Source organism: Emys orbicularis, chromosome 1 (genome assembly GCF_028017835.1).
Source record: "Emys orbicularis isolate rEmyOrb1 chromosome 1, rEmyOrb1.hap1, whole genome shotgun sequence".
In the NCBI taxonomy this organism is placed as follows: Eukaryota; Metazoa; Chordata; order Testudines; family Emydidae; genus Emys; species Emys orbicularis.
The window spans coordinates 363,789,960-363,851,036 of record NC_088683.1 but is presented as its reverse complement, the minus strand read 5'-3'; the positions used below and the strand labels follow the sequence as shown (position 1 = coordinate 363,851,036).

Sequence of the window (61,077 nt, the reverse complement as noted above, 5' to 3'; positions counted from 1 at the left end):
GCGTATGGTCCCGGTGTTTGCTGGCATGCAGACAACATCCATTCCTTATCTCTCTTTGTTATCCTCAGGAGACTGATATCATTCACGGTCACCTGGTTGAAATGGGGTGATTTTATTAAGGGGGCATTCAGAGGTGCCCGTTCCTGCTCGGCTGAACAGAAATGTTCCCCGCTGTTAGCCATGCGGTGGGGGGGGGGGGGGGAGGGGTGAAGGCATCATCCCAGAGAATCGGGTGTGTGTGGGGTGGGGTGGGGTAGCTGGGTTTGTGCTGCATGTTAACCCGGAAACCCCAGCCCCTCCTTTTACATTGCAAACCCATTTTAAATGGCCAAAACCCAACGGGTCCTTGGTATGGGAAATGAGGGCGCTACTGTTTGAAACCATTCCCACATGTTATGGGGGTTAAAAAAGCCAAAAGACTGTGGCTTACATGCCTGCAAGCTGAATTCTGTTGCCTGGCACCGCATGAGTGATCTCTCACACCAAACTGGCAGGCCCTCAATATAAGAGGAAAAATGCGACCTTGTAATGAAAGCACATGTGCTGTGTAATGTGAACAGCAAAATTTAACGTGAAAGAGTGTACCCATTGTTCTCTAAAATGTGTCTTTTTTAACCACCTCTCCCTTGTCCTCCACCAGCTGCAAATGTTTCTCCTTCGCAGAGGCTAGAAAAGATTAGAAGGAGAAAACGGCGGACTCGGGATGATATGTTCACGGAGCTCCAGATGTCCTCCCACGCTGAAAGAGCACAGCAGAATGCATGGAGGCAGTCAATGTCAGACTACAGAAAAGCACAATATGAACGAGAGGAGAGGTGGCGGGCTGAATCACGGGCTGAAGAGAGCAAGTGGCGGGCTGAAGATAGGTGGCATCAGCTTGCAGACAGAAGGCAAGCGTCGATGCTCCGGCTGCTGGAGCATCAAACTGATATGCTCCAGCATATGGTTGAGCTGCAGGAAAGGCAGCAGGAGCAGAGACAGCTGCTACAGCCCCTGTGTAACCAACAGCCCTCCTCCCCAAGTCCCATTGCCTCCTCACCCAGATGCCCAAGAACACGGTGGGGGAGGGCCTCCGGCCACCCAGTCACTCCACCCCAGATGATTGCCCGAGCATCGGAAGGCTGGCCTTCAGTAAGTGTTAAAGTTTTAAAGTTTTAAACTGCAGTGTGTCCTTTTCATTCCCTCCTCCCCCACCCCTCTCGGGCTACCTTGGCAATTATCCCCCTAGTTGTGTGATGAATTAATAAAGAATGCATGAATGTGAAGTATCAATGACTTTATTGCCTCTGCAACCGGTGCTCGAAGGGGGGAGGGGAGTGTGGGGTGGTTGGTTTACAGGGAAGTAGAGTGAACCGGGTGGGGGGGGCGGAGGGTTCATCAAGGAGAAACAAACAGAAGTTTCACACCGTAGCCTGGCCAGTCACAAAACTCGTTTTCAAAGCTTCTCTGATGCGCACCGTGCCCTGCTGTACTCTTCTAACTGCCCTGGTGTCTGGGTGCGCGTAATCAGCGGCCAGGCGATTTGCCTCAACCTCCCACCCCGCCATAAATGTCTCCCCCTTACTCTCACAGATATTGTGGAGCGCACAGCAAGCAGCAATAACAATGGGGATATTCTTTTCGCTGAGGTCTGAGCGAGTCAGTAAGCTGCGCCAGCGCGCTTTTAAACGTCCAAATGCACATTCCACCACCATTCAGCACTTGCTCAGCCTGTAGTTGAACAGGTCCTGACTACTGTCCAGGCTGCCTGTGTACGGCTTCATGAGCCATGGCATTAAGGGGTAGGCTGGGTCCCCAAGGATCACGATAGGCATTTCAACATCCCCAACGGTTATTTTCTGGTCCGGGAAGAAAGTCCCTTCCTCCAGCTTTCGAAACAGACCAGAGTGCCCGAAGACACGAGCATCATGTACCTTTCCCGGCCATCCCACGTTAATGTTGGTGAAACGTCCCTTGTGATCCACCAGGGCTTGCAGCAGCATTGAAAAGTACCCCTTGCGGTTTATGTACTCGGTGGCTTGGTGCTCCGGTGCCAAGATAGGGATATGGGTTTCATCTATCGCCCCACCACAGTTTGGGAATCCCATTGCAGCAAAGCCATCCACTATGGCCTGCACGTTTCCCAGAGTCACTACCCTTGATATCAGCAGGTCTTTCATTGCCCTGGCAACTTGGATCACAGCAGCCCCCACAGTAGATTTGCCCACTCCAAATTGATTCCCGACTGACCGGTAGCTGTCTGGCGTTGCAAGCTTCCACAGGGCTATCGCCACTCGCTTCTCAACTGTGAGGGCTGCTCTCATCCTGGTATTCTGGTGCTTCAGGGCAGGGGAAAGCAAGTCACAAAGTTCCATGAAAGTGCCCTTACGCATGCGAAAGTTTCGCAGCCACTGGGAATCATCCCAGACCTGCAACACGATGTGGTCCCACGAGTCTGTGCTTGTTTCCCGTGCCCAGAATCGGCATTCCACGGCATGAACCTGCCCCAGTAACACCATGATTTGCACATTGCTGGGGCCCGTACCTTGTGTGAGGGCTGTGTCCATGTCAATTTCCTCATCACTCTCGTCGCCGCGCTGCAATCGCCTCATCGGCTGGTCCTGGTTTTGCTTTGGCATGTCCTAGCTCTGCATATACTCCAGCACAATGCGCGTGGTGTTCATAGTGCTCATAATTGCCGCGGTGATCTGAGCGGGGGCTCCATGATCCCAGTGCTATGGCATCTGGTCTGAAAAAAGGCGTGAAACTGACGGAGGGAGGGAGGGGCAACTGACGACATGGCGTACAGGTACAGGGAATTAAAATCAACAAAGGTGGCTGTGCATCAGGGAGAAACACAAACAACTGTCACACAGAATGCCCCCCCCCCCAAGATTGAACTCAAAACCCTGGGTTTAGCAGGCCGTTGATTTCACGGAGGGAGGGGGAAGCAAATGAATACATCTATTTTTTACATCTTAAGCTGGCAGCAGACGGTGCAGCATGACTGATAGCCCTCGGCATCTTCTGGGTGCTTGGCAGAAGATACTGTACTACGACTACTAGCCATCATCGTCAAGACAGTTCAATAGGACTGCCGGCAGGACTGAGTCTCCAGGAGACAAAGCATGTCTTCCCAGGTGCCTCTGATTGAACTGGAGTATGATGACGACGGATACCAGTTGTAATACACCATCTACTGCCGAAAGGCAAGGGGCTGCTGCTGTGTAGCAATGCAGTACCACATCTGCCGGCACCCAGATGACATATGGTGATGGTGAGCTGAGCTGAGTGAGCGGGCTCCATGCTTGCCGTGGTATGTTGTCTGCACAGGTAACCCAGGTAAAAAGGCATGAATCGATTGTCTGCCGTTGTTCTGACGGAGGGGGAGGGGCCTGACGGCATGTACCCAGAAGCCCCCGTGACACTGTTTTGCATCATCAGACATTGGGATCTCAACGCAGAATTCCAATGGGCAGCGGAGACTGCGGGAACTGTGGGATAGCTACCCACAGTGCAACGCTCCGGAAGTCGACGCTAGCCTCGGTACTGTGGACGCGGTCCGCCGGCTTCATGCACTTAGAGCATTTTATGTGGGGACACACACAATCGACTGTATAAAACCCACATCTATAAAACCGGCTTCTATAAATTCGATCTAATTTCGTAGTGTAGACATACCCTTTGTATCTGTGCAGCATTGTCAACCATTGAGCTTTTCCAACTGGTGATAACTGAATACAGATATTCAGCAATGCCATGCAGTGGTGTGCCTCAGTTTCCCTTTCCACACAGCAGACCAGATTTATTATGGTTTCCCTGCAGTGATGAGCTATGAGCCTGTTTACAGGTGTTAGTTGAGAAGCAGTATCCCCATAGGGCTTGTGGTTTACTATTTGTAGCATGTCCGAAAGCTTTCCCCCAAAATCATGCATGTTACACCTTTTCATAGGATTTACCATCAGTACCAAATTCTTTGTTATAAGATTTCCCATTAGCAACAGACATTGCACCATGAGATTTAACAATAACACCAACTCTTTTATCACAGGTAGGTGTTCTCAAGCATTTTTATTATACCGCGCCTTCTGCTTGGACAGTTTGGTTTGTTCAATACCCATTGTCTTTCAACTCCTCCCTGAACCTTAACACATGTTTAGTTACTGGTTTTCCTTTCCCCCAAGTGTCCCCTTCAGTAGGGATCTCAGTCTAAGGGCATCTTTGGGGTCTTGGCAAGACAGGGTCTGGTGAGATAAGGATGTAAGGGGACTTTGCATGGTGGCTAACCCTCTGTGGAGCTACTTCCCAACCCCAGGGTTATGCCCATGGAAAAAATCCACACACCTCTCTCTGTCCCTGAGAGGTCAGCTGTGTGACAGCTCCGCTCCCGAGTGTCCGTTCACTGTCAAAGCCTGAGCCACAGGTTGGGTGCCTGGGAGCACAGATGCTGAATCAGCCATTCTGTCCTGGGCATCCTCCCCCATGTGATCAGTGAGGAGACTTTCCTGTCCCCCCACTATTCCTCCCCCAGTTTCCTCCTCTGGGCCCCCCTCTAGGACACATACCTCTATTCACTCTGGAGTGGGATCTCTCCCCTGGTCAGCCGGGAAGGGCTGACAGCTAACAGCCTGGACAGTTGTTTCAGTGGCAGGTTCTAAACCCCCTTCCCTTCCTGAGGTGGTGTTACCTCCTGCTGCAGTGTTAAAGGAACCCACACCCACCTCCTCAGTGGTTCTATGATTCTATCACATTTCTCTGGCTCCCCTCTGGGACACATCTCCCTATGCTCTTTGGTATTGGGTCTATCTCTTGTTTAGCTGCAACATGGACATTTTTCTCCCTGAGGCGATGCTGCCTTCAGCTGAAGGGCAGGAGCTGGTCTCAACCACCCCCACCCCTGGAAGCATGCAGCTTCCCACTGCTGCAGGGGAATCAAGGAGACTCTCTCATTCCTTCAGTAGTTCCTTGGACTTTCCCCTTTCCCTCTGAGGTCCCAGCAGAACGCTCCTTCTTGCTGCAGAGGGAGACTTTAACAGCTTGAGCAATATGGAAGAAATCATTGCCAATTAGCATATCAATAGGGTTATCTTCTACTACCCCCAGTGATCATACAGCTTCCAAACCCTCAGTTTCTAGGTGCACTTTAGCCAAAGGCAAAAGGATTTTGTAACCGCCAAATAATAAAAGCTCTGACATCTGTCCTGTCAGTAGGTCACCTTGTTGCACTATACTCCTCCTAATCACAGACATTTCTGCCTCTGTATCTTCCCACGCAAGGTGTTCCCTGCCATTAATGCTGAGAGCCTTTAAGTGCTTCATGCCTAGTTGTGCAGAGGCTAATTTTATAAACCTAGTAGGATAAGTGACAGGTGCCTGAGGGGCTTGTGTGCTCAGAATCGCAGTATTCACATGGGCTATCTGCTGCCTGCTTCCAAGTGTAAACCCCTCTGTCTGTAGTTTATTTACAATAGAGGCTTGTGTCTGCTCAAAATTATCAGCTAGAGAAGCCATCTATCTACAGTTTTGACCTTTTTGTCCCATAGACACTGTTTTACATCATCTTTATATATGTTTAAGAATTGCTCCTGAGACACAAGGTCAAACATTCCTTCAAAGCATGTAACACCTTTACCCCTTACCCATTTCCCCATCAAATCTTTCATTTTGTTTACATATTCCACGTTACATACCAGCACACCTCTTAAGATTCCTAATTTTCACTCTATATGTTCCAGGGGTAATCTAAAATTGTTTCAAAACCATTTCTTTGAATTTACAATAATCATTCTAAAGCATCATCAATTGGCATTGTATTGACTATATCCAGTGCTTTAGCAGTTAAATTAGCAACTATAGTGAGCATCTTCTGGTCATCAGGAATCTTATGAATCACACACAGCCTCTCAAAGGTAGTGAAGTATTCAGCAATATCTCCTGCCTTGTTGTATGCAGGACACAGCTGTTCCCATTTGAGGATTTTTGGAGAGGTGGGAATCAGTGGAGTGGGAAGTTTCTGGTTCTGCTTTTCCAGCAAGTCCAATTGGTGATTCCGCGCTTTCTCTTTCTTCTCAGTTTGTTGTTGTTTTGGTTCCATAGTTCTTCTGTGTTCAGTCTCCTCTCTGGCAACCTCTGCCAGCTTTAGCTGCAAAATTCTCCTATGTTCTTTTTCTACTGCCTGCAATCTGAATAGCTCTGATTTCACAATCATTTTGCTGTTTTCACTTATCTTGGTGCTTTCCTGTCTGTACTTCCTTTCCCCAAAATAAGCAAACAGAAAATAACAAACAGATAACCTCTTTGACTGATCTCCAGCCACCACACTTAAAATCTCATTTAAAATCTCTACACCAGTGTATGAAGTGGAAATCTCACTCAAAACAAATGCAAAGTGCTCCACTTAGGAAGGAAAAATCAGTTTCACACATACAGAATGGGAAGAGACTGTCTAGGAAAGAGTACGGCAGAAAGGGATCTAGGGGTTATAGTGGACCACAAGCTAAAAATGAGTCAACAGTGTGATGCAGTTGCAAAAAAAGCAAACATGATTCTGGGATTTATTAACAGGTGTGTTGTGAGCAAGACACGAGAAGTCATTCTTCTGCTCTACTCTGCTCTGGTTAGGCCTCAGCTGGAGTATTGTGTCCAGTTCTGGGCACCGCATTTCAAGAAAGATGTGGAGAAATTGGAGAGGATCCAGAGAAGAACAACAAGAATGATTAAAGGTCTTGAGAACATGACCTATGAAGGAAGGCTGAAAGAATTGGGTTTGTTTAGTTTGGAAAAGAGAAGACTGAGAGGGGACATGATAGCAGTTTTCAGGTATCTAAAAGGGTGTCATAAGGAGGAGGGAGAAAACTTGTTCACCTTAGCATCTGAGGCTAGGACAAGAAGCAAAGGGCTTAAACTGCAGCAAGGGAGGTTTAGGTTGGACATTAGGAAAAAGTTCCTAACTGTCAGGGTGGTTAAACCCTGGAATAAATTGCCTAGGGAGGCTGTGGAATCTCCATCTCTGGAGATATTTAAGAGTAGGTTAGATAAATGTCTATCAGGGATGGTCTAGACAGTATTTGGTCCTGCCATAAGGGCAGGGGACTGGACTCGACCTCTCGAGATCCCTTCCAGTCCTAGAATCTATGAATCTATGAATAAACAACAAAATTGTGCATTTCATCCTGCTCGTTGTGCCCATGGAAAAAATCCACCCCCCTCTTGGACTTTTCCTGTGATCCCCACTCCTAGCACTTGGACCTTCCCCTCCCCCTTTCCTAGAGGGTTGTGATCTGTGCTCTCTGGGCTAAAAGGTGTGTCTTTTCACAGCTGCTTTTTGTGTCTTCCCAATCCATGGAATTTCCTCCTCACCTCTGTCAGTTGGATCATTAGCATTTCCACAGACAACCATTGATTCAGTTGGACCTGCATCCTGTCTGAAAGAGAGAGTTTTCACAAGCAAATAGGGAACAAAGTCCTGAAAAATAGCTACCTGGATTGGGGTACCCTCTCTCTGTCCCTGAGAGGTCAGTTGTGTGACAGCTCCGCTCCCAAGTGTCGGTTCCCTGTCAAAGCTTGAGCCACTGCTCTTGGGCCGATCTGATGAGAAGACTTTGGGGAGCCTTATAGTTTACCTCCTGCTGAGTCCCCCTGTTAAGCCCATCTATCAGAGCTGGATTCCAATAAACCACACACACATGAATGTAAACAAACAACAACTCTTTATTTACTAAGGGACAAGGGAAAGGAAGGAAAGGGAAGTGGATTAATGATTTTGGAGATTCGGGATAACACAAGCACACATTTATACACTCTAAAATAAAAGGATATTCTTCTACCTTTTCAGACATCAGCAATGGAGAGGCTGCAGGGTCCGGATGACCAAAGCCAGCGATGGACACTGACCGTGGATGGCAGAGGGAATAGACAGGTTCGTATCCCTATCTTAACTCCCACCCTATCCCGCTTTACATCATCTGTGAGTGTAAGATTGATCTAACTAATCGGACCAGGTCCGTGTATGCAAGTTTGCTTTCCCAAAATAACAAAACAAACAAACCCAACTTAATTAGTAAGTAACTATTGCAGGCCAATAGCCAGTGCCAAGATTGTACCGCACTACGAGAGAGAGCTAGACACCTGAACCTCTGACAGCTCAAAGGCTCAAGCCCACTGGCTCTTCCCCTCATTTGTCTTTATAGGGAGCTGTTGCCGGGCAAGGTCAGATACCCGCTCTTTCTATTTTCCCGCCCTTTCTTGGTCTAGAGGAACAAGAACCTAATCCAAAATGGAGGCTACCTTGTTCTTTTACTAAACCAAGATGGCCTTTTGATTTACAGAACTTATTTTAACTTTATACATGTATTTACATTAGTAATTTGGCAAGATTATATAAGGTTTAAACTGAAACTAACACTGAGAGGTCAGTTGTGTGACAGCTCCGCTCCCGGAGGTCCGTTCCCTGTCAAAGCTTGAGCCACAGGTTGGGCGCCTGGGAGCACAGATGCTGAATCAGCCATTCCGTCCTGGGCATCCTCCCCCATGTGATCAGTGAGGAGACTTTCCTGTCCCCCCACTATTCCTCCCCCAGTTTCCTCCTCTGGGCCCCCCTCTAGGACACATACCTCTATTCACTCTGGAGTGGGGTCTATCCCCTGGTCAGCCAGGAAGGGCTCACAGCTAACAGCCTGGACAGTTGTCTCAGTGGCAGGTTCTAAACCCCACTCCTTTCCTCAGGGGGTGTTACCTCCTGCTGCAGTGTTAAAGGAACCAACATTCACCTCCTCAGTGGTTTCTATGATTCTATCACATTTCTCTGGCTCCCCTCTGGGACACATCTCCCTGTGCTCTTTGGTATTGGGTTTATCTCTTGTTTAGCTGCAACATGGAGATTTTTTCCCCTGAGGCGACGCTGCCTTCAGCTGAAGGGCAGGAGCTGGTCTCAACCACCCCCACCCCTGGAAGCATGCAGCTTCCCACTGCTGCAGGGGAATCAAGGAGACTTTCTCATTCCTTCAGCAGTTCCTGGGACTTTCCCCTTTCCCTCTGAGGTCCCAGCAGAACGCTCCTTCTTGCTGCAGATGGATACTTTAACACCCTGAGCAATACGGAAGAAATCATTGCCAAGAATATCTGTATTGAATTATCACCAGTTGGAAAAGCACAATGGTTTTACAATGCTGCACACATACAAAGAGAGGTTTTCTAGTGATCCAGAGAAGGCACAAAGAACACATGTGGAGAACACTACAATGTTTGCAACACCGAGGTGTTGTATGTTCCAAAACTTAAGAAGGCCTTGTGCACACTCCCTCTAACACTCCTGCAGTAAACTAAGGGGGAAGATGTGACATTCTGTGCCCCAAAGCAACTCTCTGGGAGTCCCATATTTACCAAGGTGATATGATTATGATATATTTTATAGAAAGTATGTCATATAAGGTATCAATGAAAAAGTTATTATTTCCTGAATATAATTACCTTATCTGTATGCATGTATCATTTTTGTACCTAAAGTTCTGAAAGCGTGCGAGGGCATGTGACCAGCTCATGTGACACTGGATACCATTTGTGTCTGTACTTTTCCACTAACTGCGCTGGGGGCTTTTGCTTGGAAAAATGAAGTTCCCTCCACAGGGAAGAAGCTATAAAAGGTGGAAGTAACAAAATCACTTGGCCTCACTCCCCCGCATAACTCAACACCTGGAAAAACCTTAGGAACAAGGACCGAAATGGGGATTTGGTCCCAGGCTGAAGGGATTTCTAGCCTATGTATGGAAGGCAGGTGGACTGTTTGTACCATCAGGGTGACACACTGCGCGATTCAAATCCTGTCTTGTTTCTAGAACTCAGATTGTCACTTTGCTTTATTTCTTAGGTAATCTGCTTTGATCTGTACACTTATTCCTTATAATCACTTAAAATCTATCCTTCTGTATTTAATAAATCAGTTTTATATATTTTTTACCTAATACAGTGTGTTGTTTGAAATGCAAAAGGGAAACCTGCTCAGGAACAGGGGCTGGTGCATTGTCCTCTCCACACTGAGGGTGGGGCAGGCTTCTGACCAGGGTAAGACGGTACAGCTCTGGGGTCCTAGGCTGGGGAGCTGGGGGGGAGGGGGAGAATTGGCTGGAGCTTCTCTATTGTTGGTTCATGAGTGCCTATTGAAAGCATTCATGTAACTGCAGCTGGGTGCGTCCCTGGCTGTGTCTGGCTGTGGAAGTGCAAAACCCGGAGAGGATTGCAGCTTGTCACAGCCTCACAGTGTGAGAGGGAGCCCAGGTTGGTATGCCAGAGGGCTCAGCGGTACCCCCGTTCCAGGTTGCATCCTGAGCAAGTCCATCACACCCACCTAATGAACAATCCCTGTTACACCATTAATCCATTTCCTTCTTGTCATGCACTCAGTTACTAACGGAGAGACCTTGGTTACAGCAGGGAAGTCAGGACTCCTGGGTTCTGTCGGTCATTCTCTGTGTGACCTTCACCAAGTCACGTCTCCCTTTCCCTCGGTTTACCTATCAGTATAATGGGTATATGTTCATAGTGACTTTCCTTTGCCAGGTGTTTTGAAGATCCATCAATTTAGGGTGCTGCACAGTATGATGATAGTTACTGATGAGAATTATTGAATTCTGATCCCTTAGTGATAGCCCCGTGTGCCTGCAGAAAGTGTTCGTGTCTCCCCTGAGTCACCTTTCTCCAAATATCTCTGTCTACTATCTACCCATTAATACTGGGCCTTTACAGAGTATCAGACCCTATGGAGAGCTGGGCATTATCCCTAGTTTTCTTACTAAGCAACTACTTTTTAAAAATACACAAATACACAGAGCAGCCAATTCATCTCTGACTCAGCGGAGAGCCCAAGAGTTCTCATCTCCCTTTGGGAAGGTGCCTTAATTACTGTTTACTCCTAAAGCTGCATAAATAGCACTGAAGCGCAGACAAGGAAAGAGAGACATTGGCTAGAGTGTCTCCGGTCTCCAGCCTGTTTCCATTCAGATGCCACTTCTCCCCTAGAGGCTGAGCGACCCCCCCCCCCCCCGGGATTGCACACTGCTGTATTATAAACGGTGCACACCCCTGTGTTGGCTCTCGGCGTGGGATGCTGCTGCAGATGCTGGGGTGAGAGAGGTGTGGGAAACGGCTGCCTGCGGGGGATTCCCAGGGAAGACACGTCCATCTCAGAATTCACAGGTACCCATCTCTTGCTGAGGAGCTCACCTGCTCGACAAACCCAGTGCAACGTGGGTGTGATGGGATAGAGAATAGGTCTGTGGTCCTTTCTGCTCTGCAGAGCCATTAAACATACCGGGGCCCTTGCCACAGGGGGTGAGTTTGCTCCAATATCACTAGCCAAAATGTCCCTCTTTGCTCCCCTTGGAGTAAGAACTACGTGAAGACCTCAGGAGCCAGCTGGGTGTGAGTTAATGCGCAGGGACTCTCAGCTCCTCCTCTTGCATTTCAGGGCTCTGGCTGTTAATGGGGGGGCTGGGTGGGGGGGCTCTCACCTGACTTTCTGATGGAAAACATGGAGGGGCTAGGGCTCTTCACTGGGATAATTATATGAATTTTTCAACATGGGCAAGACATCTTTTCTCCTGGCTTCATTTGAGAAGTTGGCTGAACTGTTGTGCCTTAAACTTAAAAAAAAAAAAAAAAAAAAAAAAATTCAGCTGGAAACAGACACGCAGTGTGGGAAATTTCTGTGCAAATGGTTACTATAAGTTTGGCAAACTTATAAGCAACTGAAAATGACGTCTCCTAACTGAAGGTGTCAGACAGCTGTATTCAGGCCTGTCTGCAAAGGCCTATACTTTAAGAATTTATTTGTATTCTTATCAGTTAGCTAGTTATAGAGGTACAAAACAAGAATCAAAATCAGTCTGCCTGTTTATAGGCCTTCTCTCACTGTGATAGTCTGAGGCCTTGTTCTTAGGCTAAGGCCTTTGGCTAATCAGCAGGGGCAGCCGTAAGCTGGGAAGCGAACGGTCACCTCCTCACCAGTCACACTGAAATAAGGCAGTTTTGGGCTGTGAAAAGGTGATCCGATCTATCACCTCCAGAGAAAGGGAAGAGCATAGAAGATTTATAGAAAACTTAGTTTGATAGCATCTTGTCTGGCAAGAACTCACTTATCAATAGCTGGGGTGTGAAATCCTCATTTCTTTGTTATTCTATCACTGTAGTCCCCACTTCCCTATTGTTTGTCTGTATAATCTCTGTCTGGTTCTGTGATTGTTTCTGGCTGCTGTATAATTAATTTTGTTGGGTGTAAACCAACTAAGGTGGTGGGATATAATTGGTTAGATAATCATGTTACAATATGTTAGGATTGGTTAGTGAAATTTCAGTAAAATGATTGGTTAAGGTATAGCTAAGAAGAACTCACGTTTTACTATATAGTCTGCAGTCAATCAGGAAGTGGGGGGGGGATTGGAATAATGTTTTGCTAAGGGGGGGAATGGGAAAAGGGTCACAGACAAGGCTCTGTGGAATCAGAGCTGGGAAGGAGGACACTGAGGAAGGAAATTGAAACCATTGCTTGCTGGAAGTTCACCCCAATAAACATTGAATTGTTTGCACTTTTCTCCATCTTTTTTATGGCAGCCTTTCAAATACTTGAAGTCCGCTATCATGTCCCTCCTCAATCTCCTCTTTTCCAAACTAAACATACCCATTTCCTTCAGCCTTTGCTCCTACGGTTTGCATTCCATCCCTTGGATCATCTTTGTCACTCAACTCTAGATCCTTTCCAGTTTCTCTACATCCTTGCTATACAGCAGTAATGAAAATTGCACACAGCACTCCAGTTGAGAAGTACCCAGTGCACAGTAGAGAGGTACTATCACCTACCATGACTTGCGCGCTATACCTCTGTTAATGCAACCCAAAATTGCATGAGCTTTTTTTGCAACAGCAAAATAATCCACACCACTGAGAGCTATATTTACCTAACCCCGGTGTAAACAGCATGAGGTCGACGGAAAATTCTTCCATCAACCTCGCTATCATCTCCCAGGGAGGTGAATTAACTACACTGACGGGACAACCCCTGCCATCGCTGTAAGTAGTGTCTACACTTAAGCGCTTTGCAGCGCTGCTGTAGTATTTTAAGTGTAGACAAGCCCTCAAACAGATCTTCCACAAAAGCATCCGGTCTGGATCTGCAGACATGGGGAGTTGGAGAATCCACCACTTCCCTTTGTAGTTTGTCCCACCGGTTAATCACCCTCAGTGCTAATCATTTGGCCCTTATTTCCGATTAGAATTTTCTGGCTTCAGCTTCCAGCCATTGGGTCTTCCTCTGCCTTTCTAAACTAGATTACAGAGCCCATTAGCACCCACGATTTTCTCCCCATAGAAGTCTCTGGTTGATTGTTTCTATGATGAGATAAATAGATGAAGCTCTTTAAATCTCTCTATGTCAGGCATTTTCTCCAGTCTCCAGTTATTTTTGTGGTTTTTTTCTGCACCTTCTCCAGGTTTTCAACATCCTTTTTGAAATGTGGACCCCAGAACTTGGCGCAGTCGGTTCTTCCCCTGTTCCAACTCAGTTCCCCCCCCCCCCCCCCGTTTATGCATCCAAGGATTGCATTAGCCCTTTTGGCCACAGCTTTGCACTGGGAGCTTACGATGAGTTGGTTGTCCACAATGACCCCTAAATCCTTTCACGGTCCCTGCATTCCATAATACAATGCCTGAGCGGGGTCGGGCCTGCATTCCCTGTTCTGAGAGGATGACTCTGCATTTGACTGTATTAAAACATTTAGTTTGCATGGGCCCAACTCAACAAATGCTCCAGATCAATCATTATGCCTGCCCTGGCCGCCTCATTTTAACCACTCTGGATCGTTCGCAAATTTTACTTGCAGTGATTTCCTATTTGCTTCCATATCATTGATGAAAAAATTGAACAGCATCTGGCCTAGAAGTGATCCCTGCAGAATCCCACTACAAACTTCCCCATTCGCTGACAATGGCCCATTGACAACAGCTTTCTGAGATCTGTCAGTTAGCCAGTTTTTAATCCATTTCACATGTGCTCTACTGATATTGTATAGTGTTTATTTTTTTTAACAGAATTCTTTCCCCTACTAAATCAAATGCCTCAGAGAAATCTAAGTCTGTTGCATCTGCTTGGTTCCCTTGATCAACCAAACATGAACTCTCATGAAAGGATGAAATCGGATTTATTTGACAAGCCCTGTTTTCCATAAACCATGTTGTTGACTGGCATTAATTATACTCCTAGACGGTTTTTTAAACTAATCCCATATCAGCTTTTCCATTGTATCTTTATCTTGTCAAATCTTTTTTTTAAATCTTTCCCTTTATTTTTTTAATAGTTTATGTTTAACGCAGAACTGTCCTGTTTTTGCCTTGGAGGGCGGGGGGCTCTGCTGCTGCCTGATTGCCTACTTCTGGTTCCGAATGAGATGTGTGGGTGATCCGTCAGTTTGTAACTGTGGTTCAACTGTAGATGCTGTTTAACATCCTCTTTGACTGCTAATGGACTGGAAAGTGTTTCATCACCGCATGTGATATGAGTACCGCATACTGCTTCTTTCCAAATGCAGAACAAAAATAGTTCTTGAACACATCGACCTTTTCCGCAACATTAACAAGTTTCCTTTCTCCCTCTAGGAATTGGCCTTTACCTTTTCTAGGATTTCTTTTGTTCTTAATATACTTAATAACCTCCTTAACCCTGCAAAGCATGGATTTCCCCTTGATGTCTGTAAAGTCCCGTATCCATTTTCATAACTTCCAGTTTGTATTGCTTGCTATCTATTTTCCCTTTTTCCCATTTGTTATATGTTGCGTTTCCCCCCTTAACTGCTGCCTTCACTTTGCTAGTGAACTGGGTTTTTAATCACCGTTCTCCACTTTCTTGATTGTGGAATCATGGCTTTTCAGCTCTCTCATAAACTCTTCTTAAAGAAATCCCAATTTTCATTGCCATTTTTCTGCCTAAATTTTCCCTCCCAATCAGTTTTGCTGTTAATTTCTCTCAGCTTTGGGGAATTAGCCCTTTTGAAGGGTATATGTAGATAGCTATTACTGGCTGGGAGCTGTTCTCTGTTTGTCCATTTTAATGTAATCAGTTCCATTCTTTTATTTTGTTCTCCTCTATCCTATGCCCCCTTGTTTGTCTCTTCTTTAAACTAAACAGTCCCAGATGTTTCAGTCTGTCCGCATACGCCAGCCTCCCCCATTCTCATAGCCTGTCTCAGAAATCCCCTTTCTATCGGCTATATCCTTTATAGAGACTGGGTGACCAAAACTGAGCGCATCTCCAGAACAGGTTATTCTCCATCCCATTCCTTAGGCATTCGAACATTGTCTTTGTTGTGGCCACTACTGCAAATGAGCAGGTGTTTCCGTGGAGCTGCCATCAATGATGCCCAAGTCTTTTCCCTGAGGTGTGTTGGGATGTTTCCCCCGGCACATGTCTTGGCAAAGGTTTTTTTCCCCACTTTCAGATTTTCAGTAACTAGGTGAATAGGAAACTCCCTACAGCATGTCTCTCTAGCCTAGGTTTCATTGCATTAAGGCTATGTGTACACTGGTAGATTTTTTTTGCTGAAAGTTTGGTCAATGACCAAAAAGCCTTTAATGAAAATCGTCGTTGCACGTTCACACTGTCTTTCTCTTTTGGCATAGCGTGTTCAGATGTGGGTTGGTCGCAATGACAGTGAGAGCAATGCATTGTGGGTAGCTATCCCACAGTTCAGCTCTGCATCTTGTGCTGATAGGTGTTGTAGGAAGGCAAACCGGATCGCAGCACATCATAGCTCCAGGCTCAATGTCCCATGATGCATTGCTTTCCGTCCCAGCATTCCATGTGCTTCATGTGCGTCTCCAGTTTCCGGCATTTTTCAACATCCCTTGTTTTCTGCTCAGCCCACCACCTCTATCTGCAGGAATAGATCCCGCACTGTTCTTCTAGCTGTCAGTAGCACATCACGAATGGCAGTGGAATGAATCTTGAAGTTCTGAAGGCAACGGGAGTCACAGTTGCCTGACGTGGTGACTGACATGGATAATAGCAGTGTTAGATTGGTTTTGGCATTCACAGAACAGCAGGGCATGGTGGAACATCGCTTTGGGCTCGGGAAACTAGCACTCAGTGGTGGAATCGCATTGTTATGCAGGTCCAGGATGACGAGCAGTGGCTGCAGAATTTTTGGATGTGAAAAGCCACCTTTGTGGAACTGTGTACTGAGCTCCCACCAGCCCTGTGGTGCAAGGACACCCAAATGAGAGCTGCGCTCTTGGTGGAGAAGTGCGTGGCGATCGCAGTGTGGAAGCTGGTGACTCCAGTCTGCTACTGGTAGGTCGAAAGTCAGTTTGGAGTTGAGAAGTCAACCGTTGGTGCTGTTGGGGGACTGTTAACAGGGCCATTAATCACATCCTGCTGCGCAGGACCGTGACTCTTGGCAACGTGTGTGACATTGTGGATGGCTTTGCAGAAATGGGTTTCCGCAACTGTGTGGGGTGATAGATAGCACGCATATTCCAATTTTGGCACCAGATGCCTTGCAATGGAATATATCAATCAGAAGGGGTACTTCTCCATGCTGTTGCAGGCACTCGTGGATCACCGCAGACATTTCATTGACATAAATGAGGGGTGGTCTGGAAAAGTTCACGACACATGAAACTTTAGGAACACCGGCCTTTACAGAAAGCTGAAAGTGGGGACTTTTTTTCCAGACCTGAAGATCCCCGTAGGGGATGTCAAAATGCCCATAGTGATCCTGGGGGACCTGGCATACCCCTTAATGCCATGACTCCTGTAGCCGTACATGGGAAACCTGAACAGCAGTAAGAAGCATTTCAACAATAGGCTGAGTAGGGACAGGATGACTGTGGAATGTGCATTTGGCAGATTAAAAGCATGCTGGTGATGCATTTAGGACAGGTTAGACCTCATTGAGGAAAATATTCCCATGATCGTAGCCATGTGTTGCACGTGCATAATATTTGTGAAGGAAAGGGCGAAAAGTTTGTTCAGTGGTGAACTACTGAGACAGAACACTTGGCTGCTGATTTTGAGCAGCCAGATACCAAGGCTATTAGAGGGGCACAATGGGGAGCAATTTCAATCAGGGAGACTTTGCAGTAGCACTTTGTAAATGAGAATGAGTAATGTTTGTTACTATGCTTGGGTTTGTAATGCATAATGAAGTCCAGTTTTGGTAGGGTAGGAAGCAGTTGTGATTGTTCAGGCCTAGGGTTCAATGTAAGGAAATGATAAAACTGCCTGCTTGTTTGCTGTTGCCATCTACTATCATAACTTCAATGGAAACAAATAAAGAGTGCTTATTATTCAAGTAACTTTGCTCTTATTGCCAAAAAACCCACAACACCATGCACACACACACAGCTGAGCGTAAGTCCAGTTTTCATTTGAAAAGGTGTCTGCGGATGTGGAGTGAATGGTAAAGTGACAAGTCCCAGAAATCGGAAAGGAATGTGCAGGTGGAGTTTGGGGAGGACATGGGAAAGAGTTCTGAATGTGCTGAAGGGGAGGGCGGGCACCCATCTGCTCAGTCTGGGGCATCAGGAGGGACCACAGCATGTTGGTTTGCTGCTCCAAAACTTTTATCAGCCTCTCCATTGCATCCCTAGTGTATGCTCATTTTTTTTTCTTGCTTGCTTATCGCTTTCCCTCCACTACCCTGCATTCCGTCTTGTCTATCAGAGTACTGCAGCGCCTCCCAGAAAATATCTTCCTTGCTCTGTCTTGGGTGCTTTCTTATCTGGCAGAGACACTCGGTTGGAGTGGAGGGAGTGCCTCCTTTCAAGGACATATCTGGTGAAGCACAAGTAACAATAAACAGAAGCATTATTGTTAAGTACATGTGCAGCATTGAAACGCTACATTAAAATACACTGCTGGTAACACACCAGTCACTTTCCCGTTGACCCTTGACAAGCACACATGCCGGCAAACACTACAAGCCTGGTGAGTGTTCACAGGGGCGGGGGACGTTGTGCATGGGAGAAAAGCAATGTGAAAGGGGTCGTGGGTCACTTCTCAGGGGACAATACTCTAAAGTTTCCCACCCTTTTCCACAGGTGGGGGCAGAAATCTCTCTTCTGAGGGTTAGCAAGGAAGCAAGGGTGCATCTACTATATGCTTGTGGTTTCCGGCCCTGTCCCTATGCTGCTCGCCTGTGTGCTGCTTTGGTCCTTGCCCAAGTAATTGCAGAATGGCGTGAGAAAGTGTCTCTCAATGGGGGAAGGAACAAAGCAGCTGTGCCAAGGAACCTCCAGCAGAGGATTGCAGAATACCTGCAGGAAGGTTTCCTAGAGATCTCTCTGGAGGATTCCAGTGAAATCTCGGTGTGCATCAACACCCTGTTCTGACATACTGCCTAGCTGCATGAGGAAATGCCCAGCACACACAAACACAGCCAGCCTTGTACATTTCTCGGCCCTCAACCCACCTCTGCACTTTACAAAGCAAAACCACTTACCAGGGTCTCCTCTCCTGCTCCTGGCTCACCTGATTGTGACTGTCGAGACTGGCTGGACACCTCCAGAGTGGAGAACAGCTCCTGACTGAACGCAGCACTGGGCAACCCCAGCATGGGCTCCACATCTTCTAATGCCTCCACCTCTTCATTGATGACTTCCTCCTCTGGGTTAGGTCCAGTTTCCATCGGCTCCAGCCCCACCAAAGTAGCCACAGGGCTCTTGGCAGTGGAAGTTGAGTAGCCGCCAAGGATAGCGTCCAACTCCTTATAAAAATGGCAGGTCTGGGATGCCTCTCCGGAGTGACCATTTGCCTCCCTTGCCTTCTGGTATATGTGCCTCAGCTCCTTCACCTTTGCTCTCCATTGCAGCTTGTCCCAATCATAGGCCTTTTCCCACAAGCTGCAAGAAATCTTCCCATAGGTATTGAAATTCCTACAGCTGGAGCACAGCTGGGACTGCACAGCCTCCTTCCCCAAATACTGAGCAAATCTAGTAGCTCCACAGTGGTCCAAACAGGAGACCATTTGCTGCATGGAGCCGCCATGGCCACCTGGGAAGATGTGATGTGAACACTCCACGCCAAGCAAACACAAAGGGGAATTTCAAAATTCATGGGCCTTTAAAGGGGGAGGAGCAGAAAATATTTACCTGGATGCATGGCAGAAGAGTTGAAACTCCTGACCAGAGTGGTTAGGATGGGCATTGTGGGATGCCTTCCAGAGGCCAATTACAGTGATGAAATCAATCACGGTGTCTACACTGGCACTTCGGTGACAAATCCTTACAAGTCTTGTCAACGTGCCTTTATTACGTCACTGAAACTGAGGAGTTCCATCGTCAAAAGTGTCTTTGTAGTGTTTTCACCTCCACAATTTCTTCACCAAATGCTGCCTTTTGGCGAAAAAATGTGGCACTCTAGACAAGACCTAAGGAACAATGAGGGATAACCAGTATTCACTCGTGTTTCCTGCTGGCACCTATTAAGGTTTCCCACACCATGATATGTAGAAATTATTGATGAAGGAAGCGCCATAAAATATGGAATTGGCATTAGTAGGGTCAGTTGTTCAAAATTCATTTCTCTGAATAATGAAAATGTCATTTTTCAGTGTGTGAAGAGTGACCAATATGCTTCATCCATGAGAACAGCCTCCAGCTGGGCATGTGGTGTCTCATATTAACATTGTCTCTCCATCCAGGTGTTTGTCCTGTGACCATCACCCTAGACTCTGGGCACATACAGGAAGTCAGGGGAACGTACGGTATATGAAGGAGACACTGTTGTGCCTCAACTTTGGACACCTTCTCCCCTACACCATGTCAGATTCCAACTCAACTGACTTCACCAACCCCTCCACCTTCATCCTGCTGGGCATTCCTGGCCTGGAGGCAGCCCATATCTGGATCTCCATCCCCTTCTGCACCATGTATGCCATAGCCATCTTGGGGAACTTCACCATCCTGTTCATCGTGAAGAGGGAGGCGAGTCTCCATGTGCCCATGTACTATTTCCTCTGCATGCTGGCCATCACTGACCTGGTCATGTCTACGTCCATCCTACCCAAAATGCTGAGCATCTTCTGGTTCAATTCCAGGGAGATCAATTTCATTGCATGCCTCACCCAGCTGTACTTCAGTCTCAGCTTCTCTGCGATGCAGTCTGGGATCCTCGTGGCCATGGCTTTTGATCGCTACGTGGCCATCTGCGATCCCCTGAGACATTCCACCACTCTGACAAACCCCGTGGTAGCCAAAATTGGCCTGGCTCTGGTGCTGCGTGGTGCCATTCTCGTACTGCCCTATCCCTTCCTGGCGAGGAGTTGGCCATATTGCAGAACGAACATCATTCCCCACACGTACTGTGAGCACATAGCTGTGGTGAAGCTGGCCTGCGCCGACATCAGCCTCAGTAGTTACTACGGCCTCTCTGTGGCATTCTTCGTAATTGGTCTGGATGTGTTTTTTATCGCCGTGTCCTATACCCAGATCCTCAGGGCCATCTTCAGCCTCCCAACAAAGGACGCCCGGCTCAAGACTTTTGGGACCTGTGGCTCCCACCTCTGTGTCATCTTATCCTCTTACATCCCAGCTCTCTTCTCCTTTCTCACACACCGGTTTGGGCACAATGTGGCCCTGCATTTGCACGTTCTCATGGCCAACCTGTACCTCCTGTTGCCCCCCATGCTAAACCCCATCATCTACGGGGCGAGAACCCAACAGATCCGGGATAGGCTGCTCCAGCCCTTTACTCATAAAGGGACCTAAAGTTTTCTCCTTGTGCTCTGGCTCTCAGACCAAGCTCCATGAGGGCTCTCTTCCCTGAATCACTGACTGGCCAGTCAAAGAGACATTAAACCCGTTCCTGACCTTACTGTGCTGTGTCAGTGTGACAAACTGTGGAATCTGCCTATGTACAACTCATAGGGTTGCCACCTTCCTAATTGCTGGTAAGTGGAAGCCTGAGGCCCCCCCCCTCTGCCCTGCCTCTTCCCCCAGGTTCCACCCCGGCTCTGCCTCTTCCCCTCAAGGCCCTGCCCCTCACTCGCTCCTCTCCTCCCCACCCCCTGTCACTCTCTGGATCATCCCTGGGACACTCTGCACCCCAAAGCACCCCATATTTACCAAGCAGATGTAATTGTGGTATGTTTTGTACAAAGTAGGCCCTGTGAGTATCATTCTAAAAGTCTTAATCTGCTAAACATTATTATCCCCTTGGATTGTATGAGCTCTCATTGTATGTGAAGCTAATATATCTTGCTATGTGTGAGTTACTAAAGTGTGATATGAGGCTGGAAACACCCCAAACCAGCCTTTCAGGTATGTCAAAGGAGTAGCCAGACAGTGTTAATTGCTGTCGTGGCAACCCATCAAGGGAAGAAACCACTAGCACAGGAACTCTGCATATGAAAGCCTCCTTGGAGGGAGCATGGAGACAGTGGAGAATGTTTGGCCAATAGGGGCACCCCACCCCCCATGTCACATGCACAGACTTTCGAGCAAACTGGAAGAAACTATAAAAGATGGGGAGTGGCATCATCACTTGTCTTCGGTCCCCCACAACTCAACACCTGCAAGAAGCTCTGAAAGGCAAAGGACTTTGAATGGGGGAGAGGAGTCCAGACTGCAATGGAGATACAGCCTGTGCCTAAAGAATCTGTAAGCCTCCTTGTATGATTGGTCAGGGTGAGATAGTGCTGATTCAAATCCTATTTAATGTGTACAAGTCTTAGATTGCAAGTTTGTTTGCTTTCCAACATAACCTTCTTTGATCTGTTTGTTATCACTTATAATCACGTAACATCTATCCTTCTGTAGTTAATAAACCAGATATATGTTTTATCTTAATCAGTGCCTTTTTGAGTGAAATGTTTGGGACTCTTAGCTCTGTTAGCAAAGGCTGGTGCAGATCTTCCCCCATCGAGGAAGAGTGGACTATTTAATGAGCGTGTGCTGTACACATTCCTCTGCAGTGCAACATGGTCTAATTCTGGGTTTATGCTCCTGCAGGGTTGCAAAGCTGGGGAGCTGGGAAATTGGCTGGTGCCTCCATTGTTAGTCCATGAGTGGTTTAGGTAAAGCACTCAGGTAACTTAGTTGGGTGTGTGGCACTACCTGCTGTCGTGTTGGGTGATAACAGGGCTGGGAGGGGCTGGCTGTGTGTCACCAGCAGAGCAGGGGGAGAGGCCAACTGAATGGTTTGGGGGCATAGCGGTTCCAACAGCTTCCAGGCTTCACCCTGGGGGTACATCTCATCACAATTGCCACTTTCCATCCAGCCCCCCTAGCTGGGTTCCCTCTACTCTCGGGCTGGGACGGGAGCTGCTGCAGCCTGACAAGGAGCCTGCCTGCAGGTAGGAGGTGGCCCCGGTTAATGACTCAACGTCTCCCTCTGCCCTGCAGTAACTGAACATCATTATACATAGAGATATGAATAGCGTTCTTATGTCAGTTTCATGGTTAGAGATGGTGAGCTTTTTTGCCTCAGCTTTGGGGAATTAGCCCTTTTGAAGGGTATCTGTAGCTATTGAACCAGCTGATAGCTACTGATTGTAGAATCATAGACCCCCAAGATGGAAAGGGACTGCAAGTGTCTGCTAGTCTAACCCCCTGCCAAGATGCAGGATTTCTTGTGTCGAAACCATCCAGGACTATAAATCTATTACAATAAACCAAATACTTAAACTATAAGAAAAGATATACAGATATATATGCAAGCAAACAGGTTAGTCCTATAGGCTACAGGGGAATTAGCCCTTTTGAAGTGTATCGCTATTACCGGTTGGGAGCTGTTCTCTGTTTGTCCATTTCAGTGTAATCAGTTCCATTATTTTATTTTGTTCTCCTCTATCCTACGCCCCCTTGTTTTTCTCTTCTCTACACTAAACAGTCCCAGACTTTTTAGTCTCATAGCCTGTCTCGGAAATCCTGGGCGACCTGGCATACCCCTCAATGCCAGGGCTCATGAAGCTGTACATGGGAAACCTGGATAGCAGGAAGGAATGTTTGAACAATAGGTTGAGTAGGATCAGGATGACCATAGAATGCGCATTTGGCAGATTAAAGGTGTGCTGGCGATGCCTTTATAACAGGTTAGACCTCAATGAGGAAAATATTCCCCTGGTTACAGCCATGTGTTGCACGTTGTACAATATTTGTGAAGGAAAGGGTGAAAAGGTGAAAAGTTTGCTCTGCTGAGCAGAACACTTGGCTGCTGATTTTGAGCAGCCAGATACCAAGGCTATTAGAGGGGCACAATGGGGAGCAATTCGAATCAGGGAGGCTTTGCAGCAGCACTTTGTAAAAGAGAACGAGTAATGTTTGTTGCTATGCTTGGGTTTGTTATGCATAATGAAGTCCAGTTCTGGTAGGGTAGGAAGCAGTTGTGATTGTTCAGGCCTAGGGTTCAATGTAAGGAAATGATAAAACTGCCTGCTTGTTTGCTGCTGCCATCTACTATTATAACTTCAATGGAAACAAATAAAGACTGATTAATAGTCAAATAACTTTGCTTTTATTGCCAAACAACCCACAACACCATGCACACATACACAGCTGACCATAAGTCCAGTTTTCATTTGAAAAGGTATCTGTGGAGGTGGAGTGAACGGTAAAGTGAGAAGTCCCAGAAATTGGAAAGGAATGTGTGGGTGGAGTTTGGGAAAGAAATGGGAAAGAGTTGTGAATGTGCTGAAGGGGAGGGCAGGCACCCATCTGCTCAGTCTGGAGCATCAGGAGGGACTGCAGCATATCTTTTTGGCATTCCAAAACCATTATCAGCCTCTCCATTGCATCCCTAGTCTATGTCTCATTTTCTTTTCTTTCCTGCTTGTCGCTTTCCCTTCACTGCCTGCATTCTGTCTTGTCAGCATCAGAGTACTGCAGCACCTCCCAGAACATATCTTCCTTGCTCCGTCTTCGTCGCTTTCTTATCAGGCGGACACACTTGGCTGGAGTGGAGGGGGTGCCTCCTTTCAAGCACATATCTGGGGAAGCACAAGTAACAATAAACAGAAGCATTACTGTTAAGTACACATACAGCATTCCCCAGAGATGGAGTGAGAAAGGCCAAAAGCCGGGTAGAGTTGGACCTTGTGAGGGGAATTAAAACCAATAGTAAGAGGTTTTATAGCCATATAAATAGAAAGAAAACAAAGAAAGAAGAAGTGGGACCGCTTAAGACTGTAGATGGAGTGGAGATTAAGGATAATCTAGGCATGGCACAATATCTAAACAAATATTTTGCATCGGTCTTTAATGAGGCTAATGAAGGGCTTAGGAATAGTGGCAGCGTGACGGATGGGAATAAAGGAGGGGGGGTTGACATTACCGTATCCGAGGTAGAAGCCAAACTCGAACAGCTTAACGGGACTAAATCGGGTGGACCGGATGATCTTCATCCGAGAATATTAAAGGAACTGGCGCGAGAAATTGCAAGCCCGTTAGCGATAATTTTTAATGAATCTGTAAACTCGGGGGTGGTACCATTTGACTGGACAATAGCTAATGTGGTTCCTATTTTCAAGAAGGAGAAAAAAAGTGACCCGGGTAACTACAGGCCTGTTAGTTTAACATCTGTAATATGCAAGGTCTTGGAAAAATTTTTGAAGGAGAAAGTAGTTAAGGACCTTGAGGTCAATGGCAATTGGGACAAATTACAACACGGTTTTACGATAGGTAGATCGTGCCAAACCAACCTGATCTCCTTCTTTGAGAAAGTAACAGATTTTTTAGATAAAGGAAATGCTGTGGATCTAATATACTTCGATTTCAGTAAAGCGTTTGATACGGTACCGCATGAGGAATTATTGGTTTAATTGGAAAAGATGGGGATCGATATGAAAATCCAGATAAAGAACTGGTTAAAGGGGAGACTGCAGCGGGTCGTACTGAAAGGTGAACTGTCAGGTTGGAGGGAGGTTACCAGTGGAGTTCCTCAAGGTTCGGTTTTGGGTCCGATTTTATTTAATCTATTTATTACTGACCTCGGAACCGAATGTAGGAGTGGGCTGATAAAGTTTGTGGATGACACAAAGTTGGGAGGTATTGCCAATTCGGAGAAGGATCGGGATATCCTGCAGGGAGATTTGGATGACCTCGTAAACTGGAGTAATAGTAATAGGATGAAATTTAATAGTGAGAAGTGTAAGGTTATGCATTTAGGGATGACTAACAAGAATTTTAGTTATAAGCTGGGGACGCATCGGTTGGAAGTAACGGAAGAGGAGAAGGACCTTGGAGTCCTGGTTGATCGCAGGATGACTATGAGTCGGCAATGTGACGTGGCCGTAAAAAAAGCTAATGCGGTCTTGGGATGCATTAGGCGAGGTATTTCTAGTAGGGATAAGGAGGTGCTGGTTCCGTTATACAAGGCATTGGTGAGACCTCATTTGGAGTACGGTGTGCAGTTCTGGTCTCCCATGTTTAAAAAGGATGAATTCAAACTGGAACGGGTACAGAGAAGGGCCACTAGGATGATCCGAGGAATGGAAAACCTGTCATATGAAAGGAGACTCGAGGAGCTCGGTTTGTTTACCTTAACCAAAAGAAGGCTGAGGGGGGATATGATTGCTCTCTTTAAATATATCAGAGGGATAAATACCGGGGAGGGAGAGGAATTATTTCAGCTCAGTACTAATGTGGAAACGAGAACAAATGGATATAAACTGGCCGTCGGGAAGTTTAGGCTTGAAATTAGATGAAGGTTTCTAACCATCAGAGGGGTGAAGTTCTGGAACAGCCTTCCGAGGGAAACAGTGGGGGCGAAAGACCTCTCTGGCTTTAAGATTAAGCTTGATAAGTTTATGGAGGGGATGGTTTGATGGGATAATGTGATTTTAGTCAATAGGTCAATAATGTGCCATCGCTGGTAATTAGTAACAATGGTCAATGATGGGATATTAAAAGTTACTACAGAGAACTTTTTCTGGAGGGTCTGGCTGGAGAATCTTGCCCGCATGCTCGGGGTTCAGCTGATCGCCATATTTGGGGTCGGGAAGGAATTTTCCTCCAGGGTAGATTGGCAGAGGCCCTGGAGGTTTTTCGCCTTCCTCCGCAGCATGGGGCAGGGGTCGCTTGCTGGAGGATTCTCTGCGACTTGAAGTCTTCAAATCATGATTTGGGGACTTCAACAGCTGAGACAAGGAAGAGAATTATTCCAGGAGTGGGTGGGTCAGCTTTTGTGGCCTGCATCATGCGGGAGGTCAGACTAGATGATCATAATGGTCCCTTCTGACCTTAAGGTCTATGAGTCTATGAGTCTATGAGCATTGAAACACTACATTAAAATACACTGCTGGTAACACACCAGTCACTATCCCGCTGACCCTTGACAAGCACACATGCCGGCGAACATTACAAGCATGGTGAGTGTTCCTGGGGGCGGGGGACGTTGGGCGGGAGAGAAAAGCAATGGGCCAATTACAGTGATAAAATCAAGCATGGTGTCTACACTGGCACTTCAGCAACGAGAATTTTACATAAAAAGCCTTACAACTCTTGTTAAGGTGCCTTCATTAAGTCACTGAAACTGAGGAGTTACGTATTCAAAAGTGGCTTTGTAGTGTTTACACCTCCATTATCTCTTCACAAAATGCTGCCTTTTGGCGAAAAAATGTGGCACTCTAGACAAGGCCTAGGGAACAATAAGGGATAACCAATATCCACTCGTGTTTCCTGCTGGTGACTATTAAGGTTTCCCACCTCACGATGCGTAGGAATTCTTGATGCAGGGAGCACCATAAAGTATGGAATTGGCATTTGTAGGGTCAGGTGTTCTTAATTCATTCATATGAATAATGAAAATGTCATTTTTCTGTGTGTGAAGAGTGACCAATCTGTTTCATCCATGAGAACAGCCTCCAGTTGTGCATGTAGTGTCTCATATTAACATTGTCTCTCCATCCAGGTGTTTGTCCTGTGACCATCACCCTAGACCCGGGGCACATACAGGAAGTCAGGGGAACGTACGGCATATGTAGGAAACACCATTCTTCCTCTATGTTGGACACCTTCTCCCCTATTCCATGTCAGATTCCAACTCAACCGACTTCACCAACTCCTCCACCTTCATCCTGCTGGGCATTCCTGGTCTGGAGGAAGCCCATGGCTGGATCTCCAGCCCCTTCTGCACCATGTACGCCATAGCCACCTTGGGGAACTTCACCATCCTGTTCATCATAAAGATGGAGCCAAGCCTCCATGGGCCCATGTACTATTTCCTCTGCATGCTGGCCGTCACCGACCTGGTCCTGTCTACGTCCATCCTGCCCAAAATGCTAAGCATCTTCTGGTTCAATTCCAGGGAGATCAATTTCAGTGCATGCCTCACTCAGCTATACTTCATTCTCAGCTTCTCTGCGATGCAGTCTGGGGTCCTTGTGGCCATGGCTTTTGATCGCTATGTAGCCATCTGTGATCCCCTGAGACATTCCACCACCCTGACAAACCCTGTGGTTGCCAATATTAGCCTAGCGGTGGTGCTGCGTGGTGCCATACTCATACTGCCCATTCCCTTCCTGGCAAGGAGATGGCCATATTGCAGTACCAACATCATTCCCCACATGTACTCTGAGCACATAGCTGTGGTGAAGCTGGCCTGCGCCGACATCAGCCTCAGTAGTTACTACAGCCTCTCTGTGGCATTCTTTGTGATCGGTCTGGATGTGTTTTTTATCGCCATGTCCTATACCCAGATCCTCAGGGCCATCTTCAGCCTCCCAACAAAGGACGCCCGGCTCAAGACTTTTGGGACCTGCGGCTCCCACGTCTGTGTCATCTTATCCTCTTACATCCCAGCTCTCTTCTCCTTCCTCACGCACCAGTTTGGGCACAATGTGCCCCAGCATTTACACATTCTCATGGCAAACATGTACCTCTTGGTGCCCCCCATGCTAAACCCCATCATCTATGGGGTGAGGACTCAACAGATCCGGGATAGGCTACTCCAGCTCTTTACTCATAAAGGGACCTAAGTTGTCTCCTTGTGATCTGGCTCTCAGATCAAACTCCAAAGCTGGCTGGTGACATGGTGCTGGGCCCTATTCCCTGAATCACTGAGTGGCCAGTAAAAGAGACTTTAAACCCTTTCCTGACCTTACTGTGCTCTTTCAGCATCACAAATTGGGGAATCTGTCTATATACAACTCATAGGGTTGCCATATTTCTAATTGCTGGTAACTGGAAGCCTGAGGCCCCACCCCTCTGCCCTGCCTCTTCCCCCAGGTTCCGCCCCTGCTCTGCCTCTTCCCTTCAAGGCCCCGCCCCTCACTCGCTCCTCTCCTCCCCACCCCCTGTCACTCTCTGGTTCATCCCTCTGACACTCTGCACCCCAAAGCACCCCATATTTACCCTGCTGATGTAAAGATGGTATGTTTTGTACAAAGTAGGCCCTGTGAGGTAACATTCTAAAAGTCTTAATCTGCTAAACATTGAAATCCCGTTGGGTTATATGTGCTCTCATTGTATCTGAAGCTATGAAATCTTGCTATGTGTGAGTTACTAAAGTGTGATGTGAGGCTGGAAACACACAGATCCAGCCTTTCAGGTATGTCAATGGAGTAATCAAACAGTGTTAATTGCTGTTGTCAACACTCATCCAGGGAAGAATCCACTAGCACAGGAACTCTGTATAAGAAAACTTCCTTGGAGGGAGTACAGAGACAATGGAGAATGTTTGCCCAATAGGGGCACCCCCCATGTCACATACATAGACATTCCAGCAAGCTGGAAGAAGCTATAAAAGGTGGGGAGTGACATCATCACTTGTCTTCACTCCCCCACACTCAACACCTACAAGAAGCTCAGGAAGACAAAGGACTTTGAATGGGGGAGGGGCACCAAGGCTGAAAAAGCAGATACAGCCTGCACATCAAGAATCTGTAAGCCTGCTTATAACATCAGTAAGGGTCAGATAGTGCTGATTCAAATCCTATCTAGTGTGTACAAGGCTTAGACTGGAAGATTGTTAGATTTCCTAGGTAACCTGCTTTGATCTGTTTGTTATCACCTATAATCACTTAACATCTATCCTGTAGTTAATAAACCTGATTTATGTTTTATCTTAATCAGTGTGAAGTGTTTGGGATTCTTAGCTCCATTAGCAAAAGCTGGTGCAGATCTTCCCCCATCGAGGGGGGGACAAATTAATTAATGAGTTTACGCTGTATAGATCGCTATTTATGCTCCAGTAGAGGTGCAAGGCTGGGGAGCTGGGAAATTGGCTGATACCTCCATTGTTGATCCATGAGTGCCTTGGGTAAAGCACTCAGGTAACCTAGTTAGGTGTGTGGCACCACCTGCTGTCATGTTGGGTGATAACAGGACATGGAGGGGATGTCGGTGTGTCACCAGCAGACCGGGGGAGAGGCCAACCCAGCTGAATGGTTTGGGGGCACAGTGGTTCCAACACCTTCCAGGATTCACCCCGGGGGTACATCCCATCACAATCTCCGCCTCCCACCCAGGCCCCCGAGCTGGGCTCCCTCTGCTCTCGGACTGGGACGGGAGCTGCTGCAGCCTGACAAGTAGCCTGCCTGCGGGTAGGAGGTGTCCCTGGTTAATGACCAAACGCCTCCCTCCACCCTGAAGTAAATCGACATCTTTATACGTACAGATATGAATAGAGTTCTTAATTCAGTTTCAAGGTAGAGATGGTGAGCTTTAGAGTTGTAAAGAGTTCTTTCAGAATGAATCCTTAGGTTGCGGTCCAATGTCCAATATCAGGGTGATCCAGAATGGAACTGGAGACCTCAGTCTTGTGACTTCAGCTTCCCCTGATGAAGCTTAAGCAGAACGGAGATGACAGGATCAGGACCCAAGTACTCTTTTATAGACCACTGGCAGGCTATGATAATGAAGAATAGTTGCTTTGAAGTAGAATTACCTATTTCCTATGTATACACAGGAACTCTTCCATTCATCAGCAGAAGGTAATTATCCATTAAGTGGTTCATAGGTAGTTTACTACAAACATCAAAGAGAAGTATAGACGATTAAGTTATTACACCCAAGTTTAATTTAAATATTAATATTTTCTCTTGAACTTTGAATCAATGGATATACCAACAGACAGGAACCATGTGTTTACATGGTTAACATCTAACCTGATATAAGTAAAGACATACAATTAGCATTACCTCTAATTCTCTAACAATACAGGTTTGCATTTCAAAGCTCTAGTCCATTTACCAAGGTTATGTTGCTATTTATAGGGAATGGCCCTAATTACCATTTATATAGATCTCTAATATGTCTTTAAAGGTTGAATTTGGGTCAATTAGCCTTCTAGTTGCATAACCCTTTCTGAGCCTGTGTCACACCTATTAACTCACCTTTGATTGTATGAACCATCTGTATCCTTATGTCTTTGGGCTTTTATTGTACTCTTGCTCAGGCTCCTTGTGCTCAGAGGCAGGAGGCTAGGGCGGACAGAAGAAAGGGGTAACTGCATTCTAGATAAAAACAGTTTTTTCCTGCTTCTCTGCTGAGGGGTGGGCTTGGAAGGAATGGAACTTCCCCAGAAGAGGGAACAGAGAGAGGAGGGGTTGGTCCAGCCCTTTAAAAACACAGAGACTGGATATGTCAGAGGAAGCTGGGGTAGGAGAGAGGCACAAGGACGGCAGAGGGGACTGTTTGGTTGCAGAGCTTTGGCTGCAGCTGAGAGACAGACTCCAGATGGAGGAGAAGTAAGGAGTTACAGGAGGTGGCTCCTGGACACCTTAGAGGTCTCTCACCAAATCCCAAAGAACGCTCCAGGGTAGTGAGGACACTGAAGCAGGGAATGATGGGCAGGTGTTGTATTGTGTTTAAGTGGATCTGGGTATCTCTTGTGCTGTTTAAAGTAGAGGAATTGGTTTACAACCCCTTTTCCAAGGCCCGGGGCTGTTTGCTTTAATGATCCTATGGCCTGAAAAAGAGAAACTGGGAACAGAGTGCGCCCAAGGAGGAGCTCTCGGTAGTGTGTGCTGAAGCAATTGGAGAGTCTGGGGGAGCCAAGCCAAAACTAGTCTCAAGGCCCTGGCACTTGGCGTGCAGGTCTCTGCTCCCAGAGCGAGGTGCTAGAATAGAATCTGCGCCCCGAGAGTGGGCCTAGAAAGCCAGACCTAGAGTAGGGCCTGAACCCTGCTCCAACTCAAAAACACATGGGTCAAGTGTGTGGGACCCAAACACAGCTGCCTGGCAGGTTTCCGGGCACGGGACCTTGAGTGGGGCTGTTACCACAAACCTGGAGCTGGTGCACGGATGCTAGGGGACTGTGAGTGGACCGGGAGGTGGGCGATCCCAAACCTGCAGGGAGGTGTCCACAAGATGTTCTCTTCACCCTAATGTGGCCCAATCTCCTCTGCCCTCTGTGTTTCCCAGAGTGCTCCAGTTCCCACACTGATCCAGCCAGAATCCCTGAAGGAAACGTTGTCTAGGCCCACTCTCGGGGTGCAGGTTCCATTCTAGCACCTCCCTCTGGGAGCAGAGACCTGCACGCCAAGCGCCAGGGCCCTGAGACTAGTCTTGGCTTGGCTCCCCCAGACTCTCCAATTGCTACCGAGAGCTCCTCCTTGGGCGCACTCTTTTTCCAGTTTCTCTCTCTCAGGGCACAGGATCATTAAAGCAAACAGACTCAGGTCTTGCAAAAGGGGTTGCTAAACCAATCCCTCCACTTTAGAGAGCACAAGAGATACCCAGATCCAGTTAAACACAATACAACACCTGCCCACCATTCCCTGCTTCAGTGTCCTCACTGCCTTGGAGTGTTCTTTTGGATTTGGTCAGAGACCTCTAAGTTGTCCAGGGGCCATCTCCTGTAATTCCTGGATTCTCCTCCATCTGGAGTGTGTCTCTCTGCTGCAGCCACAGCTCTGCAACCAAAGAGTCCCATCTGCCACACTTCTGCCTCTCTTCTGCCCCAACTTCTTCTGACTCATCCAGTCTCTGTGTTTTTGAAGGGCTGGATCAAACCGTCCTCTCTCTGTTCCCTCTTCTGGGGAGGTGCCATTCTTTCCAAGTCCACCCCTCAGCAGAGAAGCTGGAGAAAACTTGTTTTATCTAGAATGCAGTTACCCCTTTCTTCTGTCTGTGCAAGATCTCATTAGGGCTGATAGTCTTTAATGACCAACCTATGTATAGATAAATGCCTCCGCCCTAGCCTCCTGCCTCTGAGCACAAGGAGCCTGAGCGAAGAGCACAGTAAAAGCCCAAAGACATAAGGATACAGATGGTCATACAATCAAGCGTGAGTTAATAGGTGTGACACAGGCTCAGAAAGGGTTATGCAACTAGAAGGCTAATTGACCCAAATTCAACCTTTAAAGACATATTAGAGAAGTATATAAATGGTAATTGGGGCTATTCCCCATAAATACCAATATAAATGGGAAGTGGACTAGAGCTTTGAAATGCAAACCTGTATTGTTAGAGAATTAGAGGTAATACTAATTGTATGTGTTTACTTATATCTTGTAAGATGTTAACCATGTAAACAGATGATTCCTGTCTGTTGGTATGTTGGTTGATTCAAAGATCAAAAGAAAATATTAATATTTAAATTAAACTTGGGTGTAATAACTTCATTGTCTATGCTCCCTCTGATGTTTGTAGTAAACAATTTATGAACCGCTTAATGGATAATTACCTTATGCTGATGAATGGAAGAGTTACCTGTGTGTACATAGGAAATAGATAATTCTACTTCAAATCAACTATTCTTCATTATCATAGCCTGCCAGTGGTCTATAAAAGAGTACTTGGGCCCTGATCCTATCATCTCAAATCTGCTTAAGCTTCATCAGGGGAAGCTCAAGTCACAAGACTGATGTCTCCAGTTCCATTCTGGATCACCCTGATATTGATATTGGACATTGGACTGCAACCTAAGGATTAATTCTGAAAGAACTATTTGCAACTCTAAAGCTCACCATCTCTACCTTGAAACTGACTTAAGAATTCTATTCATAGAATGTACGTATAATGATGTCCGTTTACTTCAGTGCGGAAGGAGGCGTAGGGTCATTAATTGGGGCCACCTCCTACCTGCAGGTAGGTGCCTTGTCAGGCTGCAGCAGCTCCCGTCCCAGCCCTGGATCAGGGGGAGCCCAGCTGTGGGGCTGAGTCGGAGGTGGAGATTTTGACGTTATGTAACCCCAGGGTGAAGCCTGGAAGCTGTTGGAACCGCTGTTTCCCCAAACCATTCAGCTGGGTTGGCCTCTCCCCCTGCTCCCCTGGTGACACACAGCCAGCCCCTCCGGGCCCTGTTTTTTTTTTTTTTTTTTTTATAATGGAGAAATCCTATCTCCTAGAACTGGAAGGGACCTTGAAAGGTCATCGAGTCCAGCCCCCTGCCTTCACTAGCAGGACCAAGTACTGATTTTGCCCCAGATCCTTAAGTGGCCCCCTCAAGGATTGAACTCACAACCCTGGGTTTAGCAGGCCAATGCTCAAACCACTGAGCTATCCCTCCCCCCATGTTATCACCTAACATGAGAGCATGTGGTGCCACACACCCAACTAAGTTACCTGAGTGCTTTACCTAAGCCACTCATGGATCAACAATGGAGGCATCAGCCAAATTCCCAGCTCCCCAGCCTTGCACCCCTACTGGAGAGTAAACCCAGAATCCGACCATCTTACTCTGAAGAGGGATCTGTACAGTGCAAGCTCATTATTAGTCTGCTTCCTACTCGATTGGGGAAGATCTGCACCAGCCTTTGCTAACGGAGCTAAGTTTCTCAAACACTTCACTCAGAAATGCACTGGTTAAGATTAAACATAAATCAGGTTTATTAACTACAGACGGATAGATGTTAAGTGATTATAAGAGATAACAAACAGATAAAAGCAGGTTACCTTGGAAATCAAACAAACTTGCAATCTAAGACTTGTACACATTAAATAGGATTTAACTGATGGTTTACAGATTCTTGAGGCACAGGCTGCATCTGCTTTGCAGCCTGGGTTCCCCTCCCCCGTTCAAAGTCCTTTGTCTTCCTGAGCTTCTTGCAGGTGTTGAGTTTGCGGGCGAGGGGGGGGGATTTGAAGACAAGTGATGATGTCACTCCCCATCTTTTATAGTTTCTTCCAGCTTGCTGGAAAGTCTGTGCATGTGACGTGGGGGGGAGGGTCTTCCCCCATTGGCCAAACATTCTCCATTGTCTCCATACTCCCAATGAGGAGGCTTCCTTACACAGAATCCTGTGCTAGTGGATTCTTCCCCGGATGAGTGTTGACGACAGCAATTATCACTATCTGGCTACTCCTTTGACATACCTGAAAGGCTGGTTTTGGGTGTTTCCAGCCTCACATCACACTTTAGTAACTCACACATAGCAGGATTTCATAGCTTCACATACAACCCAAGGGGATATCAATGTTTAGAAGATTAAGACTTTTAGAAAGATACCTCACAGGGCATATTTTGTACAAAACATACCATAATTACATCACCAGGGTAAATATGGGGTGCTTTGGGGTGCAGAGTGTCAGAGGGATGAACCAGAGAGTGACAGGGGGTGGGGAGGAGAGGCGCGAGTGAGGGGCGGGGCCTTGAAGGGAAGAGGCAGAGCAGGGGCGGAACCTGGGGGAAGAGGCAGGGCAGAGGGGTGGGGCCTCAGGCTTCCAGTTACCAGCAATTAGAAATATGGCAACCCTATGAGTTGTATATAGACAGATTCCCCAATTTGTGATGCTGAAAGAGCACAGTAAGGTCAGGAAAGGGTTTAAAGTCTCTTTTACTGGCCAGTCAGTGATTCAGGGAAGAGGGCCCAGCACCATGTCACCAGCCAGCTCTGCATGGAGCTCGGTTTGAGAGCCAAAGCACCAGGAGAAAAATTTAAGTCCCTTTATGAGTAAAGGGCTGGAGCAGCCTATCCCGGATTTGTTGGGTCCTCACCCCATAGATGATGGGGTTTAAGATGGGGGGCACCAGGAGATACACGTTGTCAATGAGAACGCACAAATGCAGAGCCACATTGTGCCCAAACCGTTGCATGAGGGCGGAGAAGAGATGTGGGATGTAAGAGGCTAAGATTACACAGAGGTGGGAGCCGCAGGTCCCGAAAGTCTTGAGCCGGGCGTCCTTTGTTGGGAGGCTGAAGATGGCCCTGAGGATCTGGGTATAGGACACGGCGATAAAAAACACATCCAGACTGATCACCAAGAATGCCACAGAGAGGCTGTAGTAACTACTGATGTGGATGTCGGTGCAGGCCAGCTTCACCAAAGCTATGTGTTCGCAGTATGTGTGGGGAATGATGTTGGTTCTGCAATATGGCAACCTCCTCACCAGGAAGGGATAGGGCAGTATGAGGATGACGCCGCGCAGCACCACGGCCAGGCCAATTTTGGCCACCACAGGGTTTTTCAGGGTTGTGGAATGTCTCAGGGGTTCGCAGATGGCCACGTAGCGATCAAAAGCCATGGCCACGAGGATCCCAGACTCCATCGCAGAGAAGCTGAGAATGAAGTACATCTGGGTGAGGCAGGCACTGAAATTGATCTCCCTGGAATTGAACCAGAAGATGCTCAGCATTTTGGGCAGGATGGATGTAGACAGGACTAGGTCGGTGACGGCCAGCATGCAGAGGAAATAGTACATGGGCAAATGGAGGCTCGGCTCTCTCTTCACGATGAACAGGATGGTGAAGTTCCCCAAGATGGCTATGGTGTACATTGTGCAGAAGGGGATGGAGATCCAGACATGGGCTGCCTCTAGGCCAGGAATGCCCAGCAGGATCAAGTTGGAAGGGTTGGTGAAGTCGGTTGAGTTGAAGTCTGACATGGTGAAGGGGAGAAGGTGTCCAACACTGAGGCAGAACAGTGTCTCCTGCATGTACCGTACGTTCCCCTGACTTCCTGTTTCTGCCCAGGGTCTAGGGTGATGGTCTCAGGACAAACACCTGGATGGAGAGACAATGTTAATATGAGACACCACATGCATAACCTCTCCAGCGCATTTTCCACGATCTACAACCTATTCTGGAAAATGATCCCTCACTCTCACAGACCTTGGGAGGCAGGCCAGTCCTCGCTTACAGACAACCCTCCAACCTGAAGAAAATACTCACCAGCAACTACACACCACACCACAGAAACACCAACCCAGGAACCAATCCCTGTAGCAAACCTCGTTGCCTACTCTGTCCCCATATCTACTCTGGTGACACCATCAGAGGACCCAACCACATCAGCCACACCATCAAGGGCTCATTCACCTGCACATCTACTAATGTTATATATGCCATCATGTGCCAGCAATGCCCCTCTGCCATGTACATTGGCCAAACCGGACAGTCCCTCCGCAAAAGAATAAATGGACACAAATCGGACATCAGGAATGGTAACATACAAAAGCCAGTAAGTGAACACTTCAGTCTCCCTGGTCATTCTATTACAGATTTAAATGTCACTGTCATTGAACAAAAAAACTTCAGAAATAGACTTCAAAGAGAAACAGCAGAACTAAAATTCATTTGCAAATTTAACACCATTAATCTGGGCTTGAATAGGGACTGGGAGTGGCTGGCTCATTACAGAAGTGAAGTGAGGTTTTTACCCACGAAAGTTTATGCCCAAATAAATCTGTCTTTAAGGTGCCACCAGACTCCTTGTTGTTTTTGTAGATACAGACTAACACGGCTACCCCCGATACTTGACTACATGCACAACTGGAGGCTGTTCTCATTGATGAAGCAGATTGGTTGCTCTTCACACACTGAAAAATGATATTTCCGTTATTCAGATAAATGAATTTTGAACAACTGACCCTACTAATACCAATTCCATATTTTATGGTGCTCCCTGCATTAATAATTCCTACACATCGTGGTGTGGGAAACCTTAATAGGCACCAGCAGGAAAAACAAGTGGATACTGGTTTTCCGTCATTGTTCCTTAGGTCTTGTCTAGAGTGCCACATTTTTTCGCCAAAAGGCAACATTTGGTGAAGAACTAGTGGAGGTGTAAACACTACAAAGCCACTTTTGACGACGGAACTCCTCAGTTTCAGTGACGTAATAAAGGCACCTTGACGAGAGTTGTAAGGCTTTTTACGCAAAAGTTTTGTTGCCGATGTGCCAATGTAGAGACCGTGCTTGATTTCATCAATGTAATTGGCCTCTGGAAGGCATCCCACAATGCCCATCATAACCACTCTGGTGAGGACTTTCAACTCCTCCCCCTTTAAAGGCCCAGGAATTTTGAAATTCCCCTTCCTGTTTGCTCGGCGTGGAGTGTTCACATCACATCTTCCCAGGTGGCCATGGCAGCTCCATGCAGCAAATGGTCTCCCGCTTGGACCACTGCGGAGGTACTGGATCTGCTCAGTATTTGGGGAAGGAGGCTTTGCAGTCCCAGCTGTGCTCCAGCTGTAGGAATTTCAATAGCTGTGGTCAGATTTCTTGCAGCTTGCGGGAAAGGGGCTATGATCGAGACAAGCTGCAGTGCAGAGCAAAGGGGAAGGAGCTGTGGCACGCGTACCAGAAGGCAAGGGAGGCAAAAGGTCACTCTGGGGCTGCGCCCCAGACCTGCCATTTTTATAAGGAGTTGGACGTTATCCTTGGCGGCGACCCAACTTCCACCGCCAAGAGCCCTGTGGATACTTCGGTGGGGCTGGAGCCGACGGAAACTGGACCTAACCCAGAGGAGAAAGTCATCGATGAAGAGGTGGAGCCATTAGAAGATGTGGAGCCCATGCTGGGGTTTCCCAGTGCTGCGTCCAGTCAGGAGCTGTTCTCCATTCTGCAGGTGTCCATACAGTCTCGGCAGTCAGAATCAGGTGAGCCAGAAGCAGGAGAGGAGACCCCCTGGTAAGTGGTTTTGCTTTGTGAAGTGCAGAGGTGGGTGGAGGGCCGAGAAATGTACAAGGCTGGCTGTGTTTTTGTGTGCTGGGCATTTCCCCGTGCAGCTAGGCAGTATGTCAGAACAGGGTGTTGATGCACACCGAGATTTCACTGGAATCCTCCAGAGAGATCTCTAGGAAACCTTCCTGCAGGTACTATACAATCCTCTGCTGGAGGTTCCTTGGCACAGCTTCTTTGTTCCTTCCCTCATTGAGGGACACTTTCTCCCACCATTCTGCAATTACTTGGGCAAGGACCAAAGCAGCACACAGGTGAGCAGCATAGGGACCGGGGCGGAAACCGCAAGCATATCGTATATGCACCTTTGCTTCCTTGTTTACCCTAAGGAGAGAGATATCTGCCACAATGTCCCCTGCCTGTGGAAAAAGGTGGGAAACTTTAGTGTTGTCCCCTGAGAAGTGCCAGGCGACCCCTTTCACATTGATTTTCTCCCACGCACAAGGTCCCCCGCCCCTGTGAACACTCACCATGCTTGTAGTGTTCGCTGGCATGTGTGTTTGTCAAGGATCAGCAGGAAAGTGACTGGTGTGTTACCAGCAGTGTATTTTAATGTAGCGTTTCAATGCTGCACATTTACTTAACATTAATGCTTCTGTTTATTGTTACTTATGCTTCACCAGATATGTCCTTGAAAGAAGGCACCCCCTGCACTCCAGCTGAGTGTCTCTGCCAGATTAGAAAACGCCCAAGATGGAGCAAGGAAGATATTTTCTGGAGGTGCTGCAGTACTCTGATGCAGACAAGATGGAATGCAGGCAGTGGAGGGAAAGTGACAAGCAGGAAAGAAAAGAAAATGAGGCATAGACTAGGGATGCAATGGAGAGGCTGAAAAAAGTTTTGAAGCAGCAAACCAACATGCTGCAGTCCCTCCTGATGCTCCAGACTGAGCAGATGGGTGCCCGCCCTCCCCTTCAGCACATTCACAACTCTTTCCCATGTCCTCCCCAAACTCCACCTGCACAGTCCTTTCCGATTTCTGGGACTTGTCACTTTACCGTTCACTCCACCTCCGCAGACACCTTTTCAAATGAAAGCTGGACTTACCCTCAGCTGTGTGTGTGTGCATGGTGTTGTGGATTTTTTGGCAATAAAAGCAAAGTTATTTGAATAATAAGCACTCTTTATTTGTTTCCGTTGAAGTTATGATAGCAGATGGCAGCAGCAAACCAGCAGGCAGTTTTATCATTTCCTTACATTGAACCCTGGGCCTGAACAATCACAACTGCTTCCTACCTATCAAAACTGGACTTCATTATGCATTACAAACCCCAGCATAGCAACAAACATTACGCATTCTCATTTTAAAAACACAAAGCCTCCCTGATTCGAATTGCCCCCCATTGTGCCCCTCTAATAGCCTTGGTATCTGGCTGCTCAAAATCAGCAGCCAAGTGTTCGGTCTCAGCAGTGCACCACTGAGCAAACTTTTCACCCTTACTGTGATGGGTTGGATCACAGTAACCCTCTTGGGAGCTGCCACCCGATGTTCCAAGACTACCTCTGCTCCTCCTTTCCCTGCCAGCTCAGGACTCCAGCACCCTGTCTTGCTAAGCCAGACACTCCTGTCTGCTCCAACACAGACCCAGGGTCTGAATTACTTGCCCCAAAGCTGCAGGTTTACCTGAAAGCAGCTAACAGAAGTGTTCTTTTCTTTAACACTCAGAAGCCCAACTCCCAATGGGGTCTAAACCCAAATAAATCCGTTTTAACCTTTATAAAGGTTATGCAGGGTAAACTCATAAATTGTTCGCCCTCTATAACACTGATAGAGAGATATGCACAGTTGTTTGCTCCCCCAGATATTACTACATACTCTGAGTTAATTAATAAGTAAAAAGTGATTTTATTAAATACAGAAAGTGGGATTTAAGTGGTTCCAAGTAGTAACAGACAGAACAAAGTAAGTCACCAAGCAAAATAAAATAAAATGTGCAAATCTATGTCTAATCAAACTGAATACAGATAATCTCACCCTCAGAGATGCTTCAGTACGTTTTTTCCTCAGACTGGACACCTTCCAGGCCTGGGAACAATTCTTTCCCTTGGTACAGAGCTTGTTCCAGCTCAGGTGATAGCTAGGGGATTCTTCATGATGGCTCCTCTCTCCCCCTTTTTTCTGTTCCACCCCTTTATATCTCTTTTGCATAAGGCGGGAACCCTTTGTCCCTCTGTGTTCTCCCCCCCCCCACTGGAAAAGCACCAGGTTAAAGATGGATTCCAGTTCAGGTGACATGATCACATGTCACTGCAAGACTTCATTGCCCACTTGCCAGCACACACATATAGAGGAAGACTTACAGGTAAAACACACCCATCTGCAGACAATTGTCCTGGTTAATGGGAGTCATCAAGATTCCAAACCACCATTAATGGCCCACACTTTGCATAATTACAATAGACCCTCAGAGTTATATTTCATATTTTTAGTTTCAGATACAAGAGTGATACTTTTATACAAATAGGATGATCTCACTCAATAGATTATAAACTTTGTAATGATACCTTACAAGAGACCTTTTGCATGAAACATATTCCAGTTACATTATATTCACTCATTAGCATATTTTTATAAAATTATATAGACTGCAAGTCACACTTACCTTCACAAATATTATACAACGTGCAACACATGGCTATGACCAGGGGAATATTTTCCTCATTGAGGTCTAACTTGTCATAAAGGCATCGCCAGTGCACTTTTAATCTGCCAAATGCACATTCCATGGTCATCCTGCTCCTACTCAGCCTATTGTTGAAATGCTCCTTAGTGGTATCCAAGTTTCCCATGTACGGCTTCATGAGCCCTGGCATTGAGGGGTATGCCAGGTCTCCCAGGATTATTATGAGCATTTAGACATCCCCTGTGGGGATATTCTGCCCTCAAAAGAAAGTCCCCACTTTCAGCTTTTTGAAAAGGCCAGTGTTCCTAAGGATACATGTGTCATGCACTTTTCCGGACCACCCTGTATTGATGTCAATGAAACACCCGCAGTTATCCACAAGTGCCTGCAACACCGTGGAGAAGTACCCCTTCGCACTGATATATTCCATCACAAGGTGTCCGGTGTAAAAATTGGAATATGCGTGCCATCTGTCACCCCTCCGCAGTTGGGGAAACCCATTTCTGCAAAGCCATCCACAATGTCACGCACATTGCCAAGAGTCACGGTCTTGCGCTGCAGGATGTGATTAATGGCCCTGCACACTTGCGTTAACGCAGCCCCAACGGTCGACTTCCCAACTCCAAATTGATTTGTGATTTGCCAGTAGCAGCCTGGAGTCGCCAGCTTTCACAATGTGATCGCCATGCACTTCTCAACCGACAGCACAGGTCTCCTTTGGGTGTCCTTGTGCCATAGGGCTGGGGTGAGCTCAGTACACAATTCCAGGAAGGTGGCTTTCCACATCCAAAAGTTCTGCAGCCCCTGCTCGTCATCCCGGACCTGCATAACGATGCGATTCCACTAGTTTCCCGAGCCCAAAAGTGACGTTCCACCATGCTCACCCGTTCTGTGAATCCCAAAAGCAATCTAATGCTGCTGTTATCCATGTCAGACACCATGTCAGGCAACTGTGACTGCTGTTGCCTTCGCAACTTCAAACCTTATTCCACTGCCATTCATGATGTGTTACTGACAGCTAGCAGAGCAGTGCGGGATCCACTCCTGCAGATGCCGGTGCCGGGCTGAGCAGAAAACAAGGGACGTTGAAAAATGCCATGAACTGGAGATGGAAACACATGGAATGCTGGGATGGAAAACAATGCATCATGGGACATTGAGCCCGGAGCCATGATGTGCTGCGATCTGCTCTGCCTTCCCACAACACCTATCAGCACAAGATGCAGAGCTGAATTGTGGGATAGCTACCCACAGTGCATTGCTCTGACTGTCTCTGAGACCGCCCGATGTGTGGATGCGCTATGGTGAAAGAGAAAGACAGTGTGAATGTGCAACGGTTTTCTTTAAAGGCTTTTTGGTCATTGTTCAAACTTTCAGAGAAAAAAATCTGCCAATGTACACATAGCCTTAATGCAATGAAAGCCAGGCTAGAGAGCCATGCTGTAGGGAGTTTCCCATTCATCTAGATACTGAAAATCTGAGAGTGGGGGAAAAAAATCTTTGCCAAGACATGGGCCGGGGGAAACATCGCAACTAAAACACACCTCAGGGAAAAGGCTATGAGAAGGGGGGAGGCTGGCGTATGCGGACAGACTGAAAAGTCTGGGACTGTTTAGTTTAGAGAAGAGACAAAAAAGGGGGCATAGGATAGAGGTGAACAAAATAAAAGTATGGAACCGATTACATTCAAATGGACAAACAGAGAACAGCTCCCAACCAATAATATCTATCTACAAATACCCTTCAAAAGGGCTAATTCCCCAAAGCTGAGGCAAATTATCAGCAAAACTGATTGGGAGAAAATTTAGACAGAAAAATGGGAATGAAACTTGAGAGTTCTTTAAGAAGAGTTTATGAGAGAGCTAAAAAGCCACGATTCCACAATCAAGAAAGTGGAGAACTTTGGTTAAAAATCCAGTTCAGTAGCAAAGTGTAGGGAGCAATTAAGGGGGGAAAAGCAACATATAACAAATGGGAAAAAGGGAAAATAGGTAGCAAACAATACAAACTGGAAGTTATGAAAATTGATACAGGACGTTAAAGACATTGGGGGAAATCCATGCTTTGCAGGGCTAAGGATAACAAAAAGGAGGTTATTAAGTAATGTTGCAGAAAATGTATCTAGTGTTCAAGAACTATTTTTGTTCTGCATTTGGAAAGAAGCAGTATGAGGAGTGCTGTGTGCAATTTTGGTCACCGCTTTGTAGAGAAACTGGAAAGGATCCAGACGTGAGAGACAAAGATGATCCAAGGGATGGAATGCAAACCATAGGAGCAAAGGCTGAAGGAACTGGGTATATTTAGTTTGGAAAAGAGGAGATTAAGGAGGGACATGATAGTGGTCTTCAGATACTTGAAAGGCCGCCAAGTTGTTCTCTCTTTCCACAAAGGTCAGGACAAGAGGCAATGGGATCAAACTACAGCAGAGCAGATTTAGATGAAATCTCAGGAAAAACTTCCTAACTGGAGGAACAGGAGGACAATGCAACAGTCGCCTAGGCAAGTCGTGGAAGGTCCTTCACTGGAGATTTTCCAAAGGAGGGTGGAGCTGTCTGTCCTGGATGGTTTAGACACAACAAACCCTGCATCTTGGCAGGGGGTTAGACTAGCCGACCCTTGCAGGTCCCTTCTCACCCTGTGGCTCTATGATTCTACAATGTAAAATACTAGTGTAGACCAGATCTTAGTCAAACACAAGTTTTGGAGCTCAATACAAGGGTAACTGGGTTAAATTTAATGGATTGTATTATACAGAAGGTCAGACAGGATGATCTAATTCTCCCTTCTGATTTTAAACCCTATGAATGTATCGATAAAGAAAGTAGATCAGACATTTATATTTACTCTGTCTCATAACACACGAACAAGAGAACATTCAATTAGATTGAAAGTCTGAACATATAACATTGAGAAAAGAAAATTGTTTACATAATCCATATTTGGCCTGTGGAAATCCTTGCCACAGACTTTATTGGAGCAAAGAGCATAGCTTAATGGGATTCACAAATGGATTGGCCCTTGTAGATGGTGCTGGTGGCTAGTTAAGGCTGTCTGACACCTTGAGTTAGGAGACCTCATTTTCAGTTGCTTATAAGTTTGCCAAACTTTAACTGTTTGGACTGAAATTTCCCACACAGGATGTCTGCTTCCGGCTGAATTGTTTTTTGAAAGTTTCAGGCATAACAGTTCAGCCAACTTCTCAAATGAAGCCAGGAGAAAATATGTCTTGCCCAGCTTGAAAAATTCATATAATTATACTAGGGAGGAGCCCTAGCACCTCCATGCTTTCCATCAGAAAGTCAGGTGAGAACCCTCCCACCCCCGTTAACAGCCAGAGCCCCGAAATGCAAGAGGAGGAGGTGAGAGTCCCTGTGCATTAACTCACACCCAGCTGGCTCCTGAGGTCTTTACTCAGTTCTTACTCCAAGGGTATATTTGCCTCAGTGGGGTGTGAGAACATGCGGGCCATGGCCTCAGAATTTGGCCTTGTATTGTCCATCTACTAACACCTTTCATCCTGAAGGATCCTCTGTGCCACTGAAATGCAGCCACCTTAGGGCTGGAGGCCATCAGCTGGGGCAGAGCAAAGAGGGACATTTTGGCCAGTGATATTGGAGCAAACACATCCCCTGTGGCAAGGGCCCTGGGCTGTTTAATGGCTGTGCAGAGCGGAAAGGACCACAGACCTATTCTCTATCCCATCACACCCACGTTGCACTGGGTTTGTCGAGCAGGTGAGCTCCTCAGCAAGAGATGGGTACCTGTGAATTCTGAGACAGACGTGTCTTCCCTGGGAATCCCCCTCATGCAGCCATTTCCCACACCTCTCTCACGCCAGCATCTGCAGCAGCATCCCACGCCGAGAGCCGACACAGGGGGGATGCACCGTTTATGATATAGCTGTGTGCAATCCCAGGGGGGTTCGCTCAGCCTCTAGTGCAGAAGCGGCATCTGAATGGAAACAGGCTGGAGACTGGAGACACTCTAGCCAATGTCTCTCTTTCAATGTCTGCACTTCTGTGCTATTTATCCAGCTTTAGGAATAAACAGTAATTAAGGGACCTTCCCAAAGGAGATGAGAACTCTTGGGCTCTCGGCTGAGTCAGAGAGGAATTGGCTGCTCTGTGTATTTGTGTATATTTAAAAAGTGTCATTGATTACTAAGAAAACTAGGGATAATGCCCAGAGCTCCATTGGGTCTGATACCCTGTAAATACCCAGTATAAATGGGTAGATAGTAGTCAGAGAGATCTGGAGAAAGGAGACTGAGGGGAGATACGAACACTTTCTGCAGGCACACAGGGCTATCGCTAAGGGATCAGAGATCAGTAATTCTCATCAGTAACTATTATCATACTGTGCAACATCTTAAATTGAAGGATCTTCAAAACACCTAGGAAAGGAAATTTGCTATGAACATATACCCATTATACTGATAGGGAAAGGGAGACGTGACTTGGTGAAGGTCACACAGAGAATGACAGACAGAACCCAGGAGTCCTGACTTCCCTGCTGTAACCACAGTCTCTCCGTTAGTAATGGAGCGCATGAGAAGAAGGAAATGGACTCACAGTCTAGCAGGGCTTGTTCGCTAGGTGGGTGTGACAGACTTGCTCAGAATTCAACCTGGAACGGGGGTACCGCTGAGCCCTCTGGCATACCAACCTGGGCTCCCCCTCACACTGTGAGGCTGTGACAAGCTGCAATCCTCTCCGGGTTCTGCACTTCCACAGCCAGACACAGCCAGGGATGCACCGAGCTGCAGTTACATGAATGCTTTCACTAGGCACTCATGAGCCAACAATAGAGAGGCTCCAGCCAATCCCCCCTCCACCCCAGCTCCCAAGCCTAGGACCCCAGAGCTGTACCCTCTTACCCTGGTCAGAAGCCGGTGAGGGTAAGTTTATTACCCTGTCTGCCCCACCCTCAGTGTGGAGAGGACAATGCACCAGACAGTAAATTGTAAGTAATCCCATCAAGCCTGAAACAAACCTGAACTAAGAACTTCGCAATGGTTGTATGTAATTGATTCAATTTAACCAATTTTAACTCTCATCTGTATTTCTTTCTTTTTATGAATAAATCTTTAGATTTTAGATTCTAAAGGACTGGCAATAGCGTGATTTGTGGGTAAGATCTGGTTTTTATACTGACCTGGGTCTGGGCCTTGGTCCTCTTGGATCGGGAGCACCTTTTTTCTTTTACTGGGGTATTGTTTTTCATAACCATTCATCCCCATAAGGAGTGGCGCTGGTGGTGATACAAGGGAACTGGAGTATCTGAGGGAATTGCTTGTATGACTTTAGGTTAGCCAGTGGGGTAAAACCGAAGTCCTCTCTGTTTGGCTGGTTTGGTTTGCCTTAGTAGTGATTGAACCCCAGCCCTGGGCTGTGACAGCCCGGCTCTAAGCAATTTGTCCTGAATTGCATCTGAAGAAGTGAGGTTCTTACCCACGAAAGCTTATGCTCCCAATACTTCTGTTAGTCTTAAAGGTGCCACAGGACCCTCTGTTGCTTTGTCCTGAATTGATACTCTCAGGAGTGTCCCACCAAAGGTCGCCTCGTTACAACAGGCTAGAAATCCCTTCAGCCTGGGACCAAATCCCCAGTTCAGTCCTTGTTCCTAAGGTGTTTCCATGTGTTGGGTTATGGGGGGGAGTGAGGCCAAGTGATTTTATTACTTCCACCTTTTATGGCTGGTTAAAGGACAGGGAACAAAGGGTAGGAATTAATGGTAAATGGTAAATTCTCAGAATGGAGAGGGGTAACTAGTGGTGTTCCCCAAGGGTCAGTCCTAGGACCTATCCTATTCAATTTATTCATAAATGATCTGGAGAAAGGGGTAAACAGTGAGGTGGCAAAGTTTGCAGATGATACTAAACTACTCAAGATAGTTAAGACCAAAGCAGATTGTGAAGAACTTCAAAAAGATCTCACAAAACTAAGTGATTGGGCAACAAAATGGCAAATGAAATTTAATGTGGATAAATGTAAAGTAATGCACATTGGAAAAAATAACCCCAACTATACATACAACATGATGGGGGCTAATTTAGCTACAACGAGTCAGGAAAAAGATCTTGGCGTCATCGTGGATAGTTCTCTAAAGATGTCCACGCAGTGTGCAGAGGCGGTCAAAAAAGCAAACAGGATGTTAGGAATCATTAAAAAGGGGATAGAGAATAAGACTGAGAATATATTATTGCCCTTATATAAATCCATGGTTCGCCCACATCTCGAATACTGTGTACAGATGTGGTCTCCTCACCTCAAAAAAGATATTCTAGCACTAGAAAAGGTTCAGAAAAGAGCAACTAAAATGATTAAGGGTTTAGAGAGGGTCCCATATGAGGAAAGATTAAAGAGGCTAGGATCTTCAGTTTGGAAAAGAGAAGACTAAGGGGGGACATGATGGAGGTATATAAAATCATGAGTGATGTTGAGAAAGTGGATAAGGAAAAGTTATTTACTTATTCCCATAATACAAGAACTAGGGGTCACCAAAAGAAATTAATAGGCAGCAGGTTTAAAACAAATAAAAGGAAATTCTTCTTCACGCAGCGCACAGTCAACTTGTGGAACTCCTTACCTGAGGAGGTTGTGAAGGCTAGGACTATAACAATGTTTAAAAGGGGACTGGATAAATTCATGGTGGCTAAGTCCATAAATGGCTATTAGCCAGGATGGGTAAGAATGGTGTCCCTAGCCTCTGTTCGTCAGAGGATGGAGATGGATGGCAGGAGAGAGATCACTTGATCATTGCCTGTTAGGTTCACTCCCTCTGGGGCACCTGGCATTGGCCACTGTCGGTAGACAGATACTGGGCTAGATGGACCTTTGGTCTGACCCAGTACGGCCTTTCTTATGTTCTTATGTTCTTATGGCTCCTGCTATGTGGAGGGAGCTTCATTTTTCCAAGCAAAAGCCCCCAGTGCAGTTAGTGGAAAGGTACAGGCACAAAAGGAGTCCAGTGTCACATGAACTGATCACATGCCTTCGCATGCTTTCAGAACTTTAGGTGGAAAAATGATACATGCATACAGAGAGGGTAATCATATTCAGCAAATCATAACTTTTTCATTGATACCTTACATGACATATTTTGTATAAAATACATCATAAGCACATCAACATGTTCAATATGGGAGTGCCAGGGTGTTACTTTGGGTGCAGAATGTCACACCTCCCCCCTTAATTTACTGCAGGGGTGTTAGTCACTGACTAATTCTGAGGCAGTGTGCCCAACTTCTTAAGGTTTGGAACATACAAGTCCCAAGTGTTGCAAACATTGCAGTGTTCTCCACATGTGTTTTTATAAAGTTCTGTGTGCCTTCTCTGGGTCACTAGAAAACCTCTCTTTGTATCTGTGCAGCATTGTCAACCATTGAGCTTTTCCAACTGGTGATAACTGAGTACAGATATTCATTAATGCCATGCAGTGGTGTGCCTCAGTTTCCCTTTCCACACAGCAGACCAGATTTATTATGGTTTCCCTGCTGTGACGAGCTTTGAGCCTGTTTACAGGTGTTATCTGAGAATCTGTATCCCCATAGGGCTTCTTGTTTATTATTTGTAGCATGTCCGAAAGCTTTTCCCAAAAATTATGCATGTTACATCTTTTCATAGGATTTACCGTCAGTACCAAATTCTTTGTTATAAGATTTCTTATTAGCAACAAACATTGCATCATGAGATTTAACAATAACACCAAATATTTTATCACAGGTAGGTGTTTTCAAGTATTTTTATTATACCACGCCTTCTGCTTGGACAGTTTGATTTGTTCAATACCCATTGTGTCTTTCAACTCCTCCCTGAACCTTAACACATGTTTAGTTACTGGTTTTCCTTTCCCCCAAGTGTCCCCTTCAGTAGGGATCTCAGTCTAAGGTCATCTTTGGGGACTTGGCATGCCAGGGTCTGGTGAGGTAAGGAGGTAAGGGGACTTTGCACGTTGGCTAGCCCTCTGTGGAGCTGCTTCACAACCCCAGGGTTACCCCCATGGAAAAAATCCACCCCCCACTTGGACTTTCCCTGTGATCCCCACTCCCAGCACTTGGACCTTCCCCTCCCCCTTTATTAGAGGGCTGTGATCTGTGCTCTCTGGGCTAAAAGATGTGTCCTTTCACAGCTGCTGTCTGTGTATTCCCAACCCAAGGAATTTCCTCCTCACCTCTGTCAGTTGGGTAATTAGCATTTCCACAGACAACCATTGATTCAGTTGGACCTGCATCCTGTCTGAAAGAGAAAGTTTTCACAAGCACATAGGGAACAAAGTCCTGAAAAATAGCTACCTGGTTTGGGGTACCCTCTTTCTGTCCCTGATGTAAGGATTTTTATCTCTCTTGGGCCGATCTGATCAGAAGACTTTGGGGAGCCTTATAGTTTACCTCCCGCTGAGTCCCCTTGTTAAGCCCATCTACCAGAGCTGGATTCCAATAAACCACACACACATGAATGTAAACAAACAACAACTCTTTATTTACTAAGGGACAAGGGAAAGGAAGGAAAGGGAAGTGGATTAATGATTTTGGAGATTCGGGATAACACAAGCACACATTTATACACTCTAAAATAAAAGGATGTTCTTCTACCTTTTCAGACGTCAGCGATGGAGAGGCTGCAGGATCCGGATGACCAAAGCCAGCGATGGACACTGACCGTGGATGGCAGATGGAATAGACAGGTACGTATCCCTATCTTAACTCCCACCCTATCCTGCTTTGCGTCGTCTGTGAGTGTAAGATTGATCTAACTAATTGGACCAGGTCCGTGTATGCAAGTTTGCTTTCCCAAAATAACAAAACAAACAAACCCAACTTAATTAATAAGTAACTATTGCAGGCCAATAGCCGGTGCCAAGATTGTACCGCACAATGACAGAGAGCTAGACACCTGAACCTCTGACAGCTCAAAGGCTCAAGCCCCTGGCTCCTCCCCATATCTGTCTTTATAGGGAGCTGTTGCCAGGCAAGGTCAGATTCCCGCTCTTTCTATTTTCCTGCCCTTTTTTGGTCTAGAGGAACAAGAACCTAATCCAAAATGGAGGCTACCTTATTCTTTTACTAAACCAAGATGGCCTTTTGATTTACAGAACTTATTTTAACTTTATACATGTATTTACATTAGTAATTTGGCAAGATTAAATAAGGTTTAAACTGAAACTAACACTGAGAGGTCAGTTGTGTGACAGCTCCGCTCCTGGAGGTCCGTTCCTTGTCAAAGCCTGAGCCATAGGTTGGGTGCCTGGGAGCACAGATGCTGAATCAGCCATTCCGTCCTGGGCATCCTCCCCCATGTGATCAGTGAGGAGACATTCCTGTACCCCCACTATTCCTCCCCCAGTTTCCTCCTCTGGGCCCCTGTCAAGGCTGTATCCCTACTTTGAACTTTAGGGTACAAATGTAGGGGCCTGCATGAAGACTTCTAAGCTTATCTACCAGCTAGTTCTGGTCCGCTGCCACCATCCCAAAGCTAATTCCCTTTCCTGGGTAGCCTTGAGAGACCTTCACCAATTCCCTGGTGAATACAGATCCAAACTCCTTGGATCTTAAATAAGGAGAAATTGACCCTTCCCCCCTCCTTCCTTTCACCAACTCCTGGTGAATACAGATCCAAACCCCCTTTGGATCTTAAAACAAGGAGAAATCAATCAGGTTCTTAAAAAGAAGGCTTTTAATTAAAGAAAAAGGTAAAAATCATTTCTGTAAAATCAGTATGGAAAATAACTTTACAGGGTAATCAAACTAAAAGAGCTCAGAGGACTCCCCTCTGTCTTAGGTTCAAAGGGTAGCAAACAAAGATAAGCACTCTAGTAAAAGGTACATTTACAAGTTGAGAAAAACAAAGTAAATCTAAGACGCCTTGCCTGGCTTTTACTTACAATTTTGAAATAAGAGAGACTTGTTTAGAAAGATGGGGAGAACCTGGATTGATGTCTGGTCCCTCTCAGTCCCAAGAGCGAACCACCCCTTAAACAAAGGACACACACAAAAGCCTTCCCCCCCCCAAGATTTGAAAGTATCTTGTCCCCTTATTGGTCCTTGGGGTCAGGTGTCAGCCAGGTTACCCGAGCTTCTTAACCCTTTACAGGTAAAAGGATTTGGAGTCTCTGGCTAGGAGGGATTCCATAGCACTGTACACAGGAGAGCTGTCACCCTTCCCTTTATAGTTATGACAGCCCCCCTCTAGGACACATACCCCTATGCTCTCTAGAGTGGGATCTCTCCCCTGGTCAGCTGGGAAGGGCTCACAGCTAACAACCTGGACAGTTGTCTCAGTGGCAGGATCTACACCCCCCTCCTTCCTGAGGTGGTGTTACCTCCTGCTGCAGTGTTAAAGGAACCCACACTCACCTTCTCAGTGGTTTCTATGATTCTATCACCCTTCTCTGAGCTCCCCTCTGGGACACATCTCCTTGTGCTCTTTGGTATTGGGTTTATCTCTTGTTTAGCTGCAACATGGACATTTTTCTCCCTGAGGCGACGCTGCCTTCAGCTGAAGGGCAGGAGCTGGTCTCAACCACCCCCACCCCTGGAAGCATGCAGCTTCCCACTGCTGCAGGGGAATCAAGGAGACTCTCTCATTCCTTCAGCAGTTCCTGGGACTTTCCCCTTTCCCTCTGAGGTCCCAGCAGAACGCTCCTTCTTGCTGCAGATGGACACTTTAACAGTCTGAGCAATACGGAAGAAATCATTGCCAATTAGCATATCAATAGGGTTATCTTCTACTACCCCCACTGATCATACAGCTTCCAAACCCTCAGTTTCTATGTGCACTTTAGCCAAAGGCAAAAGGATTTTGTAACCGCCAAATAATAAAAGCTCTGACATCTGTCCTGTCAGTAGGTCACCTTGTTCTACTATACTCCTCCTAACGACAGAAATTTCTGCCCCTTTATCTTCCGACACAAGGTGTTACCTGCCATTAATGCTGACAGCCTTTAAGTGCTTCATGCCTAGTTGTGCAGAGGCTAGTTTTACAAACCTAGTACGATAAGTGACAGGTGGGGATTAGTAGGGTTGGGGATTAGAGGAATGGGGTAAAATGTGACCATGCTTCTCACTAAGTGTAAACCCCTCTGTCTGTAGTTTATTTACAATAGAGGCTTGTGTCTGCTCAAAATCTTCATCTAGAGAAGCCATCTCATCCATAATTTTGACCGGAGTGCAACCTGGAACTGGGGTACTGCGGAGCCCTTTGGCACACTAATCTGAAACCCCTTTCACACTGTGATTATGTGAAAAGTTGCAGACGCCTCCAGGTCTGCACTCACACAAAGATTCACAGGCAGGGACACACCCGGCTGAGTTCTATGAATGTTTTCGCCAGCCACTCATGAACCAACAATAGAGAGGCTCCAGCCAATTCCCCCCAGCTCCCCAGCCTATGAGCCCAGAGCTGTACCGTCTTGCCTTGGCCAGAAGCCTGACCAGAGTAAGTTTATTACCCAGTCCGTCCCTCCCTCAATGTGGAGAGGAGAATGCACCAGCCTCTCTTCTTGAGCAGATTTCCCTTTTGCATTTCAAACAACACACTATATTAGGTAAAAATGACAGAAGGATAGATTTTAAGTGATTATAAGTAATAAGTGTACAGATCAAAGTAGATTACTTAAGAAATAAAGCAAAATCACAATCTGAGTTCTATAAAGTAGACAGGGTGTGAATCAAGCAGTATCTCACTGATGGTACAAACAGTTCACCAATCTTCCATTCACGGGGCGGGATTTCTCCTTTCCAGATGGGGACCAGCTCCCCAGTCAAAATCTTTTTCCTCTAGCCGTATTTTGAGGTGTTGAGTTGTGGGGGGAGTGAGGCCAAGTGATGATGTCACCTCCCATTTTTATAACTTCTGCCAGGTGCAGGGAACTTCATTGTCACAAACAAAGCCCACAGCTCAGCCAGTGGGAAAGTACAGGCACAAGATGGAGTCCGGTGTCACATGAGCTGGTCACATGCCCTTGAGTGGTTTAGTGAGTCATAGCAGGGGCCATTACCCATATTCTGGCTACACCGTCTAGAGGAAAGTCCATCTGGTGGGGATAAGCTTCTCCCATGGCCCATTGTGCTCATTGATGGGCCATCAGCATGAATACTCCATTCACAAAGTGCTGGCTCGACTGGATGTAAACTACCTTGTGGGAGTTACCACAGAAGCAAACACAATTGAAATACAGGTACATAGTCAATATTCATAACTTCAGATAGAAAAATGAGACATGTGTACAAATAGGATAATCATGTTCAGCAAACCGTAGCTTTTCCATTCACATCTCACATGACATCGTTTGTGCAAGATCTGTGGCAACTATATAAAAGTGATGAATATGGGGGTGCCAGGGTGTTGTTTTGGGGTACAGCTTGTCACAGCAAAATATCTATCAAACCAGAGCTCTCTGAGATCTAATTTTGTATTTTTATCGAGGACATACATCCGTGTCCTGAAAAAGACTACATTCTGGTCTGTACCACAGGAGAAAAGGAAGCTAATGTACAGAGTAAAGGCAATTGGAAGAGTGTTTTCCCCGCTACCCAACACACATGCAATATGTGACCCCCTGAAAATGTCCCTCTCACTTTCCTTGTTCAGCGAGTGTCACCTGCACTTTCTGTTTGTCAGACCTCAGCCTCACACACATTACTGGATCAACAGACCTTTTGCCACAGTATCTGGGGAGCCGTTCGTCCCATCAGGCATCATCATCATCTTCATGGCAAATCCCAAAAGGAACGTATCCTCCTTGCAAACCGAGCACTGCCCGGATTCATCTTTGGGAAGGTGTTTAAGGGGGTCAGGCTGCATATTCACGCAGCAGCTGGTCTGTTGTGCCACGAAAGCTTTTGGCAGCCAGGTGATCACTGGCTATATCGTGGAATTCATCAGTGTGCCCACTTCAGAATTTGCTGGTCTTTCACTCTAGCAATGTGTTCCCAACAAGAAAGCTGCCAAAAACTGACACAGCTGATGGGGACGGTTGTGGGTTCAATATATCCTCACTCCTGATCTTGTGCTGCTGATCTCAATACGGAGAAACTGCTGGAGACCACGAGCATTGAAAACATCAGCCCAGAGTTCCTCAGCCTTTCTCAGTCTCCCACATTTTGCTTCCCTCCACTGGAGATGGGGGACCCATTGTTCTATAGATCTGCAGCTTTGTAGCAGTCTGCAGCCATGACATCCCCCCAAGGGCTGTGCTGTACGACCGGAGCTCCAATATCTTTCAAGCAGCCTCCAGCCCTATCTATGTAGCTACCGTCTGCCCAGCAATCCCTCTAGACAGGTTAATACTGAGCTGGTTGCAGTATGCAGTTGCAGGCAACTTAAAGGTAATGGCCAGGGACTTATCTGGATTAATAACCAGACTAATGCGCACCGCTTCTTGCCCAGCAGATCACTGCTCAGCTACAGTGGTTCACAGTGCTACACTTGCAATTGCCACTGAAGTGGAGTCTTTGTAACTTGCACCTAGGGTGGGATGCACACTAGAAGTGGTAGAGAGAGGGAGGCATATGTGTGTGTGTAGGGAGTTAGAAGGGAAAGGAGAGAAAAGGAACCAAAATGCATGGAGAGGGAGAGAGGGATGGGATGAAATCCAGTAGAACAGGGACTCCCAGCCCCACTCAAGCTCCCGTTCCCGGACACCTGCCAGGCAGCTGTGTTTGGGTCCCACACACTGGACCCATGTGTTTTTGAGTTGGAGCAGGGTTCAGGCCCTACTCTAGGTCTGGTTTTCTAGGCCCACTCTCGGGGTGCAGCTTCTATTCTAGCACCTTGCTCTGGGAGCAGAGATATGCACGCCAAGCGCCAGGGACCTGGGACTAGTTTTGGCTTGGTTCCCCAGACTCTCCAATTGCTTCAACGCACACTACCGAGAGCTGCTCCTTGGGCACACTCAGTTTCCAATTTCTCTCTTTTTGGGCACAGGATTGTTAAAGCAAACAGACCTGGGCCTTGCAAAAGGGGTTGCTAAACCAATTCCTCTACTTTAGAGAGCACAAGAGATACCCAGATCCAGTTAAAACACAATACAACACCTGCCCACCATTCCCTGCTTCAGTGTCCTCATTGCCCTGGAGTGTTCTTTGGGATTTGGTCAGAGACCTCTAAATTGTCCAGGGGCCATCTCCTGTAATTCCTGGCTTCTCCTCCATCTGGAGTGTGTCTCTCTACTGCAGCCACAGCTCTACAACCAAAGCATCCCCTCTGCCGCACTTGTGCCTCTCTCCTGCTCCAGCTTCTTCTGTCTCATCCAGTCTCTGTGTTTTTAAAGGGCTGGACCAACCCCTCCTCTCTCTGTTCCCTCTTCTGGGGAGATTCCATTCCTTCCAAGCCCACCCCACAGCAGAGAAGCGGGAGAAAAATGGTTTTATCTAGAATGCAGTAACTCCTTTCTTCTCTCCGGGCGAGAACTTGTTAGGGCTGATAGTCTTTAATGACCAACGTATTTATAGATAGATGCCTCCGCCCTAGCCTCCTGCCTCTGAGCACAAGGAGCCTGAGCGAAGAGTACAGTAAAAGCCCAAAGACATAAGGATACAGATGGTTCATACAATCAAACGTGAGTTAATAGGTGTGACACAGGCTCAGAAAGGGTTATGCAACTAGAAGGCTAACTGACTTAATTCAACCTTTAAAGACATATTAGAGAAGTATATAAATGGTAATTAGATCTATTCCTCATAAATAGCAACATAAATGGGAAGTGGACTAGAGCTTTGAAATGCAAACCTGTATTGTTAGAGAATTAGAGGTAATGCCAATTGTATGTGTTTACTTATATCTTGTTAGATGTTAACCATGTAAACAGATGGTTCCTGTCTGGTTGTATATCTGTTGATTCAAAGATCAAAAGAAAATATTAACATTTAAATTACACGTAGGTGTAATAACTTCATTGTCTCTACTTCCCTTTGAAACAACTATTCTTCATTATTTTCATAGCCTTCCATTGGTCTATAAAAGAATACTTGGATCCTGATCCGGTCATCTCAATTCTGCTAAAGCTTCAACAGGGGAAGCTCAATACCAAGGTCTCCAGTTCCATTCTGGATCACCCTGATATTGGACATTGGACTACAACCTAAGGATTAATTCTGAAAGAACTCTTTGCAACTCTAAAGCTCACCGTCTCTTCCATGAAACTGACGTAAGAACGCTATTCATATCTCTATGTATAATGATGTTCGGTTACTGCAGGGCAGAGGGAGACATTGAATCATTAACCGGGGCCACCTCCTAACTGCAGACAGGCTCCTTGTCAGGCTGCAGCAGCTCTCGTCCCAGCCTGGGAGTAGAGGGAACCGAGCTGGGGGGGCTGGATGGAAAGTGGAGATTGTGACGGGATGTACCCCCAGGGTGAAGCCTGGTAGCTGTTGGAACCGCTGTGCCTCCAAACCATTCAGCTGGGTTGGCCTCTCCCCCTGCTCTCCTGGTGACCCACAGTCAGCCCCTCCAGGACCAGTTATCACCCAACACGACAGCAGGTAGTGCCACACACCCCACTAAGTTACCTGAGTGCTTTACCTAAACCACTCATGGACCAACAATGGAGGCACCAGCCAATTTCCCAGCTCCCCAGCTTTGCATCCCTGCAGGAGCATAAACCCAGAATTAAACCATGTTGCACTGCAGAGGAATGTGTACAGCACACGCTCATGGGGGAAGATCAGCCTTTGCTAACGGAGCTAAGAGTCCCAAACATTTCACTCAAAAAGGCACTGATTAAGATAAAACATATATCTGGTTTATTAACTACAGAAGGATAGATGTTACGTGATTATAAGTGATAACAAACAGATCAAAGAAGGTTATGTTGGAAAGCAAACAAACTTGCAATCTAAGACTTGTACACATTAAATAGGATTTGAATCAGCACTATCTCACCCTGACCAATCATACAAGGAGGCTTACAGATTCTTTAGGCACAGGCTGTGTCTCCATTGCAGTCTGGACTCCTCTCCCCCATTCAAAGTCCTTTGCCTTTCAGAGCTTCTTGAAGGTGTTGAGTTGTGGGGGACCGAAGACAAGAGATGATGTCACTCCCCATCTTTTATAGTTTCTTCCAGCTTGCTGGAAAGTCTATGTATATGAAGTGGGGGGGGGGGGCCCATTGGCCAAACATTCTCCATTGTCTCTGTGCTCCCTCCGAGGAGGCTTTCTTATGCAGAGTTCCTGTGCTAGTGGATTCTTCCCTGGATGGGTGTTGATGACAGCAATTCACACTGTCTGGCTACTCCTTTGACATACCTGAAAGGCTGGTTTTGGGTGTTTGCAGCCTCACATCACACTTTAGTAACTCACACATAGCAAGATTTCATAGCTTCACATACAATGAGAGCGCATATAACCCAAGGGGATATCAGTGTTTAGCAGATTAAGACTTTTAGAATGATACCTCACAGGGCCTACTTTGTACAAAACATACTATAATGACATCACCAGGGTAAATATGGGGTGCTTTGAGGTGCAGAGTATCACAGGGATGAACCAGAGAGTGACAGGGGGTGGAGAGGAGAGGAGCGAGTGGGGGCGGGGCATTGAAGGGAAGAGGCAGAGCCAGGGTGGAACCTGGGGGAAGAGGCAGGGAAGAGAGGTGGGGCCTGAGGCTTCCAGTAACCAGCAATTAGAAAGGTGGCAACCCTATGAGTTGTACATAGGCAGATTCCGCAGTTTGTGACGCTGACACACCACAGTAAGGTCAGGAAAGGGTTTAATGTCTCTTTGATTGGCCAGTCAGTGATTCAGGGAAGAGAGCCCGCATGGAGCTCGGTCTGAGAGCCAGAGCACAAGCAGAAAACTTTAGGTTCCTTTATGAGTAAAGGGCTGGAGCAGCCTATCCCGGATCTGTTGGGTTCTCGCCCCGTAGATGATGGGGTTTAGCATTGGGGGCACCAGGAGGTACACGTTGGCCATGAGAACGTGGAGGTTCAGGGCCACATTGTGCCCAAACCGGTGAGTGAGGAAGGAGAAGAGAGCTGGGATGTAAGAGGCTAAGATGACACAGAGGTGGGACCCGCAGGTCCCAACAGTCTTGAGCCGGGCGTCCTTTGTTGGGAGGCTGAAGATGGCCCTGAGGATCTGGGTATAGGACACGGCGATAAAAAACACATCCAGACCAATTACGAAGAATGCCACAGAGAGGCCGTAGTAACTACTGAGGCTGATGTCGGCGCAGGCCAGCTTCACGACAGCTATGTGCTCACAGTACGTGTGGGGAATGATGTTCGTTCTGCAATATGGCCAACTCCTCGCCAGGAAGGGATAGGGTAGTGTGAGTATGGTGCCACGCAGCACCAGAGCCAGGCCAATTTTGGCCACGATGGGGTTTGTCAGAGTGCTGGAATGTCTCAGGGGATCGCAGATGGCCATATAGCGATCAAAAGCCATGGCCACGAGGATCCCAGACTCCATTATGGAGAAGCTGAGACTGAAGTACAGCTGGGTGAGGCATGCAATGAAATTGATCTCCCTGGAATTGAACCAGAAGATGCTCAGCATTTTGGGTAGGATGGATGTAGACAGGACCAGGTCAGTGATGGCCAGCATGCATAGGAAATAGTACATGGGCACATGGAGGCTTGGCTCTGTCTTTACGATGAACAGGATGGTGAAGTTCCCCAAGATGGCTATGGCATAGATTGCGCAGAAGGGGATGGAGATCCAGACAATATGCTGCCTCCAGGCCAGGAATGCCCAGCAGGATGAAGGTGGAGGGGTTGGTGAAGTCGGTTGAGTTGGATTCTGACATGGTGAAGGGGAGAAGGTGTCCAACACTGAGGCAGAACAGTGTTTCCTGCACGTATCGTATGTTCCCCTGACTTCCTGTATGTGCCCAGGGTCTAGGGAGATGTTCGCAGGACAAACACCTGGATGGAGAGACAATGTTAATATGAGACACTACATGCACAACTGGAGGCTGTTCTCATGGATGAAGCAGATTGGTCACTCTTCACACACTGAAAAATGACATTTTCATTATTCAGATAAATGAATTATGAACAACTGACCCTACTAATGTAATTCCATATTTTATGGTGCTTCCTTCGTCAATAATTCCTACACATCCAGCAGGAAACACAAGAGAATACTGGTTATCCCTCATTGTTCCTTAGGTCTTGTCTACAGTGCCACATTTTTTCGCCTAAAAGCAGCTTTTGGTGAAGAAATAGTGGCGGTGTAAACACTACAAAGCCACTTTTGATGACGGAACTCCTCAGTTTCAGTGACGTAATAAAGGCACATTGACGAGACTTGTAAGGCTTTTTACACAAAAGCTTTGTCGCCGATGTGCCAGTGTTGACACTGTGATTGATTTCATCACTGTAATTGGCCTCTGGAAGGCATCCCACAATGCCCATCCTAGCCACTCTGGTCAGGACTTTCAACTCTTCTGCCCTGCATCCAGGTAAATACTTTCCACTCCTCCCCCTTTAAAGGCCCAGGACCACTGTGGAACTGCTGGATCTGCTCAGTATTTGGGGAAGGAGGCTGTGCAGTCCCAGCTGTGCTCCAGCAGTAGGAATTTCAATACCTATGGGAAGATTTCTTGCAGCTTTCGGGAAAGGGGCTATGATCGGGACATGCTGCAGTGCAGAGCAAAGGGGAAGGAGCTGTGGCATGCATACCAGAAGGCAAATGACACAGGGAGGCAAATGGTCACTCTGGAGCTGCATCCCAGACCTGCCATTTTTATAAGGAGTTGGATGATATCCTTGGCGGCGACTCAACTTCCACCACCAAATGCCGTGTGGCTACTTCGGTGGGGCTGGAGCCAATGGAAACTGGACCTAACCCAGAGGAGGAAGTCATCGATGAAGAGGTGGAGGCATTAGAAGATGTGGAGCCCATGCTAGGGTTGCCCAGTGCTGCGTCCAGTCAGGAGCTGTTCTCCACTCTGGAGGTGTCCAGCCAGTCTCGGCAGTCACTATCAGGTGAGCCAGGAGCAGGAGAGGAGCCCCCTGGTAAGTGGTTTTGCTTTGTGAAGTGCAGAGGTGGGTGGAGGGCAGAGAAATGTACAAGGCTGGCTGTGTTTTTGTGTGCTGGGCTTTTCCCCGTGCAGCTAGGCAGTATGTCAGAACAGGGTGTTGATGCACACCGAGATTTCACTGGAATCCTCCAGAGAGATCTCTAGGAAACCTTCCTGCAGGTACTCCACAATCCTCTGCTGGAGGTTCCTTGGCAGAGATGCTTTGTTCCTTCCCCCATTGAGGGACACTCTCTCACACTGTTCTGCAATTACTTGGGCAAGGACCAAAGCAGCACACAGGCGAGCAGCATAGGGACCGGGGCGGAAACCGCAAGCATATCGTAGATGCACCCTTCCTTCCTTGCTAACCCTCAGGAGAGAGATATCTGCCACAATGTCCCCTGCCTGTGGAAAAGGGTGAGAAACTTAAGAGTATTGTCCCCCGAGAAATGACCCACGACCCCTTTCACATTGATTTTCTCCGTGCACAACGTCACCCATCCCTGGGAACACTCACCAGGCTTGTAGTGTTCCATGTGTGCTTGTCAAGGGTCAGCAGGAAAGTGATAGGTGTGTTACCAGCAGTGTATTTTAATGTAGCCTTTCAATGCTGCACATGTACTTAACAATAATGCTTCTGTTTATTGTTACTTGTGCTTCACCAGATATGTCCTTGAAAGGAGGCACCCCCTCCACTCCAGCCGAGTGTCTCCGCCGGATAAGAAAGCGACCAAGATGGAGCAAGGAAGATATTTTCTGGGAGGTGCTGCAGTAGTCTGATGCAGACAAGACAGAATGCAGGCAGTGGAGGGAAAGTGACAAGCAGGAAAGAAAAGAAAATGAGGCATGCACTAGGGATGCAATGGAGAGGCTGGTAAAAGTTTTGGAGCGGCAAACCAACATGCTGCAGTCCCTCCTGATGCCCCAGACTGAGCAGATGGGTGTCCTCCCTCCCCTTCAGCACATTCAGAACTCTTTCCCATGTCCTCCCCCAAACTCCACCTGCACATTCCTTTCCGATTTCTGGGACTTCTCCACAGACACCTTTTCAAATGAAAGCTGGACTTACGCTCAGCTGTGTGTGTGTGCATGGTATTGTGGGTTTTTTGGCAATAAGAGCAAAGTTATTTGAATAATAAGCACTCTTTATTTGTTTCCGTTGAAGTTATGATAGCAGATGGCAACAGCAAACAAGCAGGCAGTTTTATCATTTCCTTACATTGAACCCTGGGCCTGAACAATCACAACTGCTTCCTAACCTACCAGAACTGGACTTCATTATGCATTTCAAACCCAAGCATAGCAACAAACATTACTCATTCTCATTTTAAAAACACAAAGCCTCCCTGATTCGAATTGCCCCCCATTGTACCCCTCTAATAGCCTTGGTATCTAGCTGCTCAAAATCAGCAGCCAAGTGTTCTGTCTCAGTAGTTCACCACTGAACAAACTTTTCGCCCTTTCCTTCACAAATATTATGCGACGTGCAACACACGCCTACGATCATGGGAATATTTTCCCAAATGCGGTCTAACCTGTCCTAAAGGCATCACCAGCACGCCTTTAATCTGCCTGTCAAGGCTGCTTCCCCACTCTGAACTTTAGGGTACAAATGTGGGGGCCTGCATGAAACTTCTAAGCTTAACTACCAGCTTAGATCTGGTCCGCTGCCACCACTCCCAAAG

The 61,077-nt window shown here is 46.8% G+C and overlaps 2 protein-coding genes and 2 pseudogenes across 2 annotated transcripts; 2 read left to right on the top strand and 2 right to left on the bottom strand.

The window, feature by feature from the left end:
- The first annotated feature begins 19,728 nt into the window (after positions 1-19,728).
- LOC135881835 (olfactory receptor 52R1-like) lies at positions 19,729-20,727 on the top strand. The gene has a single exon (XM_065408552.1). It carries the CDS (start codon positions 19,729-19,731, stop codon positions 20,725-20,727), a length of 999 nt encoding a protein of 332 aa, XP_065264624.1.
- Positions 20,728-26,933: 6,206 nt separating this feature from the next.
- On the top strand, positions 26,934-27,932 carry LOC135895351 (olfactory receptor 52R1-like; annotated as a pseudogene).
- Positions 27,933-34,777: 6,845 nt separating this feature from the next.
- Positions 34,778-35,776, bottom strand: LOC135895433 (olfactory receptor 52E4-like). The gene has a single exon (XM_065423544.1). It carries the CDS (start codon positions 35,774-35,776, stop codon positions 34,778-34,780), a length of 999 nt encoding a protein of 332 aa, XP_065279616.1.
- Positions 35,777-57,225: 21,449 nt separating this feature from the next.
- LOC135873073 (olfactory receptor 52R1-like) lies at positions 57,226-58,174 on the bottom strand (annotated as a pseudogene).
- Positions 58,175-61,077: the final 2,903 nt, after the last annotated feature.

What these genes read in the sequence shown, in the direction of transcription:
- LOC135881835 (XM_065408552.1), top strand. Translation starts at nt 19,729, where the DNA reads ATGAAGGAGACACTGTTGTGCCTCAACTTTGGACACCTTCTCCCCTAC.
- LOC135895433 (XM_065423544.1), bottom strand. Translation starts at nt 35,776, where the DNA reads ATGCAGGAGACACTGTTCTGCCTCAGTGTTGGACACCTTCTCCCCTTC.